The 72,089-nt window shown below is 34.8% G+C and overlaps 3 protein-coding genes across 3 annotated transcripts; 2 read left to right on the top strand and 1 right to left on the bottom strand.

Moving 5' to 3' along the window:
• Positions 1 to 12,746: 12,746 nt before the first annotated feature.
• On the top strand, positions 12,747 to 39,548 carry LOC114386229 (persulfide dioxygenase ETHE1 homolog, mitochondrial; the record flags this gene model as incomplete). Its single annotated transcript, XM_028346199.1, is given in 10 exon segments — positions 12,747 to 12,905; positions 13,763 to 13,891; positions 14,166 to 14,273; positions 15,171 to 15,314; positions 20,336 to 20,377; positions 20,511 to 20,570; positions 20,640 to 20,693; positions 23,358 to 23,382; positions 28,305 to 28,313; positions 39,425 to 39,548. Coding segments are annotated over 10 exon segments (819 nt in total), but the record flags the coding sequence as incomplete, so codon positions are not given.
• Positions 39,549 to 42,350: 2,802 nt separating this feature from the next.
• LOC114386228 (serine/threonine-protein phosphatase 7 long form homolog) lies at positions 42,351 to 43,489 on the top strand. The gene is made up of 4 exons (XM_028346198.1): positions 42,351 to 42,920; positions 42,998 to 43,082; positions 43,168 to 43,241; positions 43,432 to 43,489. Exons 1-4 carry the CDS (start codon positions 42,385 to 42,387, stop codon positions 43,487 to 43,489), a joined length of 753 nt encoding a protein of 250 aa, XP_028201999.1. The 5' UTR covers positions 42,351 to 42,384.
• A 13,602-nt stretch (positions 43,490 to 57,091) lies between these two features.
• Positions 57,092 to 60,839, bottom strand: LOC114385750 (60S ribosomal protein L18a-like protein). Its single transcript, XM_028345808.1, has 4 exons — positions 60,369 to 60,839; positions 59,384 to 59,459; positions 57,862 to 57,976; positions 57,092 to 57,500 (listed from the first exon to the last, which is right to left on the bottom strand). Exons 1-4 carry the CDS (start codon positions 60,601 to 60,603, stop codon positions 57,441 to 57,443), a joined length of 486 nt encoding a protein of 161 aa, XP_028201609.1. The 5' UTR covers positions 60,604 to 60,839; the 3' UTR covers positions 57,092 to 57,440.
• Positions 60,840 to 72,089: the final 11,250 nt, after the last annotated feature.

The following is a 72,089-nucleotide window of genomic DNA, read 5'->3' as shown; positions in this document are numbered from 1 at the left end:
AGAATTGGATATCATATACGTTCAACATTCTATAGGTACATGATATAGTGATACCTCCACTGTTATTTTGGATGTTTCCCAATCTGAAAGTTCAACCTTAGAAAACAACTTTAATTGATTTATGTAGTCTCTCTCATGGTCGAACATTGAATTACAAAGAACAATACAAATGAGAGTTACGAGAATAAAATTAAAGTAGAACATAATGAATTATGTATTGCTATTGATGTTACAAGTGTAAAATATCTACCTAAAAATAAAACTTTGAATATTGAAAAATATGATTGTCGATCTCCTTTATTTGAAATATTTGAATTTCATTTTACTCTAAAGAATACTCAATAATATTAGTACTACTTGTTGAATATAAAAAGAACAAGGGGACTTTTGATATAAAAAAAAAAAGAAAAAAAGAAAATCTTTATGTCTAAAATTCATGATCCATGACAATCATAAATTTTAGAAATCATGTTTTTTTAATGACTAAAATGGTTGGGTTAATCATAAATATTTCTAAAAATATTTAATGTTTTTTGGAAATAAAACAATAATTTGTTATTTTTATCAAAAACAATTATGAGAAATACTACGGACATTCTTTCTAACACTCTTTTTAACCTTTTTTTTGTTATTGGCTGAAATTAGTTGGTGTTCTTACCATATTTGATAGCTATGATTTCAATTTCCCTTGTTAGATAACATAATTAAGATAAAATATTATTTTATCTTATCATAACTTGTATGATAAATCCTTTTTAGATTTATAGGTAATCTTTATCTTTCTATATAAAAATTACTAAAAATATAGTTTTTCTCTTTATTGATTTATGATGGTAAGATTGTATGAATATTAAGTGATCTACTCGATTGGTCATCGAGTAGTAGTATAGTTGAAAATCACTTACTATTTAATAAATTTCTCTTATAATTTAGACGTGTGGTCCATCCAAATTAGTGATTATTAATAATTTTAATCAATTGTAAAAAAGTATTAAAAAAAATGTCAAAGAAAATATTGTTAATATTTTTCAAACTTTAATTATATATCACATCAAATAGTCTAATAAAAATAACATAATATTTTTACTATTATAATACCTTTTTAATTCATAAAAATTAGTTTTTTATCTCCTCGTGAAATTAAATTTATGGAAAACAAAACTAAAAAAATATTCTAATAAAATATTATTTTCTTGAGAATGTTATTTTTTTAAAACAAAAAAACTTAAACAAGTCTCAACTTTAGATTTCCAAAAAATTAAATTTCTCTCTTACATCAAACGGGTCCTAAAACTTATATTAATAGAAGTAACTTTTTTAATAGTAAAAATATCTTCTAATTTGAAAGTTATATCAATAATAATAAAATGGTACAAACTTTTGTTTTTAATATTATTAACTATTTATATTTATTACATAAATATATTTTTATATTTAATATTTTTGAAGTATTAGAAAGATTTATAATTATATAAAGAATGTGAAGGGATATCCAATAAAAAATATGAAATTTTAAATATAAATTTCTAACTGTACGTGCCTCATGAAAAAAAAAATCTTCCATAATTGTCTCAATATTTTTTTTTTCTAATTGTCTAAATAATAAAAAATTAAGACCATTCTAATGTTTCCTTTTGCCATGCAATCAATTTACATCCAATATGATTAATATATTTTGAATTGCACCGAAAAGACTAATATCTCAAAGAGATTTACCTAAAATTTTAGAAAAACAACATCGCATTCACAAATATACATTAGTGGGGTAAGTGGGGGAAGTCTATAACTATAAAGTTTGAACGTAGTTGCTAGCACGTGTCAACAAATATTGTTGCTCTAAATACAAAGTGTCGGCACTGTTTTTTTTTTTTATAGGACGTCGGCACTGGGTTTTGATTGAGATTTGAGACTTGAGAGTTGAGAGTGAGCTTCCAGAAAAGGAGCAACCTAACCAACTTTTTTTTCCTGGAAAGAATAAATTATAAATCTTCCAATGATGTTATCTACTAATTTCTTTATTTATTAAATATTTATTTAAATTAAATATTTTTCAGCATTTATTAAATTAAATAATAAATATTTAATGTCTCTATATTTTTAAACTATACTAGAAATCATTAATTTAAATATTTTAAACTATAAATATTTAAATTATATATACACATTAAGTTTTGATACTCAACCAACAATATCTATCAATGCCAATGAGATGTCATTTGGGTATTGACATTTGTTTCAAGTAAGGTAAAGATCTATCCACGCTGGAAAGATCTTTGATGAATGAGTATCACTTATTTTTGGACATTCAAAATACTTTCATAGACACGATTCAGGAGTCATTCCACAGTACAGGATACTTTTGAGTTTTGAAGTTGAAACCTTACATTCGTTTTGGATTTGGAACAGAGTTCAAATAGATAGATATGCAATAAAAGTAATATATATAGAGTAATAAAGAAAATTTTAAGAAATTAAAATAAATGTTTGAGTTCATTTATGTTGTCATTAAAATAAATGTTTGAGTTCATTTATGTTGACAACATAAATGATAAATAAAAAAAATATTTACTGAAGATGTGAATTTTTTTTACCATATCATTCCTTTACATACTATACCATCATTCTAACTTTGTTGAATTTATAATAATGACTCTCAAAAGTTACATTAAAGTTAGTTTCTAATTATGCACAAAAAATGAGACATATGCATAAAAAAAGTTAATTTCTAATTAATTGGCAAGGTAAAAAAAATACGTTAAAAGACTTTTAGTACAAGAAAAAAAAATCAACAACTTAAAATAAAAAATATTTGTTTCTCATGTTTTAATTATTAATTGAAAAATAATATTCTTGGAAAATATTGTTTTCCACCTCCAGGTTTTTACCTGTATGTTTCCCGCAAAATTATTTTTGATGGAAGGAAGTAACAATCTAACTTTATTGAGTTGGGAAAAAATAATATTACAGTAAAAATAATATCATATTGTGTTACTCTTATTATATGATAGACCATCAATGGTAATAAATAGTTAAATTTTTTTTAGAAAGTTCTATTAAAACTAAATATAAAAAAAATTTATTACAAAGAAACATATATGAATATTTTCAACAATATTCATCATCAACAACAATGCTACAAAAATGATATTCAATAACACCGATTGAAAGATGGTTTTATCAAAATTGATTTCGTCCAACCGTGATGACATTTTTATAAATAATTAAAACCTTTGAATGTAGTTTCCTCAAAACCATCGTTGAAACCGTAAAATAACATCGATTTCATGAAAAGCTATCATTGAAAGCAATTGTTGGATGACTTGGAGAATAAGTTTGTTATTATTCTTTGTCAATTGTAGATGTATTTTTCTCCTTCTTTTTTCAATATCATGGTACACTTAATTGTTCATTTAGTGAGGAAGATTAGATTATATGACCTCATTTATTTACGGTAGATGTATACTATGGAGCAATACATGAAGGTTTTAAAAAGGTATACCAAGAATCAATACCGTCTAGAGGCATTCATTGTTGAAAGGCACATTGCCAAAGAATCCATTGAGTTTTGTTCATAGTACATTGAATAGGTAAAACCTATTGGACTTCCTCAAACTCATCATTATGAGAGACGAGGAGGTAAGGGTTCACAGGGTTATTATGTTGTAACCATGGGTCATGAGAAATTGAATCAATCACATTTGTATATATTGAATAACACCCAAGAGGTTCTCCCATACATAGTTACTCATAATTATTTTTTTATGGCTACTCACCCAAAAAGTAACATGATGAAGGTCTTGCAAGAGTATAATAAAATTTTCATAAATTGGTTTAAAGAAACAATCTTGGGTGATGACAATGCTTCTAAAACATTGAAATTGTTATCTATGGGGCCAAAGCTAAATGTTCCCACTTGGAAGGGATGTGATATCAATAACTTTTCCTTCTACACAAAGTCACAGAATGATAAGAGTAGAGTGCAAAATAGTGGGGTTAGTCTTGATGTTGATTCCTTGCACTTTTCTAGTGCATCAAATAACAATCCCATTTGTGCGTCCATACCTTACTTTGGAGTGATTGAAGAAATTTGGGAGCTTGATTATAGTAAATTCATAGTGCCTATTTTTAAGTGCAAGTGGATTAATGGAAATACCGATGTGTAATAGGATGAAATGAGATTTACTTTGGTAGACCTTGATTAGGTTGCTTACAAGGACGGATCTTTCATCGTGGTAGAACAAGCAAAACAGGTGTTTTATGTCAAAGATCCGTATGACTCAAGATGGTTTGTGGTTCTACATGGAAGAACAAGTGGTGTTAATTATCAAAATGTGATTCAACACTTGATAATTGTGAGACTCATTCTTTCTCCACACACATGCCTTCCATAATTGAAGAACATGAAGTGGATGATGTACATGCAAATAGTAATGATCATGATGAAGACTTACAAGAGAATATTCCTACATAATTGTGTTAACTAAAAGTAATGTGTTTACAATATTACATAATGTCATCAATTTTTATCTTTTTGGATATTAACTTGGTATATTTGAAATGTTCTCTAATTTATATTTTTTTTTTTTTGCACAAGGTCATGGCTACACCACCAAGCTCCCTTCCTCAGTCATCAACTCCTTCAAAGTCTACATCCAAGAGGCCTAAACAATCCACACGACTCAGAAGCTTGACTACTTAGCAATTGGATAAGCCCAAGGTAGTGGTTCATGTTAATCCTACCACTAAGAGAGCTTCAGGGCCACATAAAGAGAAGTTCCACAACTATTTAGGGATGACAGCTCGAGATAAGATTGATATTTTGTATGCCAATTGGAAAGCTATACCTGATGCTCTAAAGAATCTGATTTGGGAAGACATTATGGTATGTCCACTAAACACATCAATTTTAGTAATTGGTTGTATTTAAGTTCAAAAGGTTGTTATCACTCACTAACTCTTAAATGGTCATTTTGTGATGTAGGGAACATTTGATATTCCAGAAGTGTCCAACACCAAGAAGAAGGTTATTTCATTAGTGACAACACTATGGAGGCAATTTAAGTCATCCCTAACCACTAAGTATGTATATGTAGACAAGGAGGGGCAACATGATCGAACTCCTTGTAATAAGTATGGTCTGGATCCAAAGAATTGGGAAGAATTTGTTGCAAGCCGCAAAACCCCTTCTTGGCAAGTTTATTGTGTGTGTTGTTTATTGAAATAGTAATTTATGATTCATTTCAAGTATGTTCCTGAATTTATGTCTAATTTACGATAGGGAATAAAAAAGAAGGCTCAAACAATCCAAAAGCATAATGACTGTCCATACTTATTGTCTCGTGGGGGTTATCTATTGCTTGAGAAAAACTTGATGGAGGATAAAAGGAAAAAAGGACAAGAGGAATCAATCTAATATGGGGGTTCAGCCATTATTGACCTTCCATCTCCCGTTGAAACACATGTGAAGTGAAAGATGGTTCGCATAAGATACTTTGGGGACATGACATCTAAGGTGGCATAACAAATTTCCGATAAGATTGTAAGTTTATTTTCAGTTTTACATGTAATTTATATAATACCAGATATTCTTTGACCAATTTCTCTTTTTGTTTCTTACAAGACTCCTTACAAGATCAAATGACACAAGAAAGCTTTGTACCCTATGGTCATCAGGATATACTGACCATTGTCATTGGACAATCAGAGCACCCAAGTCATGTTCGTGCTATGGGACTTGGTGTCACCATTAGCCAATACTTTGGACATGCATCACATGGCTCCAAGAGTTCTACATCCATTATCCCACAACATCTGACTAAGATGATACAAAACCTTAAAGAAGAGTGGAAGATAGAAACAAAAGAGGAGAACAAATAAAGTATAAAAAGAATTAAAGAGGAGTTGAGGGAGATCCCAACAACCACCTCCCGCTGAGGATAATATAATCATTTAGGGTGCTCGTGTGAGCATAAAGGGAAGTTATGTTGATACTATTGTGAATCCCTCACGGGAGGAGTCTCACTCGGATATCATCCCTATAATGGGGTTGTACGTTAATAAAATTGGTATATATTTTATTATCATTATATATTATTGGTACAAAATATATATCAATTACTTTAAAAAAATCTATTGACTTTATTTAAGATATTCAAATTTAATTTTTGCTTGCTAGACCAATATAACCTTAACAAGTACAATTTATAATATAATTTTCTTAATTCTAATTACAAATATAAATAAGTTAACACTTTGTCAAGTTTTCATCTGTTTATAGTTTATAGTATATAGTATATAAATACGAAAATGATTTCTCAAAGAAAATTTTACACATGACATTCTATAGACTTCTAACCAATTAATTGTTTATTAATTTAAAATTAAAAACTGATTTGCACGTGTTTCTTATTATGATTTATCATTAGATGGATGATTGAAGCAATTAATTATTATAAAACATATTTTATGATTAATAATTGACAATTTGAAACACTAATTGTTAGACTAATTAGACTAATTTAATGCTTAATTGATTGCAATCAATTTCTTTAAAAAAATAATCTATCGATATATATTATAAAACATTTATTTCACACACCTTTTTTTAGTCCTTAATATAATTTTTTTTAATGAAATCACACATTTATAGGACCAATTTTTCATTAAATTGTAGGACTAATTTATCATTTTTTTACACATTCAAAAATTAAATTTAAAATTTTTATCCTTAAAAACCAAATTATAGTGTCATACTTTTATGGAAAAATTTGAATATTTATGCTAAAAAAAATGAAAAACACTATAATCTTCCCCTTCCCCTTCACCCAAATTGTTCTTTGTTCGACAAATGGCATAGCTGAATTTCTTGTTATTTTTAATTATTTGTCTGTGCACAATAACAAAACAATAAGGACCTTGATGTTTCTTTAGATCATTCCAGTGTATGCATCTCCATGGTAGTTTTCGTGTATCCATATATCTAACACATCACATATGTTTCCCACAGTGGGGGATTTGGTGAGTTTTCTCACCCTATAATCTGGCAACATCACCAACACAATCTTAGAACCATACAACCATAACAATATAAAATGGCAGCACCAAATGCCAATAGGCAATAGACAATATATAATAGCGACCTTATCTATGTCATCTTGATCGTATTCCTTGTCCTCAATTCTTTCTTTATTCTACAATTCACAATCATAAGTCACAACACAAAAACTTCAACCTTCAATCTCTATCTTCAATTCAACCCTTTTGGTGGCAATTGCTACTTATGCTACCAAAAATAATGTTGCAATTCCACTTCACCACGCTCTCCCACTTTGCTTCCAAGGCCTCACCTTTTTTTCCTTTCACACCCGTTTCCATTTCTAGAGCAATTGTTTGCAACCTGAAACAATAATGTTCTCACAAAAATTAAGAACAATGAACAACATTGAAATTAAAGGAACGATGAACAAGTTCAAGTACAACTCCAAACGAAAATGGAAAAATGGAACTCGGTAATAGAACAATAATGAAACAGAAATTAAATAGCAATGATCAATGGGTTCGCCAATGGTCACAACATTTGCAGAACCTGAATCATGAAGAACAGAAAGGTGAATCAGAGAGGGTCATAAAGGATCAGAGAGGACAAAAAAGATATTTCATAGGGATATACCACACGCATAATGAGCTCATGGCACAAAATTCTTCAATAAAACATTCTCTCTCCTTTGTGTCACACTTTTCCTTCGATCCCCCACTTGCGGATCATGCTCCATGTGACTTTTCTGATTAACTAACTTTCCCTCCTTATGCAACTCAGCATTTCTTCTCGCCACGAGACAACCTTGTCCTTAAGGTTGAACTCCAGAAATGACTCTTGAATCTCTTGAACATCCTCCCAAGTGGCTGCAGAAGGCCCCAAGGAATCCCATTGGATTGAGACTTGAGGCACTGATTTGGAATGACGCATGACAATGCGAAAACTTAGGACTTGAAATGGTTGTACTGAAAGGACAAACTCCGTAGTAGTCAGGGGCAAAGGTATATACTGTTGTGAAGGACTTCCAACAATTTTTTTGAGTAACAAAATATGGAACACCAGATGAATTCAAGTTGTATCCGGTAGCTTGAGTTTGTATGCTACATTTCTAATTCTTGTATCCACCTCAAAAGGTCCAAAGTAACGCATGCTCAGCTTTTGAATCTTGCATAAGGCCACTGAATGTTGTCTATATGGTTGCAACTTAACCAGTACCAATTCACCCACCTCAAATTGCAAGTCTCTACGTTTTCGATCAGCTTGATTCTTCATGTACTGTTGTGCCTTGAGTAAATTCCACTTCAATTGTTGTAACAGAACATCACGATCATGAAGCAAATCCTGAACTAAAGTAGGATCATTGACATTTGTTTCATAATGCAATACTGAAGGAGAATCCTTGCCATACAATGCCTTGAATGGAGACATCCCTATGCTTTGGTGAAGTGAGGAATTATACCAATATTAGGCCCAAGGCAGCATTGAGCACCAACTTTTGGGATTGTTAAACATAAAACACTAAAGATACATCTCTAAGGTCTTGTTTAGATTTTCAGTTTGGCCATCCGATTGCGGATGATAGGAAGAACTCATGGCCAGGGTAGTCCCTTGAGCTTTGAACAAATGCTTCCAAAAGGAACTAATAAAAATCCTATCATGATATGAAACTATTGACTTAGGAACCCCATATAACTTCACAATATTATTAACAAAAGCATCTGCAACAATCTAACCATTATATTATGCTTTCAACGGAATGAAATGCCCAAATTTAGAGAGTCTATCCACCACCACCATGATAGTAGAGAACCCATGAGAGATTGGTAGAAATGATGAAATCCAATTAAATATCTTCCCAAACATGTTGTGGAATGAGCAATGGCTATAGCAGCCCCGCAGGTAATGCATGCTCAACTTTGGCTTGTTGGCATTCTCGCACATACTTCATAACTTGTTGTCGTATTCTCGGACAGAAAAATAGAGACAAAATACGTGCCAAAGTCCTGGACACTCCAGCATGGCCCCCTATTTTGAGGCATGAAACTCATATAGCACTTGATTGATTATGTCCTCATTATCGGGTAACATAACTCTGCCTTTCCAAAATACAACACCATCTTTTACTGCATAATTTTGTGATGGTAAAATGGCTACCAGACATTGATCATGCAATTGCTTCAACTTATCATCAATTTGAGTCAATTTGGAAACTTTTGTCAACCATTGATTACACGGAGCAGACCAAGCCATCATAAAACTACGAGACAATGCGTCAGCCGGAATATTCTATTTCCTGGGTTTGTATTGTATTGTAAAATCAAAACCCAAGAATTTTGGCAGCCATTGTTGTTGCTCTAGAGTTTGTAATCGCTGTTCCAAGATTTCTTTTAAACTCTTATGGCCTGTTTTAATGACAAATCGGTGCCCAAGTAAATAATTCCGAAACTTAGCTAACGCCTCTGTGATTGCATAAAACTCAAGTGCATACACGAATTGCTTCTACATACACATAGATAGCATCTTCGAAAAGTATGCAATAGGGTGATTCCCTTGACTTAACACTGCTACAGTACCAGAACCAGATGCATCTATTTCCAGAATAAATGGTTCTAAAAAATTAGGAATAGCCGAGACATGTGCTATCATAAGTGCCTCTTTTAAATTAGAGAAGGTTGTTGTAGTTGCGGTAGTCCATTTAAATGAATCTTGTTTTAGTAAATTAGTCAAAGGTACTGCCAGTTGCACATAACTCTTCACAAAACGACAATAATACCCCAATAATCCAAGGAACCCGTGCAATTGCTTTAAATTTGTTGGCAATGGCCAAGTTCGAATAGCGTCCAGCTTTGTTGTATCCATAGCCACTCCTTGACCTGACAGTGTATGGCCTAAATACTCAATTTCTGTTACTCCAAATGAGCATTTAGAAAAACATGCATACAATTGATGTTGCTGAAGTATTTTCAAGACTACCTCCAAATGGTATAGATGATCATTCTATGAAGAACTATATATGAGGATATCATCGAAAAAGACGAGAACAAACTTTTGTAAGACGTTCTTAAAGATATCATTCATCAAACCTTCAAACGTAGCTGGTGTGTTAGTTAGTCCAAAGGGCATGACTAACTACTCGAAATGGCCATGATGTGTGCGAAAAGCGATTTTGTGTTTGTCCTCAGGTGCTAACAGAACTTGATGATAACTGGAACGCAAATCCAGCTTTGAGAAAAAGGAAAGTACCAAATAACTCATCGAACAATTCATCCATGGTGGGTATTGCAAAACTATCCTTTATCGTAATGGCGTTAAGAGCTTGATAATCAGTACATACACGCCAAGAACCATCCTTCTTCTTCACAAGGATTATGGGAGAGGAAAAAGGACTCTTGCTTGGTTGAATAATCCCCTATTTAAGCATATTGGCCACTAACTTCTCCATTTCCTCTTTTTGGCTATGGGGATAATGATATGACTTCACTTTGACAGGGCCTCAGCCTTCAATTAATGGAATATAATGATCCTGAGTGCGGTGGGGCAGCAATGAAGTTGGGGTAGCGAACACAAAGCATAATTACGCAATCGTAGAGGCAATTCGGGTTCCATGTCATCATCTGGCAGCTCTGGTAATGGACTTGAGTAGTAGGATCCACCATCTTCATTGTATATACTTCAACAATAGAATGGGTGTTAACCATACGATGAATGTAATGTAAATGAGCTTGTACTAGAACATGATCCACTTCACCTTGTAACGTAATAAATTAATTCCCATGTAAAAATCTCAGATTCAATGAGGCATAATCAGCCATATGAGGCCCAATGGTCTTCAACCAATTAGCACCCAAAATAAGATCAGCTCCGAAAATAGGGAGAAGATATACTATAATTGAAACACATTGCCTTGTGCCTGAATAATCAAATTCTGCACCAGACCTTCAACTGCCATGTAATTATCATTACCTACCATCACCTTAAAAGAGGGAGCTGGCTTAATAGGAAGCTTAAAAAACTTAGCAATGCAAGGTTGCAAAAAATTGTCAGAACTATCACTATCTATCAACACTATGACTGATAATTTGTCAATAAATGCCAAAAATCGAATTGTAACCACACCTGTACCTCCTTTTAATGCATTAAGTGACAAGTGGTGATCATCCACAACAGTTTCCTCCTCAATGAACTATTGTCCAATGTCAAATTTTGGGTTCTCATCCTCCATAAAAGTCTTATCAAGTTGCAAAAACAAAAACTGTCAGTTAGGACACCGATGATTGAACGTAAATTTTTCGTCACAAAAATAGCATAATCCATTCTCTCTACGAATTTGCATTTCAGCCGGACTCATTTTCTGAACTTTAGTATCTTTCAATTGTGGAGTATTGGGAGTAGGAAGTAATGGAGGAAGTGAGGATCTGGGCAATGACTTAGGTAAATTTTGTGAAACGATTGTAGAAGATGAAGATATGGGAGAATAACATCAAATAGGTGCAGTGTCTGGCTTAGTAATAGGAAAGTATCTATTCTCATACAATTTGGCCAACGCAATTGCCTTCAACAAGGAAGTTGGTGACAGGGAAACTATATCTCTACGTATTTAAGCATGAAGACCACTCAGAAAGCAATTCAACAAAGCATCATCCGATAAACCCGAAGATCTATTTGCAAGTGACATGAATTTCAAATAATAATCAGAGACTGTACCGATTTGTTGTAATTTGAAAAGCTCCACCATCGAACAATCGAAGGGAGATGGACCAAACTGTGATTTCAACACCGTTGTCAATTCTGCCCAAGTCTTAATTGCAGAGAGGCGTTGCAACATTTGGAACCACGGTACGACTTCTTTCTCAAAGTGTATTGCAGCAATATCCACTCTATTAGCATCAGGTGTATGGTGATAATCAAAAAAATTCTTAGCCTTAAAAATCCATTCTAGCACTGAAGAATGACCATCAAAATGAGGAAAACCCAGGGAAATGTCTCTGACATGAATCACACTACGAAGTGGAGTTACCCCGCATGTTGAATTGTTTCCCGGTGAACCACTGTTGAACGGAGGCTGCGATTGAGATTATAACAGAAAATCTAACAATTGTTGGATCTAATCCATACGAGCTTGAGCGTCCATTTGCACTTGTTTCGTATGATCTCGTGGTTCCAGATCACAAAGATCCAGGAGCTCCATCAATTTCTTGATATCGTCAGCTTGACCACGAACTTCAGCTTGCAAATCTTTCAAACGCGTGTTTTTTGCCATGGTGTCAATGAAAGCACCAATGAAATAGTAATGTTCTCACAGAAATTAAGAACAATGAACAACAGTGAAATTAAAGGAATGATGAACAAGTTCAAGTACAACTCCAAATGAAAATGGAAAAATGGAACTCAGTAATAAAACAATAATGAAACAGAAATTAAACAACAATGATCAATGGGTTCACTAACAACCATAACATTTGTAGAACGTGCATCATGAAGAACAAAAAGGTGAATCAGAGAGGGTCAGAGACGACAGAAAAGATATTTCATAGGGATATACCACACGCATAATGAGCTCATGGCACAAAATTCTTCAATAAAACATTCTCTCTCCTTTGCATCACACTTTGCCTTCGGTCCCCCACTTGCAGGTCATGCTCGACATGGCTTTTCTGATTAACTAACCTTCCCTCCTTATCCAACTCACTATTTCTTCCTGCGCACATTACACAACCCCACCAGGCTCAGATCACAAATGTGTTCTTTCTCCACCACTTCCTTTTCCTCCTCCTCCTCCAAGCTCTTGTTCCACCAGCTTTTTGAGAAGAAGTCTTCCACCTACACATACCTTCTCGCTGATGCCTCGCACCCAGAAAAACCAACACTAGTAAGATTCTACGGATTTTCCTATTTTTGCGGGGGAAAGTTGTGTGAAAGGAAATAGAAATTGAATTTTTGAAAGTGCGGGATTGGATGTTTATGGGGTTTTTTGCGTGTGTGTGGGTGGGAGGCTTTTAGTGGATTGGATGATGGGTTTTTCCATTGAGTTTAATTTCTATATACATATTATTGGCTCTTCTACCTCTTTATGCTGTAGAACCTGCACAAGATCAAAGAAAAGAAAAACACAACAAAGCAACAAGCAAGAATCTACAACATGAGTTTACGTGGTTCGGCAATGTGCCTACATCCACGGAAAATGCAGCTCATCATCATCACATTGATCATGAAACATTACATGTTCAATACAAGCAGCAGCTAGCTTTGATCTCTCTTGGTTTCTCTATTCCAAAACCTCTCTCAATCTCCTAGCTCTCTTTCTCTATTGAACTCTATTTTTTTCTACAAGAAAACTCTGTTTTTCAACCTCTAAAAAAAACTCTCTCTGCATTACATGATCAAGAGTATATATACACTCTAGCTATGCTTTGGTGCCAAGACCAATTTAGTTATAATAAATTAATTTAGTTATGATAGCTCCTCTTGAAACCTTCCCACTTGTGCCTTTAGTGATTTTGAGTCACACACCAGTATAAAAGTTTTTTCAATTGTTAGCTCATTAGAAATCACATTTGGTATGATTTTTAAGTTTTTTTTATTGAAGTTATCAAGTTAACAAACTTATCATAAGTGACGAGTTTTGATTGCATGATAGTGTAAAAATTCTTTCATTGATCAGTGCATAAGGCTGTTTTCTCTTTTGTTATTTTGGTGATTAATGATTTTTTGTTGTTGAAATTTCAGTTGATTGACCCAGTTGATAGGACAGTAGATAGGGACTTGTCGCTTATTGAGCAACTGGGGTTGAAGATTGTGTATACGATGAATACACATGTGCATGCGGATCATGTCACTGGGACTGGCCTTATCAAGGTGTGCACTTGCTGAATTGTTACTTCCTTCTTATCCTTGGTTCTTTCAGTTTTTGAATGTTTGTGGAAATGTTTTCTCTAATGTGGTTGAGAAATGGTGTACCCTACTCCATTTAATGTGAAGTAGGTTGTGGATTGTGATGTTGACCCTGTAAATGATTTAAGGATAGATAGATACGCCCTTCAGTTTATTTTAGAGAGGCTTTTCCAATATTTGTGATTACTTTGCTCGGTGGTAACTTGGTGTGCTTTTGTTATCTACTTATTCTGTACAGAGCAAAGTTCCTTCTGTAAAATCTGTTATTTCAAAAGCAAGTGGTGCAACGGTAGATCTTTATGTGGAGCCAGGTGATAAGGTCCATATTGGTGATCTTTTTCTAGAGGTAATTCTGCAGCTGCTTGCCTAGTAGTAGATAGAAAAGTGGAAAAGCTGAATTGTTGTTTATTGCTTCTGATATGAAGAGATATATACAAAACTCCAGTAACATGTAACAAAATATTGTTACATGGGAAGATAGATAAGATTAGAAACACATTCTTGGCTAACAGATAAAAGTCCTAAGAATTCAACAATCAAAAGAAAGATAGTGCTATCTTCAGTTACAGATAATTTCTGATTTGATAAACTCATTCCTTAACTGCAATATGTTTAATAAGTGTTATAAATTGCTTTTTCACTGGAATTGTTTCGTAATGAAATGGAGTGTTCTATATATGCTGCTTGAACTGTCTATTTCTTTGTATTGTTTGATAAATGAATGCCGAGTATAACAAACTCTAAAATATAATTAGATGCAGCTTCTAGCATTCCAACATTATTTTAAGACATTACTACTGGTATTTCTAATAAGAACTCTGATTAGTCAAGTTGATGGATAGATCATTGATATGTCTATAGTTGCAGCTTAATCTTAAACTAAATTGTGCCAATGTTAAAAGCTGGCTAGTTATGCCAATAATCTTGTGCTGAGAAATAAGAGGCCACTTGAGGATGATTTCATATTATTTTTGCCATAGAGGAAATACAGACATGTATTTTTTAAAATGGTCCTTGACTCCTCATATACTTGGGATATTGTGATCCAGGCTAAGAACGAGTACTCCCTCATTTAGGGTTCCTCTGTTTCAATTATCAAGGATGTTTTCTCTTTACATTTATTTGTTAAATGGATCTTATTTTTTGTTGTGTGGGTGTGGAGGGCTCATTAAATGGTTTATTGTATCATCTACTTTGTATTATTTTACTTCTGTAATATATATTATTGTGTTTAATGTTGTAGGTTCGTGCAACTCCTGGTCATACCAAAGGTTGTGTTACCTATGTTACCGGAGATGCACCTGATCAACCTCAACCTAGGATGGCATTCACTGGAGATACCCTATTAATACGCGGATGTGGAAGGACAGATTTTCAAATATATACTGTTTTCCCATTTTCTTTGGTAATGCTTCTCAATAGTGTTCAAAGTTGTTAGAACAAAGGAGAAAATGGGTGAAAGTTTGAAAAAAAAAAGGAGAAAAAAAAGGCTTCAAGTCCCACATCGCTCAGGATAAACACTTGAATAGTGTTTCACTCCCTATATATAGAGAGCCCCTTTCTTCATTTTTTCTTGTCCCAGTTGAAAAGAATTTCCTCAACTTTTCTTTCTCCCTCCCATATTTCAGTCGATGCATTTCCGGCAAACTTTTCCCTCTTTCTTTCTGTCACTCTAAAATTTTGGTTAGCTATAATAGTGACTTTTCAAGTCATATTTTCGGTTGGTTATAAGAGTGACTTTTCAAGTAATATTTTTGGTTGGCTATAAGAGTGACTTTTCAAGTCATATTTTCAGGTGGCTTTAGAGTGACTTTTCAAGTCATACAAGAGGGTGTAATTCTAGAAAGGTTCCCTCAATGTAGTGGGAATCTTATACAGTGATCTGGGTTGTTTTATCCTGGGGACTTCGTGGTTGATAGTCTGCTTGCACAAGTTTTGGCAGTGCCACGAAACGTCTTAAAGAAAGCGACATTGTCCACGACTCAGCCAGTAATTTTTTCGATTTGCCATAAATTAATTTTCCAACAATTTTAAGACGTTTTTGATTATGCTACGGCTACCGTAGATATTACTAGCTCGAACCGCAATGACCTCAACAAACCTTTTAAGTTTGAAGGGTATCATTTTAAACATTGGAAACAAAAGATGATGTTTTCTTTAACTATGAGGAAAGTTGTCTATGTTTTGAACACTGATATTCCAGTGATACATGGAGATGCTGAGAAGGAAGTGAAGGATAAAATGACTATGGAATTAGCTCTCTGGAATGAAAATGATTACCTATGCAAGAATTTCATTCTGAATGGGTTAGCTAATGATCTCTATGATTATTATAGCCCATATAAGTCTGCCAAATTAGTTTGGCTGGCTCTGGAAAAGAAGTATGATACTGAGGAAGCTGGGACTAAAAAGTATGCTATTAGCCACTACCTCAAGTATCAAATGATTGATGATAGATCAGTAGAGTCTCAATCCCATGAGATACAGAAAATTGCTCAAGAATCATACATAGCTGTGATAACTGAGATCAATATGATTGGAGGATCAGATGGATGGTGGGTAGACACTGGCGCCTCCCGCCATGTCTGCTATGATCGTGCTATGTTTAAAACATACACGAATGTTGAAAATAAGAAGGTATTGCTGGGTGATTCCCACACTACTACTGTTGCTGGAACTGGAGATGTTGAACTGAAGTTTACCTCTGCAAAAAGACTTTGATCCTAAAAAATGTGATGCATACTCTAGAGATGAGAAAGAATCTGGTTTCTGGTTTTCTTTTAAACAAGGTTGGGTTTACTCAGACCATAGGTGCAGATTTATTTACTTTGACCAGAAATGGAAAACGATATTTTATCACTTTTATTGATGACTGCTCTGATTATACATATGTATATCTTATGAAAAATAAAAGTGAAGCGCTTGACATGTTTAAGTTATATGTAACAGAAATTGAAAATCAATTCAATAAGAAAATTAAGAAACTTCGAAGTGATAGAGGCACAGAGTATGATTCCAGTTTGTTTAATGAGTTTTAAAATTTGCATGGAATCATACATGAAACGACTGCTCCATATTCACCTGAAATGAATGGTAAAGCTGAAAGAAAGAACAAAACTTTTATAGAATTAGTTGTAGCTACTATGTTGAGTTCTAGTGTAACATCTTTTTGGTGGGGCGAAATTTTATTAACTGTTTATTATGTGCTAAATAGAATCCCCAAATCAAAAAGCAAGAAATCTCCCTATGAGATATTAAAGAAAAGACAACCAAATTTGTCCTATTTGAGAACTTGGGGATGTCTGGCCTATGTAAGGATCCCAGACCCCAAGAGGGTTAAACTCGCAAGTAGAGCCTATGAATGTGTGTTCATTGGCTATGCTATTAATAGCAAAGCGTATAGGTTTTATGACCTAAATGCAAAAGTGATCATAGAGTCAAATGATGCTGATTTTTATGAAAATAAATTTTCTTTTAAATTAAGGAATAGTAGGGGTACTTCATCTAGTCACCTTCTTGCTATTAGTAGTGAAAATCTTGCACAACCACAACCAAAAATAGAGCCTCGAAGAGGTAAGAGAGCAAGAATTGCTAAAGACTATGGGCCCCATTATATGGCCTATACATTAGAGGAGGATCCATCAAACCTCCAAGAAGCTTTGTCCTTTTTGGATGCTGACTTGTGGCAAGAAGCCATTAATGATGAGATGGATTCTTTAGAATCTAACAAGACCTGGCATTTAGTAGACTTGCCTCCTGGTTGCAAACCAATTGGTTGTAAATGGATCTTGAAAAAAAACTAAAACCTGATGGTACTGTGGATAAATACAAGGCTCGCCTTGTAGCCAAGGGTTTTACGCAAAGAGAGAATGTGGATTTTTTCGACACATTTTCACCAGTCACTAGAATAACATCTATTCGGGTGCTAATATCTCTTGCTACTATTCACAGTCTAGTGGTACACCAAATGGATGTTAAAACTGCTTTTTTAAATGGTGAATTGGAAGAGGAAATCTATATGGAACAACCTGAAGGGTTTGTGATTCATGGACAAGAAGATAAAGTCAGCAAGTTAGATAAATCTTTGTATGGTTTAAAACAAGCACCTAAGCAGTGGCATGAAAAGTTTGATAACTTAATAGTCTCAAATGGATTTAAGGTGAATGAAAGTGACAAATGTATTTACTACAAATCTGTAAATAATATTTGCACTATCATATGTCTATATGTCGATGACCTTCTCATATTTGGTTCAAATATTCATGTAGTGAGCGATGTGAAATCATTGTTGTGTAACAACTTTGATATGAAAGACCTCGGAGAAGCAAGTGTAATCCTTGGTATTAAGATTACCAGGTCAAAAGAGGGAATTTCTCTGGATTAATCTCACTACATTGAGAAGATCTTAAAGAAATATGACAACTTTGACTGTAAACCTGTTAGTACACCATATGATCGAAGTGTAAAACTGTTTAAGAACACTGGTGAAGGTATACGACAAACTGAGTACGCAAGTATCATTGGTAGCCTTAGGTATGCCACTGATTGTACTAGACCCGACATAACCTATGTTGTGGGATTATTATGCAGGTTTACCAGTAGACCTAGTAAGGAGCATTGGCACGCTATCGAAAGGGTAATGAGGTACCTTAAAAGAACCATAAACGTTGGATTGCATTATAAAAGGTTTCCCGTTGTACTTGAAGGATACAACGATGTAGATTGGAACACTCTTTCAGATGATTCTAAAGCAACCAACGGCTATATATTTACCATAGCTGGTGGGGCTGTTTCGTGGAAGTCAAAGAAACAGACTATCTTAGCTCAGTCCACTATGGAATCTAAGATGATAGCACTAGCAATTGCTAGTGAGGAAGCAAGTTGGCTGAGAAGCTTACTTGCAGATATTCCTTTATGGGAAAGATCGATACCAGCTGTGTTGATCCATTGCGATAGTACCGCGGCTATTGCAAAAATTGAGAACCGTTATTACAATGGTAAGAAACGATAGATACGTCGTAAGCACAACACTGTTAGAGAATTACTCTCAACAGGAGCTGTTAGAGTGGATCACGTACGCACTAATGATAATTTAGCAGATCCTTTGACGAAAGGATTAGCTAGAGAGAAAGTCCAAAACATTTCTAAAAGAATGGGACTATTGCCCTTATTGCGATGATCATTCATGGTGGTAACCCGACCTAAATGACTGGAGATCCCAAGAACTAGGTTCAATGGGTAATAACAAGTTATGAAGTGATATGAGATGAACATGCTGTTATAAGTGAAAGCAGCATGATTCCTGAAGTAACAAGAGGATGAGTTATGGAAAAAATTCGTAATTCTTAATGAGATCTATACTCTATGTTGAGTGGAGTACCTAGCCTACATGAGTACTCTTGATAGACTCACCTATGTGAATGTTGAAGTGGGGGCCGCTTCATATGAAATTTTGGGCAAAAATTTCTAGAGCGTTCACTATACCGGGATAGACGTGCATGACCTTTAACGCATGGGCTTTATAGAATACACATATGAAAAGGTTGTGTGTGGTTTGATGTCAGAGATAGAGTTCAAGACTTCGAGTCACTTTAGTAAAATTTGAATCTTACACACTATGCAAAGGTTCAAGTTGTATGACACCTTTGTTTATGCACAATTTTATGAAATCCTCGAAAATATTCTTTTCAAATTTCAAGTAGGGGATTGTTAGAACATAGGAGAAAATGGGTGAAAGTTTGAAAAAAAAAAGAGAAAAAAAAAGGCTTCAAGTCCCACATCGCTCAGGATAAACACTTGAATAGTGTTTCACTCCCTATATATAGAGAGCCCCTTTCTTCATTTTTTTCTTGTCCCAGTTGAGAAGCATTTCCTCAACTTTTCTTTCTCCCTCCCATATTTCAGCCGATGCATTTCCGAAAAACTTCTCCCTCTTTCTTTCTGTCACTCTAAAATTTTGGTTGGCTATAATAGTGACTTTTTAAGTCATATTTTCGGTTGGCTATAAGAGTGATTTTTCAAGTCATATTTTCGGGTGGCTTTAGAGTGACTTTTCAAGTCATACAAGAGGGTGTAATTCTAGAAAGGTTCCCTCAGTGCAGTGGAAATCTTATACAGTGATCTGGACTATTTTATCCTAGGGACTTCGTGGTTGATAATCTGCTTGCACAAGTTTTGGCAGTGCCACGAAACGTCTTAAAGAAAGCGACATTGTCCGCGACTCAGTCAGTAATTTTTTCGGTTTGCCATAAATTAATTTTCCAACAAAAGTTGTATCTGAAAAATGATGTTACATCAATTTTATTGAATGACATTAGGCTTAGGTTTTGGTCTTACCAGTTATTTCCAATATCATCTCAAATTTATTCATTGGTGCCTAATTGGCTAATTCCATTAATTATTATGCAGGGTGGGAGTTCAGAGCAGCTTTATAAATCAATCCATTCATAGGCATGACCTTGACAGTGATTGTGTATTATGTTAAACTTAGAAAAGTAGGCCAAGAAGTAAAAGAGATAAGATGTTTCTGGTTTATTAAATTTGGGTATTAATACTAAATCACTCTCATCTTCTTCGGAAATAGATTTTAACACTGTCGAAGAGTACGCTAATCTATCCAGCTCATGACTACAAAGGATTCACGGTAAGGACACCCTTAAGCTTTTTCTTGCTAAATTTGTTGCGAGTTGCTTATAGAAATTACTGATTTTAGGTGAGCTCTGTTGGAGAGGAGCTGCAAAACAACCCACGCATAACAAAGGATGAGGTAATGTTGGATAATATCCATATTTATATGAAATTAAAGTGGTTAATTATGAGAAAAAGACTCTTTTGGATATCCTAATGGAAGATTATACATGTGATTATCATTTAGAATGCATAAAACAAACCAATTTACATCATAGCTGCTGCCATAGTCAGTAATGTCTAAGCTCTTGCCAAATGTAATTGAGAAAAGATCACATCTGAATAGATAAACTCAGTCCTATCATGAGCAAATTTGTATATAGTATATTTGTAGGTCATATCCAATTGACAATTCCTCAACATTATTAAGAGAATGATGGGCATAGTATTACATGCTTGTTTATCCTTCATTCAACTATCTGCTAGGAGATGCTATTTGGTCAAATATGCTAATGAAATGTGAAGGCATTTTTTTCCTTGGTAAATTCTACCGTGCCGCCTTTAGTTGAAGGGTTTTCAATACCTTCATGAACAAACCAATAATATAATGTCATGTGTACTAATTTTTTAATTTTAATATTTTATTAAATATGATTTAAAAAATTAACATGTTTACAAAATGATCCTAAATTAATTTGCAAAATTTAAAACTAATTTGCATTTCATCCAATCTCGTTGCTCATGCATTCTTCGTCACCACCTTTTCTCCCTCTCTGCTGCCACCTTCACTACCGATCTCGTCTTGGTCTCGACTGCCGCCAAAATCAAAGAGACATGACGGCTCTAGCGGCGCCCCAAGACCGCTCTAGTGGCTTCTATGTTTCCCTCTTGGTACCCGTCCCTCTGATCCTACGACGTTTTTCTTCTGGTCCTACGTTTTCTACCTGTCGCGTTTCCTTCACATGTTGCACACCGTCTTCGTCGTCCTACGACGTCGTAAGCTCGTTTTCTTTCAGCTCTTTTACCATGCCATTTCCGCATTCATGTCTTTTCTGTGGTTGAAGTTCTCGCAATCATTCCAAGTTCTCACGATCCTCTTCACCACGCTTGTGTTCTCCGTTATGTTGGATTACAGGCTGGACGACAGTCGCGGCGCATGGTGCATGACTTTTGTTAGTAAATGTTTTATAATTTAAAATTTATAAATATATATTACTTATATTAATTCTATTTTATAAAATAAAATATTTAATTTAGAATCTGTTACTTAAAATTAGATTTTTTTTTTATCTTTCTATAATGTTGTTTTAAGGGTCAATGCAATTTGGTATGTTTGGTTTCCAACCGTCTTATTTTTGTTATTGTTGCAAAAGGGGTCTATGCCTATGTAGATCTCCTTCTCCCTCGCTAGAAAATACGTACGCACACCAACAATTTGATTTCTTTCTCCCTAAATTTTTTTCTTTCTTTCTCTTGTAAAAACTTATTTTTGAGAGAAGAGCATTGGTGTTCAGAAGGTTCGAAGATCCTTTCGTTATATACGATCAAAACTAACGAGTTGTCGTATCTTGAAAGATGAGTACAATCAAATTTTCCTACCATGAGGTATTTTCTGTCTAAGGATAACGTTTGCGCATTTCAACCCAGACTAATTATTTTCTTTCCTACTTTATTTTTTCTTTGTGCTTATTGTATGATATAATACACTATTGATTCATATTCTATCAATTAAATTTATTTTACTACTATTATTTTACTATTTAATTCAAGGCTTTGCAATCTCTTGTTATTTATTTTATTTTAATTTTCTAACACCTTTCACTCGTGCTCAACTGCCAGATTGCGCTGCTTGGGTGCAACTTGGTTTGCCACGTGACGTTACTCTTGTCGCATTTTTTGACAGGTGGGTGTAACGGGATTGGCGCGTGGGTCTTCAATTCCGTGCTCAATGGTGCTATTTTGTTGCTGTTTCTTAATTTTTTACGTGAGAATGTAGCAAGAGGAGGAAGAGTAAGGGTGTCGGTGATCGTTGTGAGAATGGTAACATTGCTCATTCCTGCTCCTCTGTCTTAGGCGCTGGAAAAGATGCACATAGTAATAAATTGAAGTCCAATTAAAAGCACAGATTCATTGAAGGTTGAGTCATGGGTACTACTGCCAATGGCTTGCAAGGTTTTAGGTTCTTCTTCTCTGTGGTCCACACTTTGTGGAATTGGGCATTCTCATTTGTTATTTTTATTTTTTGTAATTTAAAGCATATGTGCAGGTTCTATAGAAGGCAAATGTGGTTGTAGGAAGATAGAGTTTTGTTGAGTACTCTTTTTGATGAAAAAATTGTATGTCATATAATCGTCCTTGATCTCTTTCACAGATTGATTATTGAAGCCGTCTCGATCAATTCTAATCAACTCATTCCGTGCTACTTAATTTTGCAAATTGCATTCTCATGGTATTAGATAGGTGGATAAGGTTTTTATTTGTCAAAATAGGTTTACTATTTTAATTTTACATAACAAGCTTTTTAATTTTTAAAATATTAAAAAAATAAAAAAATACTGGGACGACACCAAACCCGTCAAGTATTGACGGCACCGAAGCAAGCACCATTTTCCTTTTCTTTTATTCCTGCAATGAGATTTTTAGAAGTAGTCCTTTTAATCATGAGGAGAAAATTTGGATATATAACATGTAGCTAAAAGAAATTTTAACATGTGTGTGCAAGTTACATTTTTTATTCTACTTCTGGTTAGCCCCTACTCGTGTAGTATCTCACAATTGAAAATGTTGGTCCCTTCTTTTCCAGGAAACTTTCAAGAACATCATGGCAAGTAAGTGCTAGCAAAATTCTATAAAAGCTTAGTCAAATTTATTTGTTTTTATATGCATTGTTGCAAAGTGTGACACCCTCTACCCCATATATATATATATATATATATATATATATATATATATATATATATATTAATAAAAGGAAAAAATCATAATTAATTAAAAGTTTTTAAAACATATCTAAATAAAATCCTTTCAACAGGATAAAAGGCTCACATTCACTTTCTTTTACATCATATTCAAACTTGTCCAAATAAATAATAAAGTGATTTCGGCTCAAAGAAGGCCGCTTAAGACTTCATACAATTAATATAAAAACTTATACCTCAATGTCACATCCTATCAGAGCATTGTGTCCTGACGTCCTTCAGCACAAGGTTCCTTAGAGCAATTCACCTAATCATATGCTCCCTCGAACACAAAGTTTAAGATCATCACAGGATCCAAACACATACAACACGCATAGAGTGAGTTATCATATTCCTAACTAATAGAGAAATAAGATAACTAGATATACATATCATATAAATGAGATACAACTTACTTAAACATAACTCATGTAATTCCACCACTTTGTCATTTAAAATTCATTTTTCAATCATTAATCACATTACACATGAATTACACACTCCAATCAAGACATAATAACACATCAATTTCATAATAAACAATTAGCAAGTGTATGCAACAGTTATATGCTAAGACTCAAGCCTATATACAATGTGGTATCATGTCAGTGAAAAATCACCCTGCGGCGCTTAAGAGTACATAACAAGACACACCACAACATAGGTATGTCAGGTTACTCTCACTAAGTAAAATCATAGGAAGGCCAGTCAGAGTCACGCTGTTTTGCGAGAATGCTCCAACCATGTGGGATCAACACAGGCTTAAAGGAGCATTCAAACCGAGTGTATTTACCCCCAAGGCATACACTCCGAAGAGCCCGTTAGGGCCTCTCCCTCCTGATTTAGGTCCAACCCCTAAAATAATTTTTTGCATGCAGACACTGCTCATAAATTATACAATATCCATGACCTCACACTCATGTTTTAAACACGTTTAACACATTACGCTACAATTTAACACTGGTTCCTAAATAGGAAACATACACTTTCTCTTTAACACTGGTTCCTAAATAGGAAACCTACACTTTTTCTTTAACACTGCACATCAACACTTTTCTCAAGATAACATTGGTCGTTGTATAATTCACAGCTCACAACACAAGTAATGTCACATCAAGTGTTAACCACACACTTATTCATAACTAAAACTTGTTCACAATTTCACATTTCATAATGTCACAATCCACCATCACATGTTTACATGTATATCACATATTAACACATATTCAACTTTGCACTTATACTCCAATCTCAATAACAATATTATAATCTCGAAGCAACATGTTATTCCACAATTTATAGACACTGCTCATGAATTATACAATACTCGCGATCTCACACTCGTGTTTTAAACACGTTCAACACATTGCGCTACAATTTAACTCTAGTTCCTAAATAGGAAACCTACACTTTCTCTTTAACACTGTGCATAAACATTTTCTCAATATCAACACTGGTCGAGTTATTGTATAATTCACAGCTCACAACATAATTATTGTTACATAAGTGTCAAACACACACACACTTATTCACAACCAATATCATGCCCACAATTTAACATCTCATAATGTCACAATCAATCATCTCATGTTTACATGTATCTCACAAATTGACACATTACACTTTGTACTACTCAATCCCCATAATAATATTATAATGTCATTATAATAATTTATTACACCTCATAACTCATACGCATCACACAGTAATTATATTTGCATGACACAAAACATATATATATATATATATATATATATATATATATATATATATATATATATATATATATATATATATATATATATATAGTGAATCAAGCTACATTATTTTTAATCAAAAATGTTTTTATAACAATTAATTTAATATTACATCAGAAGAAATTACCACTAGGCATTAACCTTACAACTTTTTTTAATTTATTATTTTAGTATTACAATAAATATATACACATAACATGTTGATCATCGTTGTGGAAAAAATTAGAACAAGATAATAATGTGTATAAAATAAGTCATTGAATAATATTATTTTCAGAATATAATTCACGTTAATAAAAAGAACTCAATTTTTTTAAGGATTCACACTCAACACAAGAACACATCAATTTCACAGTAATTTCTCATTGGGACATCAACTGGTTCATCAAACATATATAATTCTCAGTTATAATTATAAGGATAAAATAAAAAATTATGGAAACACCCAAAAACTCATTCCAATTGATACTCTAAGGATCTCTACACATGTTCTCACTAATCCCCAATTATGAATAATTCATCCCTTACCTCGATGTAGTCACTTAAGCGTTCTCCATTATCAATTATGACGTTTTTGGCACTCTCTAGAGCTCCTCCTCCGGTTGTTTTGTTAGGGTTCCCAAACGTTAGAGAGAAGGAGAAGGGATTGAAGCCTTCATTCCATGGTCCTAGGTGCGATGCATTTTTCTCCGTTCACATGCATTCTTTTGTAAATCCCAACAGTGAAGGTGTCTAGAATTAAATCGCGAACCACATATCAAAATTTCACTACAATCCAACGGTTAACGAGTTCGGGATTGTAGTTTTACCGAAACAATTCTGAGTTTCTGCGAGAAAGAAAAAGTTACAATGCGAAGGGTATTTCTATCATCTCCAACATCTTTTCGCAATTTCCAACGGTGAGAAGGCTCAAAATTGAGTTGCAAACCTGATGCTTAATTTCACGACAATCCAACGGCGAATGAGTCCGAGATCGCCATTTTTCTGAGATAGATTTGATTATATGCGGGAAAAAGAGAAGATTTTGGAAGGAGGAGAGGAAAAAAACGAAAATGAGAATAAAAACAGGCATAGCCAGTGTGAAAACTCACCTAACACGTGATGTAAGCTCCATTGGAGCTTGTAGGCCTAAGATCTTCTTCATCAATGGATTCCTTTGCTTCTTGGAAGATGAATGGCAGCGGAATGGAGAAGGAAGAGAGAAAGGAGACGCCACTTCAAGGAAAAGATGAGTCTAGAAGAAGCTCACCACTATAGGAGGCCATGGATAAGAGCTTGGAGGAAGAAGGAGATGAATAAAGGGAGAGGGAGAGAAGAGCACGAAATTTTGTGCTCTAAAAGAGCTCTGAAATCTGAAGTTAATATTCAAATGATCAAAGTTCAAAAAAATGCACACACATGACCTCTATTTATAGCCTAAGTGTCACACAAAATTTGAGGGAAATTCAAATTTCACTTGAATTTGAAATTGAATTTCTGGAGCCAAACTTTGGAGCCAAAATTTCACTAATTATGATTAGTGAATTTTAGTTATGGTTCAGCCCACTAATCCAAGATCAATTCCAAGATTCTCCACTAAGTGTGCTTAGGTGTCATGAGGCATGAAAAGCATGAAGGACATGCACAAAGTGTGACTATATGATGTGGCAATGGGGTGTAGTAAGCAAATGCTCACCTCCCCCTCTAAAATTTAATTGGATTGGGCTTCTACCAATTCAATTAAATTTATTTCCAACCACACACATCAAATATCCACTTAGTGCATGTGAAATTACAAAACTACCCCTAATACAAAAACTAGTCTAGGTGCCCTAAAATACAAGGGCTGAAAAATCCTATATTTCTAGGGTACCCTACCTACAATATGGAGCCCTAAATACAAGGACCAAATATAATGACATCCTAGTCTAATATGTACAAAGATAATTGGACCCAACCTTGGCCCATGGGCTCAAAAATCTACCCTAAGGTTCATGAGAACCCTAGGGCCTTCTTCAGCAACTCTAGCCCAATCTTCTTGGAGCCTCTTGCTCATGGTTCTAGTGATTGGTCCCTTCCTAGGGAGGATTGCATCATCCCCTTCCCCTTGAAGAGGATTTGACCTCAAATCTGTTAGTTCCTCCTCCTCAATATCAGCTCCACCTGCAAAAGGAGTTAAATCAGAAATGTTAAAAGTGGTGCTGACTCCATACTCTTCTGGGAGGTCCAACCTATAGGCATTGTTATTGATCCTCTCCAAAACCTGAAAAGGTCCATCCCCTCTAGGGCTAAGCTTGGATTTCCTTTTAGTAGGGAATATATCCTTCCTAAGATGGAGCCAAACCCAGTCACCCTCATTAAGAACTAGCTCTTTTCTTCCTCTATTGCCTTTAGTTGAATACACCTTTGTTTGGTTCTCTATTTGGTTCTTAACCCTCTCATGCAACTTCTTTACAAATTCTGACCTAGATTCCCATTCTTTATGTATAAAAGAAGTGTCCAGTGGGAGGGGAATGAGGTCTAACGGTGTTAGGGGATTGAACCCATAGACAACCTCAAAAGGGGACTGCTTGGTGGTTCTATGAACCCCCCTGTTGTAGGCAAATTCTACATGAGGAAGATACTCATCCCAAGACTTATGGTTGCCTTTCAGAAGAGCCCTTAAAAGGGTGGATAAAGACCTATTCACTACCTCTGTTTGCCCATCAGTTTGTGGATGACAAGTGGTAGAGAAAAGAAGTTTAGTTCCTAGCTTAGCCCATAAGGTTTTCCAGAAGTGGCTAAGGAACTTAGCATCTCTATCTGACACAATGGTCCTAGGCAAACCATGGAGTCTCACAACTTCCTTGAAAAAGAGTTTTGAGATGTGGGAAGCATCATCCACCTTGTGGCATGGTATAAAGTGTGCCATCTTGCTAAACCTATCCACCACCACAAAGATAGAGTCTACACCTCTTTGGGTTCTAGGAAGCCCAAGGACATAGTACATACTAATGTCTACCCAAGGTGCAGATGGGATGGGTAAGGGTGTGTATAGCCCATGAGGCATCACCCTAGACTTGGCTTGTAAACAAGCCACACACCTAGTGCAATGCTTATGGACATCTTTCTTCATATGGGGCCAATAAAACTTTTCTTTGAGTAAGACAAGGGTCTTGTCTATCTCAAAGTGGCCCATGAGCCCACCCTCATGGCTTTCTTTCACAAGTAATTGCCTAATGGATCCTTGGGGTATGCAAAGCTTTCCCTCTTTGAACAAATACCCCTCAGCCAAATAGAATCCATCTTGGGCCTTTTTCCCACAACTCTCATAAATGGGAGAGAAATGTTCATCTAAAGCATACAAGTCCCTAATATTATCAAATCCTAAAATTTGAGCTCCTAGGGATCAAAACAATGTGTGTCTCCTAGAGAGGGCATCAGCTACCACATTTGTTTTTCCCTTTTTGTATTTGATAACATATGGAAATTGCTCTAGGTACTCTACCCATTTTGCATGCCTCTTGTTTAACTTGCTTTGCCCTCTAATGTACTTAAGTGATTGATGATCACTATAAATGACAAATTCCTAGGAAACAAGGTAATGTTCCCAAGTTTGGAGGGCTCTTATTAAGGCATAAAGCTTTTTATCATAGGTGGGGTAGTTGAGGGTGGCACTATGAAGTTTTTCACTAAAATAAGCAATAGGGTGCCCACCTTGTAACAATACAGCTCCAACTCCCACTCTAGAGGCATCACATTCTAGCTCAAAAGTTTTAGAAAAGTCAGGAAGAGCTAGAACGGGTGCCTTAGTAAGCTTTTCTTTGAGCAAAGCAAAGGCTTGCTCTTGTTTTTCACCCCAGGTAAATGCCACATTCTTCTTCACCAGCTCATTGAGAGGTGATGCAATTGTAGAGAAATTAGGAACGAACCTTCTATAGAAGCTTGCTAACCCATGGAAGCTCCTAATATCTCCCACACTTTTTGGGGTGGGCCATTCTTGGATGGCCTTGATTTTCTCAGGGTCCACTTGGACCCTATTTCTACCAACTACAAAACCTAAGAAAACTATATTATCTACACAAAAGGTACACTTCTCTATATTTGCATAGAGGGTGTTTTTCCTAAGGACTGAAAGAACTTGTTTGAGATGTCCTAAGTGATCATCTAGGCTCCTACTATACACTAAAATATCATCAAAATAAACAACTACAAATCTACCTATGAAATCCCTTAAGACATGATGCATAAGCCTCATAAAGGTGCTTGGTGCATTAGTGAGCCCAAAAGGCATCACTAGCCATTCATACAAACCAAACTTGGTCTTGAAAGCAGTTTTCCACTTATCACCCTTTTTCATCCTGACTTGGTGATAACCACTTTTAAGATCAATTTTTGAAAAGATATTGGCACCATGCAACTCATCAAGCAAATCATCAAGTCTAGGAATGGGGTGCCTATACTTTACAGTGATGTTGTTGATGGCCCTGCAATATGTACACATTCTCCACGTACCATCCTTTTTGGGCACCAACAACACTGGCACAACACATGGGCTTAGGCTCTCTTGGACCCAGCCCTTCTCCAACAATTCTTTAACCTGACACTCTATCTCCTTAGTCTCCTGAGGGTTAGTCCTATAGGCTGGCCTATTAGGAAGGCTTGCTCCTGGGACTAAATCTATTTGGTGTTCTATTCCCCTTAAAGGAGGTAGCCCAGGGGGTATCTCTTTGGGAAATATATCACCAAATTCATGTAAGAGTTCTTGGACCTTTGGGGGTAAGGTCTCAAATGTAGGAATTGTGGCAGTGCTAAGGGATGTTTCCCTTGATAGGAGAAGGTAGAAAGATTGTTTAAGAAGGAGTGCTCTTTTAATATCACCTTTTGTTGCAAAATGATTTTCCTTCTTAACAATCTTCTTGGAGGAATCCTTTCCCTCTTTTTCCTTCCCCCTGGCCTTTGAAGACAAGGCCTTACTATCCTTCTTTTTCTTTTGTTTTTCTAATTTTTCTTCCTCATCCCTCTTATCTTTCATAGTTAGTTGATCTTTGGCCACCTGTGAAGGTGTTTGAGGATGCAACACAAATTTAGTGCCAAGATGGGTGAGGGTAATCTCATTAGTTAGGCCATTATAAATGATCTTCCTATCAAATTGCCACGGCCTTCCTAAAAGAATATGTCCTACCTCCATGGGAACTATATCACAATTAACTTCATCCTTATATGTCCCAATGGAGAAAGGTACCTTCACTTGTTGGTTAACTATCATTTCCCCTTGCTCATTGAGCCATTGAAGTTTGTAAGGTTTTGGGTGGGAAATGATAGTGAGGTTCAACTTGGAAACTAATCTTGTGCTACAACAATTGCAACAAGATCCACTATCCACAATGAGAGAACAAGTTTTATCTAAAATTTTGCATCTTGTATGAAAGATGTTCTCTCTTTGGGATTGAGATAGATCACAAGATTGACCTCCAAGGAGCCTTCTAACCATTAAGAGGTCACCTTCTTCATGGGGGTAGACTTCCTCACTAGACTCTTCACCCCTTACTTCATCTTCACTTCCACTAGAGGAAGGGCAAGAAGTAGTCTCCTCTTGACTACTATAAATGTCTTGACCCCTCATGATCATGGTTTTCTTTGTGGGGCATTGAGAGGCAATGTGACCTCTCCCAAGACATTTGAAGCATTTAATGTTGCTAGTCCTTTCTTGGGAACTAGTCTTAGGGGTGTATTTCTCTATGGTCTTACCCTTATCTTCCTTGGGTTTTGAAGGTGCAGCCCCTAAAGTTCCATGGGCTTGGTCCTTCCTTGGATAAGAGTGAGAGCCATAAGATTTTGAAGAAGGCTTTCTTTTAAGTTGTTGCTCCACTCTTATACAAAGTTGGACTAGCTCATCTAGGTCCCTATATGGAAGGAGTTCAACCTTGGTTCTTAACCCTCTCATGCAACTTCTTTACAAATTCTGACCTAGATTCCCATTCTTTATGTATAAAAGAAGTGTCCAGTGGGAGGGGAATGAGGTCTAACGGTGTTAGGGGATTGAACCCATAGACAACCTCAAAAGGGGACTGCTTGGTGGTTCTATGAACCCCCCTGTTGTAGGCAAATTCTACATGAGGAAGATACTCATCCCAAGACTTATGGTTGCCTTTCAGAAGAGCCCTTAAAAGGGTGGATAAAGACCTATTCACTACCTCTGTTTGCCCATCAGTTTGTGGATGACAAGTGGTAGAGAAAAGAAGTTTAGTTCCTAGCTTAGCCCATAAGGTTTTCCAGAATGGCTAAGGAACTTAGCATCTCTATCTGACACAATGGTCCTAGGCAAACCATGGAGTCTCACAACTTCCTTGAAAAAGAGTTTTGAGATGTGGGAAGCATCATCCACCTTGTGGCATGGTATAAAGTGTGCCATCTTGCTAAACCTATCCACCACCACAAAGATAGAGTCTACACCTCTTTGGGTTCTAGGAAGCCCAAGGACATAGTACATACTAATGTCTACCCAAGGTGCAGATGGGATGGGTAAGGGTGTGTATAGCCCATGAGGCATCACCCTAGACTTGGCTTGTAAACAAGCCACACACCTAGTGCAATGCTTATGGACATCTTTCTTCATATGGGGCCAATAAAACTTTTCTTTGAGTAAGACAAGGGTCTTGTCTATCTCAAAGTGGCCCATGAGCCCACCCTCATGGCTCTCTTTCACAAGTAATTGCCTAATGGATCCTTGGGGTATGCAAAGCTTTCCCTCTTTGAACAAATACCCCTCAGCCAAATAGAATCCATCTTGGGCCTTTTTCCCACAACTCTCATAAATGGGAGAGAAATGTTCATCTAAAGCATACAAGTCCCTAATATTATCAAATCCTAAAATTTGAGCTCCTAGGGATCAAAACAATGTGTGTCTCCTAGAGAGGCATCAGCTACCACATTTGTTTTTCCCTTTTTGTATTGATAACATATGGAAATTGCTCTAGGTACTCTACCCATTTTGCATGCCTCTTGTTTAACTTGCTTTGCCCTCTAATGTACTTAAGTGATTGATGATCACTATAAATGACAAATTCCTAGGAAACAAGGTAATGTTCCCAAGTTTGGAGGGCTCTTATTAAGGCATAAAGCTTTTATCATAGGTGGGGTAGTTGAGGGTGGCACTATGAAGTTTTTCACTAAAATAAGCAATAGGGTGCCCACCTTGTAACAATACAGCTCCAACTCCCACTCTAGAGGCATCACATTCTAGCTCAAAAGTTTTAGAAAAGTCAGGAAGAGCTAGAACGGGTGCCTTAGTAAGCTTTCTTTGAGCAAAGCAAAGGCTTGCTCTTGTTTTTCACCCCAGGTAAATGCCACATTCTTCTTCACCAGCTCATTGAGAGGTGATGCAATTGTAGAGAAATTAGGAACGAACCTTCTATAGAAGCTTGCTAACCCATGGAAGCTCCTAATATCTCCCACACTTTTTGGGGTGGGCCATTCTTGGATGGCCTTGATTTTCTCAGGGTCCACTTGGACCCTATTTCTACCAACTACAAAACCTAAGAAAACTATATTATCTACACAAAAGGTACACTTCTCTATATTTGCATAGAGGGTGTTTTTCCTAAGGACTGAAAGAACTTGTCTGAGATGTCCTAAGTGATCATCTAGGCTCCTACCATACACTAAATATCATCAAAATAAACAACTACAAATCTACCTATGAAATCCCTTAAGACATGATGCATAAGCCTCATAAAGGTGCTTGGTGCATTAGTGAGCCCAAAAGGCATCACTAGCCATTCATACAAACCAAACTTGGTCTTGAAAGCAGTTTTCCACTTATCACCCTTTTTCATCCTGACTTGGTGATAACCACTTTTAAGATCAATTTTTGAAAAGATATTGGCACCATGCAACTCATCAAGCAAATCATCAAGTCTAGGAATGGGGTGCCTATACTTTACAGTGATGTTGTTGATGGCCCTGCAATATGTACACATTCTCCACGTACCATCCTTTTTGGGCACCAACAACACTGGCACAACACATGGGCTTAGGCTCTCTTGGACCCAGCCCTTCTCCAACAGTTCTTTAACCTGACACTCTATCTCCTTAGTCTCCTGAGGGTTAGTCCTATAGGCTGGCCTATTAGGAAGGCTTGCTCCTGGGACTAAATCTATTTGGTGTTCTATTCCCCTTAAAGGAGGTAGCCCAGGGGGTATCTCTTTGGGAAATATATCACCAAATTCATGTAAGAGTTCTTGGACCTTTGGGGGTAAGGTCTCAAATGTAGGAATTGTGGCAGTGCTAAGGGATGTTTCCCTTGATAGGAGAAGGTAGAAAGATTGTTTAAGAAGGAGTGCTCTTTTAATATCACCTTTTGTTGCAAAATGATTTTCCTTCTTAACAATCTTCTTGGAGGAATCCTTTCCCTCTTTTTCCTTCCCCCTGGCCTTTGAAGACAAGGCCTTACTATCCTTCTTTTTCTTTTGTTTTTCTAATTTTTCTTCCTCATCCCTCTTATCTTTCATAGTTAGTTGATCTTTGGCCACCTGTGAAGGTGTTTGAGGATGCAACACAAATTTAGTGCCAAGATGGGTGAGGGTAATCTCATTAGTTAGGCCATTATAAATGATCTTCCTATCAAATTGCCACGGCCTTCCTAAAAGAATATGTCCTACCTCCATGGGAACTATATCACAATTAACTTCATCCTTATATGTCCCAATGGAGAAAGGTACCTTCACTTGTTGGTTAACTATCATTTCCCCTTGCTCATTGAGCCATTGAAGTTTGTAAGGTTTTGGGTGGGGAATGATAGTGAGGTTCAACTTGGAAACTAATCTTGTGCTACAACAATTGCAACAAGATCCACTATCCACAATGAGAGAACAAGTTTTATCTAAAATTTTGCATCTTGTATGAAAGATGTTCTCTCTTTGGGATTGAGATAGATCACAAGATTGACCTCCAAGGAGCCTTCTAACCATTAAGAGGTCACCTTCTTCATGGGGGTAGACTTCCTCACTAGACTCTTCACCCCTTACTTCATCTTCACTTCCACTAGAGGAAGGGCAAGAAGTAGTCTCCTCTTGACTACTATAAATGTCTTGACCCCTCATGATCATGGTTTTCTTTGTGGGGCATTGAGAGGCAATGTGACCTCTCCCAAGACATTTGAAGCATTTAATGTTGCTAGTCCTTTCTTGGGAACTAGTCTTAGGGGTGTATTTCTCTATGGTCTTACCCTTATCTTCCTTGGGTTTTGAAGGTGCAGCCCCTAAAGTTCCATGGGCTTGGTCCTTCCTTGGATAAGAGTGAGAGCCATAAGATTTTGAAGAAGGCTTTCTTTTAAGTTGTTGCTCCACTCTTATACAAAGTTGGACTAGCTCATCTAGGTCCCTATATGGAAGGAGTTCAACCTTGTCCCTCACTTTCATATTAAGCCCACTAAGGAACCTAGCTATGCTTGTTCTTTCCTCCTCCCTAAGTCCAGCTCTTAAAAGGAGTAGTTCCATTTGTTGTCTATATTCTTCAACACTCATACTCCCTTGTCTAAGCCTTTGGAGCTTGTCCATAAGCTCCCTTTCATAGTAGGAGGGAATGTGCCTCTTCCTAAGGGCACTCTTAAGATCATTCCAATTCTCTACTGGAGGATCCCCATGTATCCTTCGTTCTTTAACAAGGGAAGTCCACCAATAGAGGGCATACCCTTGAAAGCTAAGGGTAGCCAATGGAACTTTTCTCTCTTCGCTAATATGATGGCAAACAAAGAGTTGTTCAACCTTCATTTCCCAATCTAAGTAGGCCTCAACATTATCTTTTCCGTGGAAATATGGGAGGCTAATGTTAACCTCTTGAGGCCTTCTATCCTTTTCTCTTCTTTGGGAGTGATGTTTAGTATGTGAACTATGACGCCCTCTATAATAGTCGCTAAGTTCTTCACTTAAACTCTTGCAAGAGTCATGACTACTATAGGAGGCATGTTTTTCTCTTTTCATTTCTTTCATTATTTTTCTTCTTTCTTCCTCTCTTATTTTCTCTCTTTCATCTTGACTTATTTCTTCCACTCTTTTTTTTACCTTTTTCTTTTATCTCTTGTTTTTCTTTCCACAACTTAAGGGATCTCAACTCATCTAATATCTTATACAAGGGGTCCTTAGGAGTAGAACCCTCACCATTAACACTAGATGAAGAATGAAGACTCATGTTGGTTCCTAAGTTATGGTTCTTTCTTGTTGGGAGTTTGAAAACAAAAGGTAAAAGAAACTATGGTTGAAACTAGCCAAAATAAACACTAAAAGAGGTGTGAAAGATAAGGTAAAAACTAATTGGTAAAAGGCAAGCTATCTAGGCGGTTTGACAATGGAGGGTAAAAGAAATAAGCTATGAAAGTAAGCAAGAAATTAAAGTGCAAGAAATGCAAACTAGGCGGATCCTAAGAGTGTTTGGATGACCTCATTTAAGGTTCCCAACAAAACACTCACTATCCTAAGGGAAAATTGCCTAAAATTATTACACACAAATGGAAGTAGGGTGACCTAGCGGAGACTCCCAACTTACTTCCAATGAAAGGCCTTTTTGTTACAAAATTTGAAAGCAAAGCAAATTGCCAATTACAAAATTACAAAGAAAAAAAAGTCCTCAATTGTGGTGGTTATTCTCTCTTTAGTGTTTCACTCAATTTGGAGTGCTTCTTAGTCCAATAGCTCTTAAGGTGGTTGGCCCCTTTCTTCTTGACTCAAATTCTTCAAGATATGGCACCAATCCTGCTTTCCAATTTCCTATATGGCAACTCACAACCAAGGAAACAAAGAGACAAGCAATAACCAAAGACAAAAAAAAATGAAATGAAAGCTAAACCAATAGAGTTTTAACAAGACAAATTTTCAAGGATTATTCAACAATTAAAGCAATGAAAAGCACAAAAAAGCAAGCTAGGACTCAAAGAGAAACCTAGAATGGCTCTAGAGTAGAGTAGAAAAACTAAAAAAAAAAAGACTCAAGAAACCTATAATTTTGGCACTTGTTTTCACAATAATTTTCAATTTAAATTTCAGAACTAGGATTGATATAAAATAGGCACCAATTATAGAACAAATTTTGAGCCAAAACAACAAGCACACTTTCCTTTCACTTTTTTTTCCTGGACACTGATTTGTCTGCCAACTTGTGCGATTTTTCTTATTTTTTACTTTAATCCAAATCGCTTGGTTCTTTTTTTATAATTTTGTTCCAGATGTCTAGAAAATTCAGTAAAACTTTCAGCTCAAAAAACGTAGTGACCAATTCCCAGTAATTTATACAAGTTCGTATGTTCAAGCTGCCAGCACCAACGATTTCAACCTAGAAATCAAGAGTAGTGTTTATGTTGCTTAAGGCTTGGATAGTTACAATTTGTGTTTGCTTATGCTCAATTATATTGAATAACACAATTCAAGAGAACTTAAGACTTATTTTGATTCACAAATCTAGCCACAACTCAGCACCACAACTCAACTTCATCATAGGCATCATGTAGGAAACTTAGAAAACAAAAAAAAAAGAGTTCAACAACAAGACTACTTCTAGGAATTGATTTAGAACATGTTATGAACTAAATAACATGCATGAATTAGACTCAAAATTCAAAAGATAGGCTAAGAATGACAAGAATACATGAACAAATGTATCTAGAATTCAATCAACAAAATAAAAATTCAACACAAACTTAGAACATAATGTGACAATTACTATGACTAAACATGACTCTAAGACAACATGGATTAAGTGATTTACACTTAGATTTTTGTGTTTTTTTTTTCTAATCAATATTTTGGAAGAAAATTTAGATCTAAGGTTTAGCACAAGAATATTATGAATGAAAAATGATAGAACCTAAAATCAACACAAAAACATGATTCAAGAGTATATCTACAAAATTTTAACCATAGAAATGCAAGAACAAGTGTAGATCTAAGATTTAATCGGTTTATTTTTTTTTTGAATCTACTCTAAACAGCACCAAACCACAAGACAATGGAGGATATACATGGAGAATAAGATGAAGAACAAGGATTTAAAGAGAATTCACCGAACAAAAAGATAGAGGAAGCAAAAAAACATCACCTAGATGAAGATGCTCTTGATACCACATGATGTAAGCTCCATTGGAGCTTGTAGGCCTAGGATCTTCTTCATCAATAGATTCCTTTGCTTCTTGGAAGATGAATGGCAGCGGAATGGAGAAGGAAGAGAGAAAGGAGACGCCACTTCAAGGAGAAGATGAGTCTAGAAGAAGCTCACCACCATAGGAGGCCATGGATAAGAGCTTGGAGGAAGAAGGAGATGAATGAAGGGAGAGGGAGAGAAGGGCACGAAATTTTGTGCTCTAAAAGAGCTCTGAAATCTGAAGTTAATATTCAAATGATCAAAGTTCAAAAAAATGCACACACATGACCTCTATTTATAGCCTAAGTGTCACACAAAATTTGAGGGAAATTCAAATTTCACTTGAATTTGAAATTGAATTTGTGGAGCCAAACTTTGGAGCCAAAATTTCACTAATTATGATTAGTGAATTTTAGTTATGGTTCAGCCCACTAATCCAAGATCAATTCCAAGATTCTCCACTAAGTGTGCTTAGGTGTCATGAGACATGAAAAGCATGAAGGACATGCATAAAGTGTGACTATATGATGTGGCAATGGGGTGTAGTAAGCAAATGCTCACCTCCCCCTCTAAATTTTAATTGGATTGGGCTTCTACCAATTCAATTAAATTTATTTCTAACCACACACATCAAATATCCACTTAGTGCACGTGAAATTACAAAACTACCCCTAATACAAAAACTAGTCTAGGTGCCCTAAAATACAAGGGCTGAAAAATCCTATATTTCTAGGGTACCCTACCTACAATATGGAGCCCTAAATACAAGGACCAAATATAATGACATCCTAGTCTAATATGTACAAAGATAATTGGACCCAACCTTGGCCCATGGGCTCAAAAATCTACCATAAGGTTCATGAGAACCCTAGGGCCTTCTTCAGCAGCTCTAGCCCAATCTTCTTGGAGCCTCTTGCTCATGGTTCTAGTGATTGGTCCCTTCCTAGGGAGGATTGCATCAACACGTCTCTATTTATAACTAGGGTACTTTCAACTTATTATTACAAAAAAAGCTTTTTGAATTCCCCGTAAAAATAGATTGCGCTAATGAAAAAGCTTTCAATGTTGTAAAATATCCCTTCTTTTTTCATATAGTGTTCCGAATCCTTTTTTTTGATATAGAAGTGTGCTTTTTTGGAACTGCCATATAATTAGTATAGCTTTTGATTGTTATAGAATTCGATGTGAAAGACATTTTTATGAAAATATATTTATCTTTAATTAGCCATATATTTTATCTATCTTAATTCCCATTTTTTACTATTTCAAGTAAAACATTGAATATTATAATCCTTTTTCTAAAATTTTCCAAACATAGATATTGTTTATTGTAATAAAAAATACTAAATTAGTTAAAAAAAATGAACTAATGTTTCTTATTTGTTGGTTTTTATTTTATCTTTTTTGTAAAGAAGGGGTTCGATTAATAAAAAGTAAACATAGAATTAATTAAAATAGAATGATCTATTATTAATTATTCTAAATCTTTGTACAATATAATCTCTAATAAAAAATATAGCTCCATGAGCAAAAGCCCCTATCATAATGAAGCCCGCTATATATTGATGATGAGTATATAATGCAGCTTGAGTAGTAAAGTCTTGCGCTATAAATGCATAAGCGGGTAAAGAGTACATGTGTTGAGCTACCAAGAAAGTAATAACCCCTAAAGAGGCTTGAGCACGACCTAATTGAAAATGAATTGAATTATTGATTGTGTCATAAAGACCCTTATGTCCACGCCCCAATCTACCCCCCGGAGGAGTATGTGCTTCCAAAAGATCTTTTATACTGTGACCAATCCCAAAGTTGGCTATTTATTTATTTTTATTATTTTATAAAAAAAAAATTATTTTATTTTCTATCAAATGAACAAATAAAATATTTTTTTCTCAAACTATTATTTTAATTAATAAAATTATTTTTCCTTATTTATTTAATTACAAAAATTTTATCATTTTTTTTAAACTCAATTTATTTTAAATGAATTTTTTTTAATTTAATTCACGAAAAATAAGATGTTATATAAAGACAATTGCTAATGGAAGATTTGGTTTGTGCAACAGATTCATATCCTAAAATGATTGACATAGCTGTCCCAGCTAATATGGTTTGCGGAATCCAATCCAATCTAAAGCAAGCTGAGGCTTCATAAGCCTTATCTGAGAGTCACACATTGATGTTATTTGACACAAACATATCAAGCAAAAGGGGAAAAATTGTTATAGCCCTTTGAATTGAAGAGAAAAATGGAAATTGCAAATAAATAAAATGGTATTTGTGGCTCAATATAATTATAATTAGGCTCCATTGATTGTGCTTTGTGTTTTTGTTGTATTTGATTGTTTATGTTAAAGCTTCCCATACTTCAAAGCCAAAATTTGAGAAATAACCGGTGAAAATCACAAGTTGCACGAATAAAGGACCACAGAGATAAAAGTTACGGAGGAAAATTTTGGAACGTGAACGGTGATTTTTCATCATTTATCTCTCGTTGTGGACTAGCCACTTGGTTTCATTTTTTTGCTGATTTTAACAGTGAAAGTAACCAAAACAGAAAAGTTGTCATCAATTTAGTGCAGTATTGTGTTACCGAGTATCGTTTAGTTCTACCAAAGAGATTTCATTGGCTAAAATGAAAGTTTGGTTCCTTATCCCTTAAAAATATCATTTCCTTCTTTTTTACATATTCAGAAACTAAATAAAAATTTTCATTCTTTCACTACTAAATTTCAACGCATTACACTTTAAGGACAAAAGTGTCATTTAACTAAATCAACTCGTATAAACTTTTATTTATATTACTCTGTTTGCAATGACGATGTGAGAATCGTTATCATTTGTTATCATGATTTCCATATTGTGGCTTAGGAAATCGAATTTTTAATTCCGTATTTTCTATTGGGCAATCATGAACACGTGAAAGCGACAAGGAACTCAGAACAGCTAACATCATTCATAGTTGGGCAAATTTACGAAAGAGGGTTCCTTTTAAAAAAATTTTACGGTATGGGGTCTATTTCAAAAGAAATAATGGAGGGGGTCTGTTTCTCGGGGGAAACCGCCATTGCCACTGGCGGCAAGGCTGAACCCGCCATTGCCAGTGGCGGCAAAGCTGGAGAGAGGAGAGTATCGTCACTGGTAGTGGCGATATAGGCCACGTAGGAGGAGAGAGGAGAGTGTCGCCTATGGGAATGGCGACACACCCCAGCTGGAGCCGCTAGCCCTTCTGGCGGGATAGGCCACGTGGGACTCGCCCACGGTGCTGGCAAGACAGCCATGCTTCACGTGAAGCTTGCAGGGCTTCAACTTTTCAGGCTTGCAGGCTTCAAGGTTCTGCTCTCCATTGTTTAGGGATGCAGCATAGCATTGTTTAGGGATGCAGAGTAGGATTTGAGTAGCTTTTGACCATTGTATACGCTTTTCTTCTATAAAATAACTTGAACGTAAACTTTGGATTCACACTTCTTTTCTTCTACCTTACCTTTGCTTTTCTCCATTCTTGAATTTCTTGAGTGTTCTGCATGCTGTTGGTGCTTTGCTTTTGCTGAGTTTTTTTCTTCCATAGTTCATAATTCCTAATTGCCCTGGTAAGTGATTTTCTTAAATTACATTTATATATTTATATATTATGATTTATATATTCTGTTTGTTAATATTTTTAAAATAATAGGTTAGCTAGATAGGTATTGTAAGTTTAGGTTAATTAAGATTAATAGGTATTGTAAGGTTAGGTTAGTTATTATTATTAATAAATTAATAAGTATGCTGTTATTAATTTTTATGTAGTAACGGATATTTGAAGAGTAGGTTAGGTTAGGTTAGTTAGTATAAAAATATTATTTAGTTTGTAGTATATATTTTTAGATTTGTAGTATATATTTGAAGGTTAGTTTGTATAAAAATAAGTATGTTGTTATTAGTTTGTAGTATATATTTGAAGGTTAGTTTGTAGTATATATATGATATTTTAGTAAGCCATAGCCAAACGTTCCGACACACTTAATATTAGCCTTAGAAATATTAGGCACACACGTAATATTAGATAAGGTAGAAATATTAGGTATAAATTAATATTAGCGTACATATTTGTAAATTTTAGGTAGACATAAATTTTTAGTTTTTATAATATTAAGCAAGTTACACGTAAATAAATAATTGTAATATTAGAGATGCGTAAATTTGCTTTATTAGTGTTATATTTTTGTGTGTTATATATTTTTGTATGTTATATATAGATAGTATAGTTTTAAATAAATGAATTAATAAGTTAATATTGTTTGAGTTAATAATTTTTAGTTTTTAGTTTTTAGTTATATATATATATATATGATCAGTGTTAGTTTTAGTTTGTAGGTTAATATTAATTGTTTTAGGAAATTTATGTTATTAAATATATGATAGATTGTACATTATTATAATTTTTGTATATATATTTTTAAATAATTTTTTGCATTTCAACATTTGTTTGTATTATAAATAATTTGTTAGTCCATATTTTATTCAATTATTTTTTTGTTAATTGTAGAAAAAAAATTATTTATTTAAAGTTTTGTTCACATGTATTTTAATTTATGTATAGAATATATTAAAAATTGGCCAGTTTGATTTTTTTCAAATTTATTGTTATATATTTAATAATGTTTTTATAAATGTGTGTAGTTTAATTTAATTTATATTATCTACAAATAATGTATTATATTTTTTTTTTGTAGTAGCAATGGCATCTTCATCATCATCTTCATCACATGTTAACATTAAGTCTGGCCCCATCGATGCTGATGTATTATGGATGCAACCTAAACATGTTTCAGAACATGTTTGGAATGGGGAAGAAGATAGGAAACTACATATCAGACGAGTTGTCCCCACGTATCAAGGGGAAGAACAAATTCCTGAGCAAATTTTTCCTTTTCTTTTACAATCTGGTTTCGCCTGGATTATCAAGATGGGGTACTTAAAAATAAATGCCTCATTAATTAGTGCTCTGATAGAAAGATGGAGGCCGGAAACACATACCTTTCACATGAGATGCGGAGAATGTACTATTACTCTCCAAGACGTCTCTGTATTGTTAGGTATAAGTGTGGATGGTTTACCATTAATCGGTCCAACAAATCTTGATTGGGCTGATTTATGTGAGGAATTATTGGGAGCCAGACCACAAGAAGATGAAATTAGAGGTAGTGTGGTTAAATTAAGTTGGCTGGTTCACCATTTTTCCCAAATAAATAATGACGACGACGAAGAACAAGTACGAAGGTTTGCCCGTGCATGGATATTGAGATTCATTGGAGGTGTCTTGTTCGTTGATAAAAGCAGTAACAAAGTTTCGCTAAGATACCTTCAATTTTTACGTGACTTTGAAGAATGTGGCAGATATGCATGGGGAGCTGCCGTACTTGGTTTTCTATACAGAGAGATGTGCAATGCCACCGATTATAAAACTAAATCAATCGGAGGTATGTGCATCTTACTACAAATGTGGGCATGGGAACGATGTCCAACCTTGGCTCCAAAGAGGACTCCTTCCCAAGTAGAAAATACACCACTGGGGCATAGGTTAGTCATTTTTAGCAGCGTCTTTCATTTCAATAGAATAAATGGTTTTAGCATATATTAAATTTTAATCTTTGTAGGTGGCTGCGACGTGGAAACCAACATATCGGCAATGATGATGTGAGAGTTTTTCGTCGCGAGTTAGATATTATGAAACGTCATGAGGTAAGAACATGTTATTCTATTTGTAAAATAAAAAATTATATGTGTTATTTTACTAAAATGTTCATAACTATGTTGTTATATGCAGTTTGTGTGGGAGCCGTACCCATCAACCGTAATATCACGGTTGCCTCCCGTTTGTTTAGTCGGAAGTCTCGCGTGGTACGCGGTGGTGCCACTAATTTGTTTCCAAGTTATTGAGTGGCACCAACCGGACAGAGTATTGAGACAATTTGGGATGCAACAACCAATTCCAGAGTCTCCTTCACAACCCTTAAACATTCATGGCATAACATTGAAAGGGAAACATGACGAAAATTGGGGGCAATTGTTCGCCCCAATGATTGATCAGTGGAATAATCGCCATGCATTTAGGGTCGACGCTTATCCCCGACAAGAAGGCCTATTGAGTTTTAACTCGGACTACATGGTCTGGTATAGGCGAAAGACAAAGATGTTTGTTGACCCAACAAATGCAAAGACGGCTACATTGGTATTTTTTAATTTTTTTCAAATTTTAACTTGAACTTTTATTTAATGATGGCCATTAATTTTCTTACCCTTATAAATGCAGGGTGAAGTTGCGGAGGCATTACAATACATGGTGTCTCCTCAAGGGAGGAATACATGCACATTTGATGATCTCGTGCCTTATGTGGAAAAAATTACAATTTTATCCGAAGAGCAAGAGAGAGTCACTGAGCCAGTGTCACATGGTCCCGCATCAGAGCGTCAATTTCCTGCGCAACAGTTTCACATGCTTCAGTCAAGTATTGAAACTCAGGGGATAGATAGAAGAAGGGACACTGTTGAAGCGGAAGAATATTCCCAACAAATGGCGGAGCGTGGCCATGGAATGTATTACACGCCACAAACATTTGCTGAGTATCCTACACAGATGTATCAGTATCCTTTTCAGGGTCATCACACTGATACTTCTGCAAGCCAACAATCATTCGGTGGTGTTGCGGAAACACAAGCTCATTTTTCATGGCCCACAATGACCCCTTCACAGCAATATCATGGCCCAATTCCAACACCTAATGCCCCGTTAGGAACACAATGGAATGTACCGGGACAAATACCTAATACGGGTGACTTATTCGGTGTTGATTTGCGGCACGCATTTTCTGCGGAGGCTGACGAAGAAGAAGCGGGGAGGCATCGGGGCAGAAGAAATCCTGATCGCCAAGCACGAAGATGGGATCGACCATGTGGCACATCCTCACGACATCACGGACACCAAAATGAATGATTTGCATGTCTTCGTTTAAGGCTTTGTTGTATATTTGTAATTTGACATTCATGGCGTAATGTATGATATTCAGTTTATTAAGGCTTACTTATGGATAATATTTATGTCGCGTATCAAACTATAATAATCAATGAACCCTAAACCAAATAAAACTCAAAAACTAACCCCTAAAATGTTCAGAACTAAACCCTAACCCTAAAATAAAAAAACTAACCCTAACCCTAAAAAATAAGAACTCAACACTTACCCTTAAAATAAAAAACTAACCCTCACCCCTAAAATGTTCAGAACTAAACCCTAACCCTAAAATAAAAAAACTAACCCTAACCTTAACAATTAAGAACTAACCCTAACCCCTAAAATAAAAAAGTAACCCTCACCCCCAAAATGTTCAGAACTAAACCCTAACCCTAAAATAAAAAAACTAACCCTAACCCTAAAAATTAAGAACTAACCCTAACCCCTAAAATAAAAAACTAACCCTCACCCCTAAAATGTTCAGAACTAAACCCTAACCCTAAAATAAAAAAAACTAACCCTAACCCTAAAAAATAAGAACTCAACACTGACCCTTAAAATAAAAAACTAACCCTCACCCCTAAAATGTTCAGAACTAAACCCTAACCCTAAAATAAAAAACTAACCCTAACCCTAAAAAATAAGAACTCAACACTGACCCTTAAAATAAAAAACTAACCCTCACCCCTAAAATGTTCAGAACTAAACCCTAACCCTAAAAAAACTAACCCTAACCCTAACAATTAAGAACTAACCCTAACCCCTAAAATAGAAAAGTAACCCTCACCCCCAAAATGTTCAGAACTAAACCCTAACCCTAAAATAAAAAAACTAACCCTAACCCTAAAAATTAAGAACTAACCCTAACCCTAAAATAAAAAACTAACCCTCACATTAAAAAATGTAATTTTATTTCATTAGAAGTACACATTAAAAAAAGTAATTTTATTTCAACTTCTAAATGTAATTTTATTTCATTATAAGTACACATTAAAAAAATTAATTTTATTTCAACTTCTAAATGTAATTTTATTACCCAAAAAAATAAGAACTAAACCCTAACCCTAACAAAAAACGAACTAAAGCCTAACCCCTAAAAATTAAGAACTAAACCATAGCCCTTCAAATAAAAAACTTAGCCCTAACCCCTAAATCAAAAAAATTAACCCTAAGCCTAAAATAAAAAACATAGCCTTACCCCCTAACAAAAAAAGAACTAAAGCCTAACCCCTAAAACATAAAAACTTAGACCTAACCCCTCAAAAATAAGAACTAAACCCTACCCATTCAAATAAAAAACTTAACACTAACCCCTAAAATAAAAAAATAACCCTAAACCCTAAACTAAGAAAACTTAGCCCCCTATACCATAAGAACTACACCCTAGCCCCTAAAAAATAAGCACTCAACCCTAACCCTTCAAAATTAATATCTAAACACTAACCCTTATAAAAAAGTTAGCCCTAACCCCTAAAATAAAAAGACTTAACCCTAACCCCTAAAAAAAGAACTTAGCCCTAACCCCTAAAAAATAAGCACTAAACCCTTACACTTCAAATAAAAAACCTAACCCTAACCCCTTCAATGTTCAGAACTAAACACTAACCCTAAAATAAAAAACCTAACCCTAACCCCTAAAAATTAGCCTAACACTAAAATGTTCAGACGTAAACCCTAACCCTAAAATAAAAAACTAAGCCTAACCCTAAAAAATAAGAACTAAACCCTTACCCTTTAAAAAAAGAAATTTTATTTCAACTTCTAAATGTAATTTTATTTCATTAGAAGTACACATTAAAAAAAAAAGAAATTTTATTTCAACTTCTAAATGTAATTTTATTTCATCAGAAGTACACATTAAAAAAAAAAAATTTTATTTCAACTTATAAATGTAATTTTATTTCCCTAAAAAATAAGAACTAAACCCTAACCAAACCCTAACCATTCAAATAAAAAACTTAACCTTAACCCCTAAAATAAAAAAAATAACCCTAAACCCTAAACTAAGAAAACTTAGCCCCCTATACCATAAGAACTACACCCTAACCCTTAAAAAATAAGCACTCAACCCTAACCCTTCAAAATTAATATCTAAACACTAACCCTTATAAAAAAGTTAGCCCTAACCCCTAAAATAAAAAGACTTAACCCTAACCCCTAAAAAAAGAACTTAGCCCTAACCCCTAAAAAATAAGCACTAAACCCTTACACTTCAAATAAAAAACCTAACCCTAACCCCTTCAATGTTCAGAACTAAACACTAACCCTAAAATAAAAAACCTAACCCTAACCCCTAAAAATTAGCCCTAACACTAAAATGTTCAGACGTAAACCCTAACCCTAAAATAAAAAACTAAGCCTAACCCTAAAAAATAAGAACTAAACCCTTACCCTTTAAAAAAAGAAATTTTATTTCAACTTCTAAATGTAATTTTATTTCATTAGAAGTACACATTAAAAAAAAAGAAATTTTATTTCAACTTCTAAATGTAATTTTATTTCATCAGAAGTACACATTAAAAAAAATAAATTTTATTTCAACTTATAAATGTAATTTTATTTCCCTAAAAAATAAGAACTAAACCCTAACCAAACCCTAACCATTCAAATAAAAAACTTAACCTTAACCCCTAAAATAAAAAAAATAACCCTAAACCCTAAACTAAGAAAACTTAGCCCCCTATACCATAAGAACTACACCCTAACCCTTAAAAAATAAGCACTCAACCCTAACCCTTCAAAATTAAGATCTAAACACTAACCCTTATAAAAAAGTTAGCCCTAACCCCTAAAATAAAAAGACTTAACCCTAACCCCTAAAAAAGAACTTAGCCCTAACCCCTAAAAAATAAGCACTAAACCCTTACACTTCAAATAAAAAACCTAACCCTAACCCCTTCAATGTTCAGAACTAAACACTAACCCTAAAATAAAAAACCTAACCCTAACCCCTAAAAATTAGCCCTAACACTAAAATGTTCAGACATAAACCCTAACCCTAAAATAAAAAACTAAGCCTAACCCTAAAAAATAAGAACTAAACCCTTACCCTTTAAAAAAAGAAATTTTATTTCAACTTCTAAATGTAATTTTATTTCATTAGAAGTACACATTAAAAAAAAGAAATTTTATTTCAACTTCTAAATGTAATTTTATTTCATCAGAAGTACACATTAAAAAAAAGAAATTTTATTTCAACTTATAAATGTAATTTTATTTCCCTAAAAAATAAGAACTAAACCCTAACCAAACCCTAACCATTCAAATAAAAAACTTAACCTTAACCCCTAAAATAAAAAAATAACCCTAAACCCTAAACTAAGAAAACTTAGCCCCCTATACCATAAGAACTACACCCTAACCCTTAAAAAATAAGCACTCAACCCTAACCCTTCAAAATTAAGATCTAAACACTAACCCTTATAAAAAAGTTAGCCCTAACCCCTAAAATAAAAAGACTTAACCCTAACCCCTAAAAAAAGAACTTAGCCCTAACCCCTAAAAAATAAGCACTAAACCCTTACACTTCAAATAAAAAACCTAACCCTAACCCCTTCAATGTTCAGAACTAAACACTAACCCTAAAATAAAAAACCTAACCCTAACCCCTAAAAATTAGCCCTAACACTAAAATGTTCAGACATAAACCCTAACCCTAAAATAAAAAACTAAGCCTAACCCTAAAAAATAAGAACTAAAACCTTACCCTTTAAAAAAAGAAATTTTATTTCAACTTCTAAATGTAATTTTATTTCATTAGAAGTACACATTAAAAAAAAGAAATTTTATTTCAACTTCTAAATGTAATTTTATTTCATTAGAAGTACACATTAAAAAAAAGAAATTTTATTTCAACTTCTAAATGTAATTTTATTTCCCTAAAAAATAAGAACTAAACCCTAACCAAACCCTAACCATTCAAATAAAAAACTTAACCTTCACCCCTAAAATTAAAAAAATTAACCCTAAACCCTAAAATAAGAAAACTTAGCCCTAACCCTAAAATGTTCAGAAATACACCCTAACACTAAATAAAAAAACTAAGCCTAACCCCTCGAAAATAAGCACTCAACCCTAACCCTTCAAATAAAAAAATTAACCCTACACCATAAAATAAAAAGAACTTAGCCCTAACCCCTAAAAAATAAGAACTAAACCCTAACACCTCAAAAATAAGAACTAAACCCTAACCCTTCAAATATAAAACTTAACCCTAACCCCTAAAATTAAAAAAAATAACACTACACCCTAAAATATAAACACTTAACCGTAACCCCTAAATCATAAAAACTTAGCCCTAACCCCTCAAAAATAAGAACTACACCCTAACCCTTCAAATAAAAAAATTAACCCTAACCACTAAAATAAAAAAAATTCCCCCTAAACCCAAAAATAAAAAACCTTAGCCTTAACCCCAACAAAATAAGCACTCAACCCTAACCCCTCATAATTAAGAACTAAACCCTAAGCCCTCAAAATTAAGAACTAAACCATAACACTTCAACTAAAAAACTTAGCCCTACCCCCTAAAATAAAAAAAATTAACCCTAAACCCTAAAATAAAAAGAACTTAGCCCTAACCCCTAAAAAATAAACACTCAACCCTAACCCCTCAAGTTAAGAACTAAACCCTAACCCTTATAAAAAGTTAGCCCTAACCCCTAAAATAAAATTTGTTTACCCTAAACCCTAAAATAAAAAGAACTTAGCCCTAACCCCTAAAAAATAAACACTCAACCCTAACCCCTCAAGTTAAGAACTAAACCCTAACCCTTATAAAAAAGTTAGCCCTAACCCCTAAAATAAAATTTGTTTACCCTAAACCCTAAAATAAAAAGAACTTAGTCCTAACCCCTAAAAAATAAACACTCAACCCTAACCCCTCAAGTTAAGAACTAAACCCTAACCCTTATAAAAAAGTTAGCCCTAACCCCTAAAATAATATTTGTTTACCCTAAACCCTAAAATAAAAAGAACTTAGCCCTAACCCCTAAAAAATAAACACTCAACCCTAACCCCTCAAGTTAAGAACTAAACCCTAACCCTTATAAAAAAGTTAGCCCTAACCCCTAAAATAAAATTTGTTTACCCTAAACCCTAAAATAAAAAGAACTTAACACTAACCCCTAAAAAATAAACACTAAACCCTAAAATAAAAAATAAGAACTAAACCCTAACCCCTAAAATAATAAGAACTAACCCCTAACCCCTAAAACAATGAGGACTAACCCTAACCCTTCAAATAAAAAAATTAACCCCAACTCTAAAATAAAAAAAAACTTAGCCCTAACCCCTAACAAATACGAACTAACCCCTAACCCCTAAAAAATTAGAAGTAACCCCTAACAAATAAAAAATAAGAACTAACCCTAACCCATACAATTAAAAAATTAACCCTAACCCTAAAATAAAAAAACTTAGCCCTAACCATAAAATAAACAGAACTTAGCCCTAACCCTTAAAATAAAAAACTAAACCCTAACCCTTAAAATGAAAAAACTAAAACCTAACACTTAAAACATAAAGCGTAAACCCTAATCACATAGTTCTAAACACTAAACCAAAGGCTTAGACCCTAAACACTAAACCAAAATACTTAGACACTAAACCATAATGACTAAGTCCATAGTTTGTCATTGTAGTTAGTTAAAAAAAAAACTAAGGTAGACAAAATACTTAGACACTAACGTTTCTAACTAATGATCAACACCAATGTCACTCAACCTCGATTGATCCACTCCATTTATTTCAACTTCTAAATGTAATTTTATTTCATTAGAAGCACACATTCAACAAAAAGTAACTGACGATTTCATTGAAGACCAACAAGTAAATACATTGAACAAAACCTAAAGCAATACAAGTCAGGCATGTAACATACATAAATCAATTAAATGCATTACTCCCACGGTCAGATTGCATTGGACATCGGCGCCTATTGTGCCCTTCAGCTCCACATCTACTACATTTTTGTCGGTGGTCAGATGGTTCGACCCAATCCATCTCATTCCTTATCCTTGTTGATTTTGGCCGACCTTTCGCACGAATTGTAGTTGGGTCAGGGATTAGTGTCCATGCCTCATCAGAAGGAGGAATTGCCGCTTCATTCCCAAGAGGCCACCACTGTGCGGAGTATGCTTTTAAGATGTACTCATTGGTGTAAACAACATCTATATATTGGTAGTAGTTCATGCTCACGTAACCACTAGCTGCAATAATGTGTGAACATGGATAGTGAAGCGCAGAATACCTTCCGCATTGACAATAATGGCCATTCAAGTTAACTGCCCATTTTTGTCCGCCACGTTGCGTTATAGGATTGAAGGTCTCCTTTACTTCAAACCTTGTCGAGTGGATATCATACACGCGAACGATGTGCGAACAAGCTTGTTCTTGATTTTTCCTAAGTTCTGTAACAAGCTTAGAACAATAAACTTGGCCTTCTCTTAATTGTCTTTGGGCTTGGCGACCACGATCAACAAAGTACTTTCGACACCTACTATATGTTGACTTGACCAACGCTGTTATTGGAATGCTGCGACAATCTTTCAACACCTTATTCACACATTCTGATAGGTTGGTTGTCATGTGACCATATCGTCGTCCAGATGTATCGTAAGCCATGCTCCATTTTTCCTTTGAAATGCGATCAATCCATCTTGCTATGGCTGGACTCAATTGACGAAATTTTTCTAAGTTTTGATCAAACACATGCTTGCAAGGAGTGTACGCTGCATCAAATTTGTTATCATCAAAAGTTGTACGTAGAAATGAAACTCAAATTAAATTAATGTATAAAATAAACCTTACCCAATTTCTTGAACATCTCTTTTTGTTTTGCGTTGTTGAATTTACGATTGAAATTGCTGGCTATGTGTCGGACGCAGTACACATGATAACCGTGGGGAGGTTGCCAACCAAGTGCTTCGTTAGCGACAACAGACTTTATACTTGCGTGACGATCAGATATTAGACAAATTCCATTCTTATATGTGACGTGTTCATGCAAGTGGGCCAAAAACCATGACCATGCTGTTAGCGTCTCGCCTTCGACCACGGCGAATGCTAGAGGAAGAACACCACCATTTCCATCTTGCGATGTGGCCATTAACAGGGTCCCACGGTATTTGCCGTATAAATGTGTACCATCAACTTGTATGATTGGCTTACAGTACTTAATAGCCTCCTTGCATTGACCAAATGTCCAAAATACTCTATGAAACTGACGATGTTCGCGACTCACCCTATTACCAACAATAAAATTGTCATGTAGTATTTGAAAGTAAGAGCCAGGAGAATGATTTTGCATGTGTGTTAGCCATGACGAGAGTTTCGCATACGACTCTTCCCAATCGCCATATTCAATTGCAATCGCCTTTTGTTTGGCCATCCATGCTTTTCTGTATGAAACCTTATAGGAAAATTCACTATTTATCCTTTCTTGAATCAAATAAATTTTTATTGATGGATCTTCTCTGATCATGCCTGTAATTCAAATAATTAAATAAAATTACAAATTAAAATAACAAATAACACAAAAGTAGGATAATATGAACATAAAAAACGTACCTACTACGCAAGTCGCAATTAAATTTGAATCAAGCTTCTCATGGTCTTGTGTCATAGTCATATTTAGACATGTGTGCGGTCCACCCCATTGTGTCACTTTCCATGCATCAGTTTTTTTGGATAAAATTGCCCTCATATAAAAAGGGCAAGGAGACTCTTCGGTGTTGTTGGGGCAACAAACGATATATTTGTGTGATTTCGTTTCAACAACCTTAAAACTTTGATGCACCTTCATCACATATTGTTTGAGTGCATTTTTGACCGCATCTTTACTGTCAAAATCCATGCCAACATATAATTCTTGTCCAACATTAAAAGTCGTTGGCATGTCCAGACCACAAATGTCCTCCTCGTCCGGATGACTCTAATTGATATTATTATAATGCATAGCATCATTCCAAAATGGATTTTGAATTTCTGGTACACCTAATAATTTTTTATAAAAAAAATCACGTCAACAAACTAATCCTATTTAGTTACCATTAAATACAATTCTCATAAAAAGATAGATGTATTCAACTAATTTTGTATTTCACAAACATTTACCTTGGCTTGGGTGAACAATTGAAACTGGTTCAACGATGTCAGTGACTTCATCGTCTGTATTAGATATTCCATCATCACTATCATCTTCATCGAAAGACTCTTCAACGTATGAGTTAGATGCAAGATAATCATCATCATCTTCATCAACATGTAAATTGCTTATATTTCTTGGCAGTTCCGAGTCATCATGAGATACATTACGTCCACATGACGTAACAGAATTTGCAGCATGAAACATAGAACCACCAGCAACATCCTTTTCTACGTATAATTCTAGAACTGACATTTGTTGTTGTTGCTGAAAACTTTCGATCATAGTTTCAACATCTTCGTCATCACAAATTTGCAACGCAACATATTTTCCTGAAACTAAAAATCTACAACTTATAGTAGAAATAATTTCATTATTTTCTAACTTTACCTTATCTCCAATTTTTTTTTCAAAGCATTGAAACTAATTCCGCGTTTAATCTGAATGGCCTTTTTACTGCCTTCAAATATTACACCATCATTGTCTTCATATACTCTTCCATTGAAATACAACACTGTAATAATTGAATTCATGATATACCTACATGATCAAAATTAAAAATAATTAATCATAACAATAGTAGTTTTAAAATAAATAAGTGTATTTGCTTGGTTGATCTACTAACTTAAACTTAAACTTAAACTTAAACTTAAACTACAAATTAAAATAAGTAAACATTATTAAAAAATAACTTCAACGTAAAAAACTTAATTACAAAAATTAATAGGCTTAAACTTCACGTGTTAAAATTTGTTTCTAAATAAAATAATTATTACTTCAATTAAATATTTTGTGAATCATAAAAATAAAAAAATTTATTTGCTTCCTCTATTAAACTTAAAGTAAACATTGAGATATCATTCTAACAAAAAAAAATTACTCATACGTCAAATTAAATAATTCAAAAAAATAATCCTTCAAAAACTTAAAGACTCACCTATAATATTTATAACCGGAAGGGTCACACGTCAAATTTCTTCTAAGCCACAAAAACCATGAACAAAGAGGATTACAAATAATTACTCAAACTAATTTTAAAATAAAAATTCTAATTAGAAAAAATTGACTTAAACTTGACCTTCAAATTTTAGTCTAACAAATAAAATTATTACTTAAATTAAATATTTTGTCAATGATACAAATATAAAATATTTATTTGCTTGCTCTATTAAACTTAAACTACACATTCATACTTTATTCTAAAAAAAATTACTCTAATTAAATAATTTATGAAAAATTCCTCAACTTCACAAAAATTTCAAACACAAAATGGAGATATAGAATATTCACCTATTATTTTTCGAAAAGTGAAGAAATAATTAGACCTGATCTAGTGCTAATTTGTTATCTCAATATTTTTCTTATTTACCATAAAGTATCAAATAATCTAAAAGTCCAAGTTAGATAAAGTTCTTTTAAGATTATTAAAAATCAATAAATTACTAATAAATATAGTAATGAAAAATTGTTATTCCCATGCTAGTTTTTATGTTAGTAAATTAAATAACGGGACTTTTAAATTAAATTTATATATACATTATTCTGCATATCATTAATTTTAATTTCCTTGTAGTTTCGTTATTGTTTTTTATAATTAAAATTACAATTTCTTTTTGTTAACTTATACTAAATTTTATCACAAGTAAAATGAAACTTCGTTTTTAACTCAAAACAAACCACAAAATAGTTAAGAAATAGCATATAATTAGTTTTTGTCTTAAATTAAATTATATGTCAAATAATACCAAAACAATTGTATATGTCAAATACAGAAATTAATTTCATTCACAAAAACCATTAAAAAAAAAGGCTTACAATTAATTATTGCTAATAATTTCTATATTAAAAATCTAATTTACAAAATTAATACAATTTTACCTTAAAATTTTATTCTAACCATAAAATTTATTACTTCAAAATAAAAAATTTGTACATGATAAATAAACAAAACTAAATAAGACTTTCTTTAAATAAATATAATCTTACTATAGAATCAACAAACTTCAAAACTTCAAAGTCTTTCTTCCTCAACAAACTTCAAAGTCTTTCTTCCTCTCTCCTCAGCAAACTTCAAAGTCTTTCTTACTCTCTTCAATATCAAATTTTGCAAGTATGGAGTATCATTCCAACTGCTGTATTTAAACAAAATTTACACCAAAGCTATCTGTAATATCAAACAAAGGAACCTGTATGCATGTCACCTCCTACCTCCTACGTACTAGTACTAGTCTGAATACCCTCAACTGCAATGCATGTGACCTTCATTGTCCTAACCAATGCAATAACAGTGCCCTATCTACAAAGACCAATGCAATAACAGTGCCCTATCTACAAAGCAATGGTCTAGTTTTCCTGCAAAAAGCAAGAACGTGCCCTAGCTTGTTGAGTCACAGCCCATCAGTCTGAATAACCTACAAATGCATGTGACCTACATTCCGCTAATCAATGCAAAACAATGCTGGCTTGGTCTCGCAGGCACCAATGGCGGGACTGCCCACGTTGGCATGTCCCGCCAGTCCTAATGGCGACATGCTTAGTCAGCATGTATCGCCAGCTTGAATAGCGGCACGCAGAGTGACTCAGCTTTTGTTCCGCAGCTACCAATGGCGATACAAGTGTATCGCTGATGCCAATGGCGATACCGCCTGCGTCCCGCTGCTGCCGATAGCGATACAAGCTTGCCGCCAGTAGTAATGGCGGATTGCACGTAAATATCATACCCCCTCCGTTATTTCTTTTGAAACAGACCCCATCCCGTAAATTGTTTTTAAAAGGAACCCTCTTTCGTAAATTTGCCTTCATAGTTGTCTTTCTGAATTTCACAATATTTTAATGCATTTGAAGTTATATAAATTATAAAATGAAAATAAAAAATGAATAGCCAATTTAATTATTTCAGTGATAATAACATTTTAGAATTAAATAAGGATTAATAGTGATCTTTATCTCTAATACTGACAAATTCGTCCGCAAAAGATGAAAATTCAAATTTTAGTCATCGAAAGTGAAAAATTGTGATGAATCCATCCATATGTTAACTTTGTCCGTTACCGTTAATGAAAGACCCTAAGTGACATAGAGAGACAAAAAATGTCATAAAAATGATTGTCAACATGACTACTAAATATATTGGACCAAAATGTCACTAAATTATCATTAGACCAAAATGTCAATAATTTATCATTGAACTAAAATGTCAGTCATTTCCCATTAGACCAAAATGTCAATAACTTTCTTTCTTTTTACCAAGATGTTAGTACGTTTTCATTGGACTAATTTGTTAGACCTCAAAATTCGTTTCATTGTGGATAAAATATAATTTTGTTAAAAGTAATTATGCTTATTAATCAATATTATGCTTATTATTATATTTATTTTAAATTATGTTTGCTTTCTTATTTTTTTTAAGTGTTTATTATAATGTTATGCTTGCAACAATAAAAAAAAGGAGGAAGATAAATATCAAATTATATTTTACCCTTAAATGAAACGGAATTTAGGGTCTGAAAAATTAGTCCAATAGAAATATAATGATATTTTGGTTCAAAAAAAATTATTGACATTTTGGTCTAATGAAAAAATTATTGACATGTTGGTCTAATGACAACTTACTAATATTTTAGTCTAATGATAACATATTGACATTTTGGTCCAAAAAAATTATTGACATTTTGGTCCAATAGTAACATATTGACATTTTGGTCTAATCTATTCAAGAGTCATGCTGACAATAATTTTTGTGACATTTTTGTCTCTATGTGTCACGCAAGCTCTTTGAGTAGGAATAACATATGAAAACTAACTAATGGATAAATTTGTCGTACTTTTTTTTCTTTTACAAATGAGTTTGTCAACACTCTACACATTCAATGATAAAAATGACTATTTACCCATTAAATAATAGATATAACACATCAAAATATTAGGTAGAACATATTTCCTAACATAAGCATCAAATTAAATTGGTTTAGAATAATACAATATCATTGGGACACCTACAACTCCAAAAGATAAGGTGAAACTTAATTAAGAAGTTATCTTAGTTAAAAAACAGTTATATATGATTACCACACCCTCAATCTTTCCAAGACTCTGCCTGTATTAAAGTTGTTTTAGATTCTGGTTAGTTTGACTTGAGTCATATAGAAATTACTGAAAATGAAACTTTTTTTCGCAACACTCATTTCTTTTTTTCATTTTAAGATTTAAATATAAGATGTTGTCTAAGGAGAAGTTATTCGACTTTATCTAACCAAAAGGCGTTGATACCACACCTTCGATTTAAGAGTGTTGGCTAGAAAATAGTGAAACAATCTTGGTATTAACTGAACCAATGATGCATTTGATCAACTTACAAAATCGTGGTATTAAACTATCCTGCAATTTAAACATAGAATGCTCATTCAAACTTTTCAAGAAACATAGAATACATTTAAAAACCAAAAACTCAGCAATCATCTGATCCTAAGAACTGTTATTAAATCTTTGGATTGCTACTCCATAGGTAATAAACTACCAATCTACGGCCTATGGTGCAATCATAGCTGCTGTCTTGTAGTATGGTACTAGTAAGTCCTTATGGGAAGCCAAATATTGCTATCCGAGAGAAGGAGCATGTAAGATAAACATGATCCTTATTAAAACAATCCATAAACATGACCTTATACTGAAAATGTTCCATACAAATAATGTCAGCATATAATTGTTAACTCACTATAAAAATTTTCCATAAAAATAATTAATGTAAACTCTTGCCCCATCATATATATATATATATATATATAGTCAGGACCAGGACAACCTTGTAATAAATCAAACAATACATATTAGACATGGTAGCAGTTTTCAATGAATACATAAACCGAACTCAGACATAATTTCCAGCAACTGATTAACTTTACATGCACTGGTCTAGCAAACTTTACAACTCTTGGCATGAAGATTACCAATCATCTACTCCCTTTGTCACACCAAGAATAATCGCAATTGTACCCAGAACAGCCTGCAAAAGAAGTTTCACAAAGCTAGTGTGACCTTCTCGTGCATTATGTAACATTAATGAATAATGATACAAGTAAACACAACTTCAAGCAATTTAATCCTCAATCTAATTATAAATTACAATTTACAAGAACATCTTAAGTTTCACAATGCTACATGCAACTAACAATACAAAAAGCTTGGGTGATGTGGAGATAAAAACCAAGAGGTTTAGTGCAATAAGCCTATAACGCCACACAATTCCCCTTGGGAACATCTGACAAAATTCAAACGACGGGGTAGCTAAAAGAATATAAGAAATTAAGAACTGAAACAAATGAAACAGGATTCAAGTGAAACGAAGAAAGGATAGAATCACTTACAGCAACTACACAAGCAATATATCCAGGTTTCTCTCGATAGTCTACTCTGGAACAAAGCATAATTATTGCCCCGACGTACCATGGAATACCAGCAAGAAAGAAGCCTAATATAAACCTTCACAACAAAAATTATTGGAAATCAACACACCAATATTAAATTCCAAAGTAACTGACTCGTATCAACACACGGGAAAAGAAAAGAAAATAACAGATATGAGAATTAACATTGGATAATGTAAAAGGAAACAACGTAAATGGTTCCAGCATTTTAATGGAAGCATATACGAACCATCCCCATCATGCATGAATAACCAGATTAAGACTGATATGATCCACCAGGTCCAAGCTCATTAGCACCCAAAAAAAACACTTCCCTAACCACCCTAACCGAGGCAGGATATAATATTTTCAAAGAGATGTTGAAATAATTTCCATGAGAAATTAAAGAAAAGTCATGGAGAATCATGTCAATAGCCTACTTGTCTCACATTGTGAATACGGTATTTCAATTTTGATGTACAATGATAATAATAAAAGGCAAAATGTTGGCCATACCGCCATACCTTAAAATATCAAGGAAAAAAATTACGAGTACAACCTGATCATACACTGATATAAATAATGGCTTCAACCATTTTCCATTTTCCTTTGAATGGCAAGGGGGGAAGGGGTGGTCAATAATAAAGAAAAGGTGTAGACACCAATACACACAAACTGCTAGAAATTCAAAGCAGCTTGTCTAGAAGGTGACCATGTTCAAAAACATGTCAAATAAGTTGATGTTCGAGAAGCATCTCACGAAATGGCAAATCCTATGCCATTTCTCTCTTCTCTCCCTCTCAAGTTGTAATAAATTTCATAGCCCAGCAACTCCTTAAATGCAAGCATAATGAGAAAACTGTGATAAACAAGCAAATTTACTATCATAATATTACATTGCCTATTTTCTCAGCTCAAAAATTACTTTCAGTAGACTCACCATTGCAATTCAAAATAAGAATGCATTTATGATTTGAATATTCTTTAGATGCATCTGTGCATGTATCTTAACTCAATAAAATAAAAAATAAAAGAAATTAACACCAGAAATTAAAGAAAGCATTTTCCTCAAGCACAATAGACAAATTTGATATTTAAGTTTTCAGCAAAAAGCAAAACCAACTTTCGTCAGTGAAAATGTTAATGGTTATAGAAGAATAAAATAAAAGCAATTATCCAAAAACAAAAAATTGAGGTTAACATAAACCAAAGAAAGACTAGTAGACTACTAATGGCGCATACTCTACAATAAATAGAAAATAGAGACTTCTCTTGTTATAGGGATTTAGCAATCTTTACCAACAGAACAGGCTAGGAATTATATCTTGACTTTGGATTGTATGTTATGTATATGTATTTATATGTATATATAGCTTCAAAATAAGAACGTCATACACAAAAAGGCAAGTCAAAATGCTCACTTCCAGTTATCTACAAGTTATTGCTGACAAGTAATATGCCACTATGCAGGAAATTTACTTACAGACACCAGCCACAACCAAGGCCACAGCAACCAAGGTGGCGTTCTCTTACAGGTCTTCCTTCAGCAACTGCATAACCTGAATCAATATCACAGAGGAAACCATATCAAAATCTTGCAGGCTGGAAAATTTAGCCCGTTACACTACAAAGAGATGTCATTATCAAACTAACATCCATCAGATTCTCAAATACAAAATCCAACTGCTCATAATCATCTCCTAATATAACCAGCTTTGCTTTCACCAAGCAAGTGCTGCATGATTTGTTATTACTTCATTTTAATGTAAAAACATGGATTGCATAACACCAACATGACTCTTAGTGAAAGAGCATATACAAGTCTCAATCAGAATTGTAAAATTATCAAACAGTGTAGATCTAGTTCTCCAAGCAGTCTATCAACCTGCCAAATGATCCTGTAACCTAATCCCACCACTTTGATCATATATAGGCAACATGTAGAAAGCTTAAAACCATGATGTGGGATAATAAATAATCACAGACAAACCAGTGATTAATCCAAAACCCTGAATCACCATCAACAGCCACCAAATCCATTGGATTCTACAACATCAAACTGCCAACAACATTTTCCAAATCACTCCCATCACCACACTCACACACTCACAATCATTCTCAACCTCCATCAATCAAACATACTGAGAAAAGAAAAACAAACCAAAAAAACTCACTCACAACAATCAAGTAAACCCAAGAACAGAAACTTTTCCTCAAACCCCAAAATTGCACACAGACACGCAGTTGACCTATCACTCTATTGCAGGTCAAACCAAACAGAACTCAACAAAGCCAAACCCATCTCGAAAGTTCCAATCTTTGATCCAACCCATCACACAAAACATCATCCTAGACACGAAATTTCGCACCTTTCATTTCCAAGTTCAAATCAAACCCATAATTTAAATTAAATTAACCAAAAATTTCATTAAAAAAAATGAAGAGAACTCAGAAGGGAAGAGCCATACCGGGAACGGCTTGGTACCCCGGGTAGTACGGCGGAGGAGGGGCGGAGGAGTCGGCGGCGCCTGGCGGCGGAACGGGGTGAGGGAAGCCGATGGCGGGGTGCGGCTGCGGCGGAGGAGGGTAGTTGGCGACGCCTTGGAAGGTGCCGTACTGGGCGGCGGGAAAGGGTTGTGGCTGCGGTGGAGGAGGGTGATGGTGGTGGCCGGAGAAGGCTTTGGGTTTGTCTTCGTCGGTCATCTTTGTTGTGAGCTCTCTCTCTCAGAGGGTTTTTGACTAGTGAGAAATGCTGCGAGAGAAATGCTTCTTTGATCAGGTGAGTGTGGCGTTGTTGTGTTTGTTTGTGTGAATGGGGAAAGGGATGATTATGAGTGATTGTTGTGTGGACCCATCGTGTGAAGGTTAGGGGAAAGTGTTAAATATTTTTAAGTGTCTCTGAAAAGTGGTAGCTTTGAAACGGGGGATCGGGTTGCAATTTTTGTTACATGCATCACTTGGCCTTGTTTCGAAGATTATAAAGCGCGTTTGCCTGTTTAGTTCCGCGGGTCATCCTTCGGTATTGAATAGGGTTTTTTTTTTTTTTTTTTTTTCAATTATGATATTAGTAATGAATATATTAATTTTAATGATCATTATTGTTGTCCATCGATACACATAAAGTTTAACACAATTAATAGATGATTAAATCTTTTATGCATTTTGATAGGAATTTAATTCTCAAGTGTACTATGGAGAAGATTTTATTAAAAGAGACAAAATCTACTTCACTGATCTCTACGTTTGAAGGTTAACCTTATGATTTTATAGCTATAAGGAAACATTACTTTTAGGAAAAGAAAAAGATTATTGTTTGTTGGGGTGTTGTTTGCTTTCACATCCTATATATGCATTAACATTAAAAACCACATCAAAAAATGATGAGAATATGCGGAAGCTACTCTCAAGCAGATCAAGTTAGATGTGATGAGTTAATACATGCAAGCACTTGGTTAAGTCTTTCTCTGTTCCATGGCAAAGAGGTAGAAACACAATGAGTGTGAGAGGGAAATATAGCAAGGAGGAGAAACATGGAGAGTGTGAGAGGGAGAAATATAGAGAGAGGGATGATGAGGAGGATCCAGTGGCACAAAAAGGGTTGTGTGAGAAGGAGAAAGAAGAGGATATAGGGAAGAAGGAGCTAGACGAAGGTTGAGAAGCAGTGAAACATTAGAGGTATGCTGAGAAAGATATCATGTCCTTCTTCTTCACTAACTTCCTAGATAATTTTGGACAAAAACAATTCTAGGTTATATTCAAGAGATACAAACTAGTAAAGGAAGTATTTTTTTTTATTGATCAAAGAGACAGATGGGGAAGATGCTATGGATTTGTTTGCTTTGGGGTGTGCAGAACAAGAGAGCACTTGAACAACAATTGTACAAGATATGCATTGGGAGGCAAAAAATGCATGTGAACCTTCCAAGGTTCAACAAACAAGTGCTATCCCACAACAAATATAGAACATAAGCTAGCTACAAGCATGTACAGGGCTCTAAGCCTTGTTTGGTTACCCAAAAACAAACACCCCATTTTGTTGCACCAATCGATGCCCAACAACATAAGCATGACAATATCGACTTCAAAAATATCACGGACAAAATGAATGGAACTAAAAGTGTGTGGAAAAGTGAAGAACACTATTGAACAAGACGCTGAGGTTGAAGATTGGAAAGGGTTAGTGATTAATGTGAAGGTTGAAGATAGAAGTTGGTTGGATCAATGCTAGGTAGGTGTTCTTACAGGCCTAAAAATGTTTGACCTAATTGATGATATGTATCTTATGGATGGGTGGGAAGAAGTCAAGTTTAGATACATGAGGGGTGATTTGGTGTTAATCTCAGGCTTATCTGAGGAGAGGATGTATGAGCTATGTGCACAGGAAAGGGATAATTGCCAATCCATATTCAAATCTATTCAAAAATTATATGACAATATTGTTTCTACAAATAAACTTGTGTGGATCGTATGCGTTGGAGTTCCTATCAGTGCCTGGGGGAGGAATGTTTTTCTAAGTTGGTTCTAAGTTTGGTAAATATGTGGATATGGCAGAGCAGACATGAACCTTGTCTCAGGTAGATTTAGCATGCATTTTGGTGTTTATGTCATCACCTTAATAAATGAGAACAAAGATGAGAGTGAAGATTAATGGGGTAGTTTGCTTGGTGAGGATGTACATTTATGCAAATCGATTATAGTTGTGTCATTGCAATATGGGTAGAGAGAATGTTAGTGATGACTCTTCCTTTGGTAGCAAGGTGGGATGAGATGTTGGCTTTATCATGTCTGAGTGCTCTGTAGAAGACTTAGAAGAGGTGATAAAAGGGAGAAAAGAGGATGAACAGGATACCATGGGCCGATACCATGGTCGAAAAACTTCGTCAGAGGAAATGACAATGGAAAAAGGAAAGGAGTTTAGCCAGGGGCGTGAGGGTAGTACACCTATGTTGCTTAGAGGGTCAACTAATGTCCGGAAAAACATTGAGCTTGACAGATCATAGTTTTTTAGACAACAAAGGGTGCCATGAGGACGTGGTGATCTTTCATGAAAATAGTAAAGGGGAGAAGTTTGAGGTGAAAATCTATATGACAATATGCGAGTTGGGGAATTTAGGTGCCAAGAAGCAGGTGAACACAAGGCTCGAGGAAGACTGAGTGGCAAAAAACAATGTAAAGGTGATGAAAGGGAAATACCAAACAACTGGGCCTGGACAATAGATTTGGGTCCATGTTAGGGGGTGGAAGGATGGCTAAACAAAATTATCTGGAAAAAAGTTCCTCTTGCAATTAGAATAAGTTTCAAGTTTTATCTAAGGGTAGTCCTCTTTATTGTCTCTGAGGTTGAGTCTGAAAGGGGTAGGGATTTTATAAAAGATGAGGTGTGCAAAGCAAGTGGCTTTTCTAAGAATAAGGATGAGCCAGATGACGAGGAAGATGATTTACAAAAGGGTTGCGCTAAAGGTGATGATACAGTGGGAGTTATTAGAGGCCAACCATGAATCGATCTTTCTCAAGACTCATGTGGAACCTCAACTTCAAGTGGCCAAAATGGGTAGGTGTCTAGTATTAAAAGAAGAAAAAGGTAAGATAAACATGAAAACTTCTTGTTCAATAATTTCATTCCTGACTATAACATCAGGAATTGTAACAACTCTTTTGGGGCAAAGAATGATAAGGAAAAGATGTCCAGAATATAAGATGTGGGAGAGACTATGGGAGTTACCTTGTCGGAGAAACGTGAGAAGTTGGTAGATAAACTAACAGTGATGGAGCAGTGGGATAGTAAGCTGAAAAAGAATACTATGGAGATGGTATGAGGGATTTCATGAAAAGTGTCTATGAAGATAATGACATTTAATATAAGGGGTCTTGGGGGCGGTTGAAAATAAAATGTGTATGACAATTAATAAGTAGGGAAAAGGTAAAGTTATTATTTCTACAAGAAACAAAAAAGAAAGTGATTAGTAAAGAATTATGCTTTGCTTTGTGGGGTGATATTGAGTTTTGGTGGGAGATGAATCCTTCCATTAACTCAACCGGAGGACTTCTTTGTGTATGGAATAAGGATACATTTCATATGAATAATGTTTTTAGAGGACATGGATTTATTGGCTTGGAGGGGGTGTGGCTTGATGGACTAGAGAATTCACATTGGTAAATGTCTATTTGCCATGTGATATGGAAGGAAAATAAAGGTTGTGGAATGAGTTGAAAATGTGTAAAGCATCATCCAACAACTCTAGGTGGTGTGTTATAGGTGATTTTAATTGTATAAGACATAAATGTGAAAAGGGTGGGTGAAAGAAGTGGTACTCAAGGTACTCAAGATTTGGAGCTTATTGATATCCCCTTAGTGGGGAGAAGCTTAACTTGGTATAGACCTAATGGCTAGGCTAAAAGTAGAACTGACATGGTCTTGATATTAAGGGAGTGGTTGAATGCTTGGCATGGAAGCACACAATATGTATTGAATAGAAACATTTCATATCATTATCCGATCATGATGAGAAATAGTCTTATGGATCGGGGCCCTAAACCTTTTAGGGTTCTCAATTGTTGGTTCCAAGATAGGAGTTTCCATGGGATGTTGAAAGAGGTGTGGAGAAATATCAAGATGGAGGGGTGGGATGCTTTCGTCCTTAAAAAAAAGCTAAAAGGTGTTAAGGAGGCTTTGAAGAAATGGAATGTGAAGGAGTTTGGTTTGTTAAACGTCAAAATAAAGAAAATAGAGAAAGACTTTAATGAGTTGGATATTATTGAAGAACAACAAGGTGAACTTTGTGAAAAGGATTGCAAGAAAAGATTACAACTCCAAGAAGATTATTGGAGGGTAGCTGAGCTCAACGAATCTTTGTTATGCCAAAAGTCAAGGGTGTGATGGATTAAAGAAGGATATTTTAATTCCAAGTTATTTTGTTCCATCATTAATTGAAAGCGAAAGAAAAATTCGGTTAAAAACTTGTTTATGGAAGGCGTTTTGGAGGAGGAACCCAATTTGGTCGAGAATGAAATAAATACATACTTTAAAAAAAGGTTTGTTGAAGAGTTGGTTGAGCAGCCAAAACTCGATGGAGTGGAGTTCAAATACTTATCTAGTGAAGCTAATCTCATGCTCATTACAAAATTTAATGAAGAGAAAGTGAATGATGCTATTTGGGAGTGTGGTAATTCCAAGAGCCTTGGTCTGGATGACTTTACTTTTCTATTTATCAAAGTGTTTTTGGGAGTTATTGAAATAAGATGTTTTGAGATTCTTAAAGGAATTCCATAGGCATGGAGTGCTTCATAGAGGTACCAATTCTTTTTTTATTTATCTCTTTGATTGAAAAATGTGACAATCCACAAATTTTAGGGGACTTTAGACCTATTTCCCTCGTGGGATATTTGTACAAAATTCTGGCTAAATTATTAGCTAATAGGATGAAGAGGGTCTTGGGGGATGTTATTGGTCATAGGCAAAGTGCCTTCCTTGGTGGGAGACAACTCTTACATAATGAGATTGGTGGCCAATGAGGTGGCAGATGATGTAAAAAGGAAAAAGAAGAAATGTCTACTTTTCATAGTTGACTTCAAAAAGATATATTATTTGGTATCTTGGGAATTCCTTCTCTATATGTTACATAGATTAAGATTCCATGCAACTTGGATCGAGTGGATTAGGGGGTGCCTTGGGTTCTCTTGGGCCTCGGTCTTGGTAAACGGGAGTCCAACTCATGAATTCAAATGCCTTAGAGGGCTCTCAAGGGGCTGAATCCTTGGGCTCTTTCCTCTTCTTGGTTGTGGCGGAGGGATTAAGCGGTTTAATGAGATAAGCTAAAAGAAATGGTTTGTTTAGGGGATACATGGTGGGAAATAATGATTGTGAAATTAGAATGTTATAATATGTTGATAATACAATATTTGTTGGAGATATGAATGTGAAAAATGTCTTCACTATTAAAGTCACTCTTAGATTGTTTGAGCTAGTATCTAGTCTAAGGGTGAACTTTTATAAGAGTAGTTTTGGGGCCATCGAGGAGGACAAAACTACAGTGGAAAAGTATGCTAGCATGTTGAATTGTAAAATTCTCACTCTACAATTTAGTTATCAAGGTCTTCCTATTGGTGCTAACCCTAGGAAGGTGGAGATGTGGCATCCGATTATTCGTAAATTTGAAAAGAGATTGGCTCTTTGGAAGCATAAGCACATATATTTTGTGGGTTGGGTGTGTTTGATAAACTTGGTCTTATCCTCCTTACCTCTTTTCTTCCTTTCTTTTTTTAAAATTCCAAAGGAAGTCTGTTCTAAACTTGTGGGGATTCAAAGGAGGATCTTATGGGGTGGTGATGATGTGAATAACAAAATTGCTTGGGTGAAATGGGAGGACATTTGCAAAACCAAGAAGTTGGGAGGGTTAGGAGTCAAAGATATTAGGGTGCTCAATGAAGCTTTTTTTTTTGGGGGGAAAATAGAGGTGGAATCTTTTTCATAATCAAAGTGAGGTGTGGAGTGAGGTGCTAATTTCAAAGTATGATGGGTGGCATGGTCTTAGGGAGGATAATCATCAGATTGACTAACGTGTAGGTACAAAATTTGGTTTTGAATTTGTGGCTATGGCTTGATGGAATTTCGGGATCCTATACTACAAAGTCAACATATATGTCCTGTTTCCATGTGGCAGATCCTGGGCCTTTGAACGACACTCTATACAAGATATGGCACCTAAAGATTCCAGCAAAATATGCTTTTTTAGTGTGGTGTGCCTTACGGGATAGACTTCCCACTGGAGACAATTTGAGAAGAAATATTATCAGCGAGGATCCGAAATTAATTTGCCCCTTCTATTAGAATCATTGCTTAACCTTTTATTGTAGTGTGATGTGGTTAGTAAGGTTTGGAATGTTTGTCAACTATGGATCTCTCAAGATTTTGCAATTGTAATGCCTGGATCACTGGACATTCATTTTTGGTCTTTCTCGAGTTTTGGTAGGTCTTATGTGGAGCAACAGATGTAGGGAGTCATTTGGTGCACAAACATCTTTTGTGTATGGAAAAAAGCAATAGCTAGATCTTTAATAATGATTCTATGTTGTGGTGTTCATTATTTGAGGACATTAAATTTCATTCCTGGTCGTGGCTTCTATCATTGACCCTAGAATTCAACTTCTCATATGTGCAGTGGAGTAGTAACAATGCAGCGTGCTTACGCAATTAATAAGTTCGGTGTTAGGAGATGCTTGCAGTGAAGGATTTGTGAAACCAGTGTATTATGAAGGATGCATGCCATGTGGGTTTGAGGGTTTTCGATGGAAATAGCTGCTTGAAGAGATGTAGGTGGGTGAATTTTTATCTGAGTCACAACGTGACTATTGGATATTGTTGGGTGTAGAGGGTGGAAAGCTTTGTGGAGGTGGTTTGTAATTCGGTTCTGTTTTAGCACCGGAATATCACTCTGGCTGCTTCTACATGGTTTGGCATTTGTGGGGTTAATTAATATTTATATTCTCATAGATATAAATATATCTTAACCTTGTGGGTCCTCTTAGGATACCATGCTTCCTTTCTGATGTAATGTGGGTACAGTTGGTACCATGTCTTAATAAAATTCTCTTTTGCTGATTTTTTTTAAAAGATGCGACGAGTTATCAAACACACTTTGAATGAGCATTGTATGATTTTAAATACAATTAATTTTGAAGTTATATTATTTAGGTTTAGATGTTTTTATTTTAAAATAAGTTAGTATTAAAACTTGATATCAAATTATTTATCTAATGAAAAAGTTACTTAAAGTAATTTTTTATTTAAATTGTTTATCTTTCTATAACTTATTTTTTCGGTAACTCTATCTTTACTTACTCTGAATTCATTTTCAAAAATGGTGTGATTGAACATCTTTCATAAAAAGTTACATATTTTGCATGCAAATCTTCATTTTCATTATTATAAAATGTAGTATTGTCGTGTTTCTTCGAATTTGTTACTAGAAATCATATTTCAATACTTATATTTTCATTAAGATTGTTACATAATTCGACTAAATTGGTTTTTCACAATTTGAAGCACAAGAAGTTGCTAATTCGAAATTAAAAAAATTCACATCCCGAATCTTGTGATTTTAAGTACCACGAACTAAAAAAAAGAATCACTTTATTTATTGATTTAGAATTGGCGTGAAAAGTTATCGAATAAGTTTTTGTTAGTCCTTGAAATTGATTTTCAAACTTCCACCATCAACAAATACAACCATTCTCAAAGATGATTTGATCAAGCAATTAGAGACAAGGAATGGCAGCGACAAATGACAACATCGTACATAGGATTATTCAGCAAATGTACACATGCATGCATGTCAAAATCTTATGATTCAACGGTTAGCTAGGAAATCTTATGGAGTAAAACATGCCGAGAAAAAGTGATTGCATAACAAAACATAGATTAAAGTATATATGTAACCTTCAGTTTTTCTAAATGGAAAGCAGGGTTAATAATCTTTCGATGTATCTTCCATTTCTCGCCCTCTAAATTAGCACGTCCAGTGCCCAACCACTTGACAGTGGTCACTACTAAAAAGAATGCTTTTTACAAGTCGGTCGTATGAAACCCGTTGTAATAAGGTAACCGGTGGCATTTTTGTATATGTTTGGTTAATAAAGGGGTATGTGCACAGCGCATGACGTCTACAACGACCTTTTTTGGCAGCACCGTCTTTGTTGGTTATGTCGGACCTTATCAAAGACGGTGTATTTGTAAACACCGTTGTAGACATATCGACTGTCAAAGACGGGTTTAGAAATACATCGTCGTTAACATGGTTTCATATATATATGTCCCCCTTGCGCGCTAATTGAACACGCGTACTCATCGTCCTCAGTGTCTGAAAATTATTGTGCTATTAGTCGGTGTCTCCTGTTGAGGTCAATCTCCGTCGCACCACTGTCAGCTCCGCAAAAGGAAGGGTACATTGTCACGGCTCCACTACCTCTGCGTCGCGTATTGTTCGCGGCACCACCGCAACCTAGGGTACATTGTCGTGGCACCATCGCCACCTAGGGTCATTGTGCCCTATTGGCTGTTGACGCGCTGTGCAACGTACTGTTATTCAAGGTAAGCTTGCATGTCCATGTTTTTGTTTTCTTGTAAAATTTTCAACAAGTTAGTATTAAGGGTTTACTGTTCTTGGAATGTTATAATTTTTGGGGAAATGTATGTTGAGTTGCCCTCAGAAAGTCATGTTTGACTGTATGTGTAAAGTAATTGAAGAAAAATAACTTAAAATCATAAGGGTTTCGAGTTTGATTATTAGCATTTTAATTTCCTGTGCTTCTATATATATTTGTGCTGAACTTGGATTGAACATGAAAATGTATTTATAATACCATTAGGTTGTTAGTAGCTACTCTCGATAATGAAGTTTGGTAATGAAGTTTGAAGACCCTATTCAAGTAGCACAGTTGCGGTTCCTCTTGCAAATGGTTTCTCTCAGCCAACCATTGCATCAATTCGTCAGAATCATGGGGGTTACATAGAGTTACAAATTGCTGCAAATGAAATAACTTGTTTTCTTTAGTGGCTTCTCTCTACCTCTCACCTGAAATCAAGATGGTAAGACCTTTACTTCTAGAAACTAGTAGTAGCATTCATTACTTGTTAGGATGAACCAAATGATTTAACAATTTCCCTTCATTCACACTGAGGGAAACTTCAACACTACATGTGACTCAACTGAATAAGGATGTTGCTTTTACGCCAATGATTCTAAGTCTGCAATGAGAAATCCAAAATTTTGTGTTGTTCCTTGAAGTGAAAGATGCTAGACGTAAGTGGCCTAAAGTATGATAGAGAAGTTGAAATGAACTTCCATTACAACATAGGATAAATTTCATTTATGGGTATGATCTGAAACCATTGGTGTGCTTTCTATTCAAAAGTCAGAAAACATGGTTTTCAACTTTTCATCACCACTTGGTATTTTGATGAAAACCTAACAACACTCTCCACTTGACTCTTCTAGTCCACAGATTTTGAATCTCTTTTGCTATTTAGATCACAAAAGTAAGATTGAAAGTAGTAAAAAAAAGAGTGCATAAAAAAGTCCATGGTGAGTATGACTGCTGTTGATTCCTCAATTATTTGGATGGTTTAAAAAGCACTGTACATAATAGGTTACCCTCCCAAAAACCTTACAAAGTGATTATCCCTACATTCAATGAGGAGCATAGGCTTCCAGGAGCTCTTGAGGAAACTATGAAGTAAGTGAAAGTGCGTTGTTTTTGCCTAGATTTATGTTTTGAATGTTAATATTAATAAAAGGATTAGGGTATGGTTGCCACTTAGTCAGTCTACTTTGGTCATTCTATTATGCAGTTTTTGTTGTGTGTGTATAATGTCAATTGCAATGGGTCTATTTGACTACTTCTTTCAAAATTTTGTATTATGTGTTTGCATCTGTTAGAGCACTAGAGAAGATTATCAAAGGCATTACTATTATTCAGTCACAGATAACTAAAAGTTCGTTACAAGAAAGATGAGCATAACACCACATTCTAGAGCCTCTGGCTCCTCATGGAAAGATTCTTGCCTAACTGACACTCACCTAAAGCATGTTTCCAACCCCCATACTCTGTCTATACTCCTGCTACTCCCACAGTGATTAACTGCCACATCACTACTAACTCCTAACTCCTAACAACCCCTGACACATATTAGTCATTAGCCAATCCATATTTTTCCTATCAACAGTTCAACACATTGAAACTACTTGGTTTTAGCCAAAATACACCTAATCTTACTAGGGACTGTAGAAGCAAATGACTTTGATGTTTTGATGATGATCATGATGATTTGATGCAAATGATGCAAATGCGCTTTTCAAGTTTAAATTCAAGACAATGATTCAAGAATACAAGACACAACATCCAGATGATCACTAGTACTTTAGGAAGGGAATTCCTAATTGAAAGAGCAAAAGGTTTGGCCAAGTAATTTAAGTTAAAAAGTCTTTTTGAAGAGATTTACTCTCTAGTAATCGATTACCAGAGGATGTAATCGATTACCAGTGGCCAAAAATGGTTTACAACAACTATTAAAATTTGAATTCAAAATTTTAGATTGTGTAATCGATTACACAATCTTGGTAATCGATTACCAGCAGTTAATAAACGTTTTAATTCAAATTTTAAAACCTGTAATCGATTACACAAATCCTGTAATCGATTACCAGAGGAAATTTTCAGAAAATTATTTCTAAGAGTCACATCTTTTCAAATGGTTTTTGAATGGCCACCATAGGTCTATTTATATGTGACTTGGAATAGGATTTTGCTCAGAGTTTTTCATAACAACAAGTCTTATTCTCTCAAAGAGCAAAAACATTTTATCCTCTTAAGAATTCCTTGGCCAATACACTTGCAATTCAATAAGGAATCAATTGAGTGCTCAGATTGTAAAATCTATCTCTTTCAAGAGAGATTCATTCTTATCTTCTTTCTAAATTCTGTGAGGGGATTGAGAGACCGAGGGTCTCTTGTTATAAAAGGATTCTGAACACAAAGGAAGGATTGTCCTTGTGTGTTCAGAACTTGTAAAAGGATTTTACAAGATAGTGGAACTCTCAAGCGGGTTGCTTGGGGACTGGGCGTAGGCACAAGGGTGTGGCCGAACCAGTATAAATCTGAGTTTACACTTTCTCTTCCCTTAAACTCTTTTATTTATTATTGCTTTATATTTATATTCAGATTGTTCTATTTGAATCATTATTTAAGAGTTCATTTTTAAAGGGAATTTGTAACTTGCATAGAAAGTGAAATAGAATTTTAATTGGGGAAATAGTTTGCAATATCTTAATTCAACCCCCCCTTCTTAAGATATCTGAGGCCACTTGTCTAACAAGTGGTATCAGAGCTTCATTCTTGTATAAAGTTTAGAAGCTTCAAGAAAAATGGCCTCATCAAACTTCTTATTTCTAGAAGGAAATTCAATTAATAGACCTCCAATCTTTAATGGAGAGGGTTACCACTACTGGAAAACCCGAATGCAAATTTTTATTGAGGCAATAGACTTAAATATTTGGGAAGCCATAGAAATAGGACCTTATATACCCACCACAGTAGAAAGAACCACAATAGATGGGAGCACAACAAGTGGAAGCACAACAATAGAAAAACCTAGAGATAGATGGTCTGAAGAGGATAGAAGACGAGTACAATAT

Source organism: Glycine soja, chromosome 15, assembly GCF_004193775.1.
Source record: "Glycine soja cultivar W05 chromosome 15, ASM419377v2, whole genome shotgun sequence".
Taxonomy (NCBI): domain Eukaryota; kingdom Viridiplantae; phylum Streptophyta; class Magnoliopsida; order Fabales; family Fabaceae; genus Glycine; species Glycine soja.
Note: the sequence above shows the minus strand (reverse complement) of the source record. Positions and strands in the feature narration are given on the sequence as shown.

Coding starts and splice junctions, on each gene's coding strand:
- LOC114386228 (XM_028346198.1), top strand. CDS start 42,385: ATGAGATGCGGAGAATGTACTATTACTCTCCAAGACGTCTCTGTATTG. Junction 42,921..42,997: donor AATACACCACTGGGGCATAG/GTTAGTCATTTT, acceptor TAATCTTTGTAG/GTGGCTGCGACGTGGAAACC. Junction 43,083..43,167: donor ATATTATGAAACGTCATGAG/GTAAGAACATGT, acceptor TGTTATATGCAG/TTTGTGTGGGAGCCGTACCC.
- LOC114385750 (XM_028345808.1), bottom strand. CDS start 60,603: ATGACCGACGAAGACAAACCCAAAGCCTTCTCCGGCCACCACCATCAC. Junction 59,460..60,368: donor GGGGTACCAAGCCGTTCCCG/GTATGGCTCTTC, acceptor ATATTGATTCAG/GTTATGCAGTTGCTGAAGGA. Junction 57,977..59,383: donor CTTGGTTGTGGCTGGTGTCT/GTAAGTAAATTT, acceptor TTTGTTGTGAAG/GTTTATATTAGGCTTCTTTC.